Source organism: Gossypium arboreum, chromosome 12 (assembly GCF_025698485.1).
Source record: "Gossypium arboreum isolate Shixiya-1 chromosome 12, ASM2569848v2, whole genome shotgun sequence".
NCBI lineage: Eukaryota > Viridiplantae > Streptophyta > Magnoliopsida > Malvales > Malvaceae > Gossypium > Gossypium arboreum.
Window position 1 is genome coordinate 108,265,268 of NC_069081.1, and position 72,089 is coordinate 108,337,356.

Genomic DNA, 72,089 nt, shown 5'->3' on the forward strand with positions numbered 1-72,089 from the left:
GAACTTAATGTCTAACTCAAAAATGCTAAAAAGAAAATTCAAAAGTCATCAATCCACCATCACATGTATCATTACAAAGTTTCACTTTTAGCATGCAAATGACATCAACATCAATCCACCTTAGCCGAATATCATCTCCATGACATAGCAAAGATTTGAACCATGGGCTAGGTAGAACTCAAGCTAACAACTAAAAGCATGCATGAATCTCATGGAACAACATCAAACATTCCTTAACCTAGATACAAGTATGGCCGAACCTCTTCCTAATCCTCTTCCAAGCCGAACATGAAGCAAGAGAGCTCCTTCCTTCTTCCTTCCTCCTTAGAACTTTCGGCCAAAAAAGAATGTAAAAGGATGGACACTTTTTTTTTTCTTTGTTTTCATCATTTTCCCTTCCATTATTTTATTACCATGCTCCTTATTTTATCATTCCTCCCATGAAACACCAACATAACATGTTTATGACATGTTTTGCCCATCACACTTTGTCCACCCTATTTGTCATGGCGGCCACTACTAATTAGGGGAAATTGACATGCAGTCCACCCTTTTATTACATGCTCTAATAGATCCTTATGTTTTGACCTATCACATTTCAAAAGTGTCACACATAAGTCCTATTGACTAAATTCACATGCAATTTACTAAATCGAAGCTTAAAACTTTCACACATTCATATTCACATATTTTAGACAATAAATATCATATTCAAATAATTTGGTGACTCGGTTTAGGGGTCTCGAAACCGCTTTCCGACTAGGGTCACTTTAGGGGTGTCACACTATATCAGGATAGGATCACCCGTTCGAGCTAGATCCTTTTTACCGTCAATTCCTTTTCAGAGATCCATCGAATTTTCCTTTCATTCAACCGGGATTTATTTCCAATTTATATCGAGTATTATCAATATTTCATCAAATATCATGAATTGAACATTCAAATCATATTTTCATCACATAACCATATATTTCAAGTATTTAAAATATAATTTAAATTACACGAACTTACCTCATTGCTTGTTTGTGTTTATAATTTCATTAATTCGATATCTTTTCTTTTCCACGATCAAGTCTCATATTTGAGTCGTCCGGATCTTTATAAATAAATTTGATCATCATTTTCATTCATTTCATATTCTAATGCATTTAATTAATCCTCTAGGCAAAATTACCATTTTGCCCCTAAATTTTTAATTAATGACGATTTCTTCCTTAGGGTCAGGAAAATAAAATTCTTGCAATTTAATTCTTATTTTCAGCTATTATTCTCATATGTATTGATAAACAGTCCATAAATTCTATAAAATATCAGAATTTCCATAATTTCAACACTTTTCAATTTAATCCCTAAAACATGTTTTCCCCCGATCTTGAACTAAATTAATAATTTCATTCAATTTTGTAGTTTAAATAATAAAATAATCCATTTAATGCAATTTGGTCATTTCTGTCATTTTTACAAAATTACCCATAAAGTTTTACTTTTATTCAATTTAGTCCCTGAGCCTAAAATATACAAATTAGCCATGCTAGATGAATATTCATACATATTTTTTCCTCCACCTCCTCTCCATTCCACATTCTTAATGTAGATAACACACTTGTAAGTAACATTATCCATAATTTTTATTATTTACTTTTATGAATATTCAAGTTGTCTATCTGCGTCATAGTCACTAAATTATTTATATCTGGAGCTATAGAACTCAAAATTAAGATATGCTAATTTTACCTGAAACTAGACTTATATATATTCTTACCATAAAATTTTCAGAATTTTTGGTTTTGCCAATAAGTACAGTTTATTCTTTAAAGTTACCCCTGTTTTGCTGTCTGACAGTTCTGGCCCTTCTTCACTAAAAATTAATTATCTCCTCGTACAGAATTAGAATGATGTTCTTGTTTATTTATATTGAATATAGACTCATTCATAATTCTAAAAATATAAATTTAAGCTCATAATTGTTTTTATCCAATTTTTTATGATTTTTCAAAATCAGACCAGGGGAACTCGACATCATCTTGACCTTGTCTCACAAAATTTATTATATCTCATGATTTAAAATTTCATTGCTTACATAATTTCTTCTATAAGAAACTAGACTCAATAAGCTTTAATATCATATTTTATTCATCCTATAATTCGATTTTTACAATTTTTGGTGATTTTTCAAAGTTAGACTACTACTGCTATCCTGAACTGTTTTAATGCAAGATATTAATTACCATGTTATAACACCCTTATTTTCTTTTTCTACACCATTTCTCATCACTTTCTCTTATTTTCTCTTCTCTAACATATCAAGAACATAGGACCTTATGTAAGAAAACTCTATTATAACATTATTTCCATGCTTTGTTAATAATAATAAACTTAAAAACATATTGAAATCTTGATGTACTTACCTTTTCTTATTGACTTCAATCTTTAACTTGATTTTTCTCTCTCTTCCAGCTTCTATTTCTTGAATCCAACTTGATATTCTTACTCCGCATCATCTCCTTGCTATCTTTCTCTCTTGATGGCTATGGAAATTCTTTCAATTTTTAGGTGAAAATAATAAATTTTTGATGAAAGGACTAAATTGTAAGAAAAGGAAAACTTTCTTTCTTCTTCTTCTTCTCACGTTAGTTGCATGAGAAAGGTGATCGTCCTCCCCTTTCTTTCCTTACATATATATATATTAAATAAAATAATAATAAAATAATAAAATACCATTTAAAAATTAATTTAAAGTTTAATAATTAATATTTATTTATTTAATTTATCTAAAATATCTCCAACATCATCATTGTCTCTAGATTTCTCTCTCTTCCAATTGACCATTTTGCCCTTTGTGATCTTTTAAAATTCCATTCTTGAGTCATCACTTAATTTGGTAAAATTGCAATTTAGTCCCTTATAATTCTTCACCTATTCAATTTGGTCCTAATTAATCAATTTTCCTTGGTTTCTAGATCATTCCACCCTTAAAATATTTGCACTATTAGTCCTTCAACTTTTTATATTTACATTTTAATCCTTCAAATTTTGAGTATTTACTCTTGGGCCACAAAACTTTTCTCACTTTTACAATTTAATCCTTTCTTGAATCAATATGTCATAATATACTTCCCAATATTGACATAACTCAAAATTTCCCTTTTTGTCACTTTATTTCCTTATTTTACTATATCATGGATAATATTTTACTATAAAAATTTTCGAGGTATTACACTGATAGTGATGATCAGTCCCACCGTGATCCCAACGATAATTTCAATGACCCCAATTTGGATGACATCCCTGAAGACATAGATAAAAAAAGGCCGATAGAGGGTGAAAATGCAAACCCCCATTCGGTCAGGAACATGGGCCCTAGTATAGTTATAAGAAATAATCTAGGGGCCTTCCCTCACTGCAAGCCGACGGTGCAGGTGGACAAGACCTGGTTGTATGGCAAATACACGCAAATACTTCTAATTGCTGTTGCACAAGACGACAATCAAAATGTACTTTCAATCGCTTTCGCCATTGTGGAGCATGAGTGCTTCGAGTCTTGGGAATTTTTCCTCAGAAATCTGTGGAGGCACGTTGTCAGAGAAGACAACATTTGCCCTATATCATATAGATCGAAAGGACTCAAAAAAAAAAACATGGTGCCGGCCATTGGGTTCCCAAAGTCAAAAAAATAATATTTTTTAAAGCCTGACACAATTATCATGCAATCATGGGGCCAAAACACTAGATAATGCCGGCCATTGGGTTCTCAAAACCCAAATCTATTGTTTATTTCAAGTCATTTTGGTGAATATTTTTTAGCCAGGGTCATTTTTAAAAATATTATTTTTTTTGGGTTAAATTGGTAAAATAGCCAAGATTTGAAGTATGTTTTATTCAAAATTTTATTATATAATTTGATATATATATGCATATATAAAAAATAAATAAGCAATGCGAAACGTGGTTTTTTTTTTTTTTTTTTTGGGAAGGGGTGCATTTTAATCATACGGTTACATAAATGGCTACATAATTGGGTACATAGGGCTTGGGGCCTTTGCATATGCAGGGCTAGCCTAACCTTTTGAGTTGGGCTTAACATTGAAGCCTTAAATCAGGAAAATAAGCTGTCTGTGTATAGTATGGTAATACAGCACAGGTTTTTCATATCATCCTGTCTCCCCAGTTGAATCAAAGTGGTCTGGTTTCTTTCAACCAAGGTAGACATCAAAAGAAAACCAATTTGGGTGTAGGTTTTATATTTAAATATCATGAAAAACAAACAAACATGGTTTTGTTGAACATCTATAGTATAAACGCCTCTTCTCACTACTCTAGTGTTTCTAATTACACAAATTCCATCATTTGATTCTTCGGACAAACAAAAAAACATCAGCTAAATTCAATACTCAAAACATCACAGCCCCCCTTGCAAAACTAAAATCTACTAAGTAAGAAAACTAGGAAGCTTGCTACACTTTTGCGTATAGTAGAAACTACAAATATCCTTTTGCTGACAAGCAGCCTCGCCATAAATAACAAAAACAAAAACATATTCGAATGTCTCAACATCTGTTGTGAATTGGGTCGGATCCTTTCTTAACACTTCTTTTGTTTGATCGATTTGGATCAAAGATGATTGAAGGTGCCGGCGCCAAACTTGGTGGGGTTTGCAAAGAATCCACTGAACCAACAGCCCCGAGAATGCGTGAGTTTTCAACCAAGGGAGACAACCCTTTATCCCATTTGAGAGCAAGATCAATGCCTCTCATGGCGGAAACAATCTGTGTCTGAAATACCAATAGAGCAATACAAGAAACAAGAATGAACCCTCTGGTATTAACTGAAAAACCCATTGTGTGGTTTTCTTTTAAATGTTGAATGAGAGACAGAAGACAAGAGGTATCTGTTGGTGGAAGACAATGATGTGCAAAAATTAAACTTTGTTGTCTGTCTGAGACAGGCAGCCACCAGGTTATGTTGAAGGGGCTTATATGATCTGCGGGAATGGAGCCTGAAGTTTATCTTTTATGGGATTCGGAAAGACTAAAAAAGCACAAAGCAATGTTAGGGGGGCCCCATGTAGGGAAGTTTCAGATTCACCCCAATCATAAGCCTGCCATGGAAGCAATATAAAAGGTTTCACTTTCATTACAAGACTCTGACAGGTTTGAACAAAAAGTTATAGTTAGAACACTATCCTTGGGAAGATAAGTATCTTTTCCATTTTTACCATAATTTGAATTCCAAGATACATCAATATTTTGTTTTGTTCTAGGATTTTGGATTTATTGTGATAGATTCCATCTTAGTAGATCGTTAAATGGATAGGTTTAGTATTATTTCTTTTATTTACAAAAATATTAATTCTTTTACCAATAGGATTATTCGATTTCCGCAAACATCCTGCCAATGTTCTTTTTTTACCAACAAAGACCAAGTCTCTGCCGACTTGCCACATCATCCGACCATGCTGACATGAACTTGCTCCTTGTCTGGAATTATGCTCGGCATATGTTCGTGGCTGCTTCATTTCTTTTTTTTCTTTCTATAGTTTAAACTAAGTACAACGCAAACTATGTTCTAATATATATATATATCCATGATTGCAACATTAATACAATAAATTCTTGGGTAAGTGCTTAGATATGTGCAGTTTTTGCAAGTTAATCCCTTAAATTCATGAAACTACATAAAATAATATTGAACCATCAAGGATCATATTGGGTATTATGAAAAACAAATTTTGTTTAGTTCTGAAATCTGATAGGAAATTTTATATTATTTGGATTCAAATATGTGGGAATACAAATGTTTAAAAAAAAAGAATATGGAAGGATGCAAATAACATAAAAAGAAATGTAGTTAATAGCTTTAATTGGCATGATAAATAAAGTGATATTGGTACAGTAAGAAGAAAGCCATTAAAAGTAGAGATGTTGAATGGAAGGGTGAAGAACAGTAATATCTCAAAATAAAGAGAATAACAAATAAGTAGCTTTATTTAACAAATAAATCAAACTTTAGAATTCCAACCTCTTCTCTCCATTCAACAAAACTCATACTTTCTCTTTATGCTTTTCTTTCCTTTGGTTTTGCCCAATACAACCACATCCCCTCCAAGAAAGTCCTATCACTCCTCATTTTTAATTTAATTTATTCCACCCTTTGCTTTAGGTAATTTTCATAGTAATTTTTTATTTTACCATTTTAACAAAATACGTGGATAATGATGTGTGATCCTTCATCCCATCTTTTGTTGTCACGTATGTGTTATATTATTTTTATTTTGGTTTGGTCCGGTTGTTTAATTCTTCATTTGTTATACTTTGTACTAATTTGATTCTACATTATAATTGGTCACTTATATTTATAGTTGTATTATTCTTATGATTGTATTGTAATACTCTCAACAATAAAAAATAATTCAATCAAGGAGTTAAATGGCATTGGCATTGTTGCCCTTGTAAGAAGTCGTGGGTTTGAATGCGTTGAGACGCATTATCCTCCTATTTAAGGCTTGAGGAGGAGTTACGAGTAGTTCTAGACATTATATCAAAAAGAGCCAAATATGATAAAAACCTATAATGAGATTAATATTAAAAAAAAAATCTTATTAACTATGAATAAAATTTTGAATGAAATAAAAAAAATATGATTCAATTCTAAATTTTTTACCTATGGAACTGGTTATCATTCTAATTAATAAGCCGAAGCATTAAGACTGAGGTTTGGAAAAAAAAATTGGTGAAAAGATAAAAAACCAAAAAATTTACATTAATATAAAACTAATTTCCTAAAGGGGAAGCCTCAAATACTTGTAATCCTTCTTTCTTTTTCTTGTACTAATTTAGCGATTCCATCAGCTTCTTTGTTATCTTCCTTAGGAATATGTCAAATAATTCAATGTTTTATTCTAGATAAGAGCTGGTGAATTCTCCTAATCAATATTGAATCTGAACCATTAGGAGCCTGGCCTTGAATTGCATTTATTGCCTCTATGCTATCGGACTGAATTAGAACACTATCATAACTCCGTTCCAGAAGAAGTTCTAAACCATTTTTAATGCTCCATAGCTCAGCCTCAATAACAAAACAAAATCCCAAATAGCTATTATAACCAATGATCCACCTTTAACTCCGATCCCGCAATACTCCTCCAGTTACAACAAATCCGTTATCCACTTTGATCACACCATCTGTCCTTAAGCAGGTTTGAATTTTAAGTGGGTATAAATACACATTATAAATAATATATGCCTAATCAATTAAAATTTAAATTAATTTAATACAAAACGGGATGTTTAAAATAAAAAAACATAAATTAAGAAAAGTGATATAAATATAGAAATTATGATATCTATCATTATTCAAAATGGGAATCAGGTAGAAAGTTAATGTTAAGTAAGGAGTGCCGAAAATTGAAATAATTGGTTGAATTAGCTACTCAATTCAATGCTGGTAATAACAGTGAATTCCAACTAAAATCATCAGGTCTTGCGACTATTTTATTCAGGGTAAAGCATATGAGATAATTTGGCATAAACAGATTGGTAGATTACAAGATACTAAAAGGCAAGAGATTGCAAGAGAAAGAGGATATTGCAGATTCCCAAGGTTGGTCCTAAATTGAGATAGGATTTATCAACCTTTTTTTTAGTTGAAAGACCCCACATTAGCTGTTCAACAACAATGGGCAATGGCTGTATTCATCAAACTCAAGCTCCACCATGTATTTCATAATTTAAGATATAATAGACTCATGCTTTTCTCTTCCCATCTTTACTTCTCATGCCATCTCTTTTCTAATCATTATTTTAACTAATCTTGTCATTTCAATTTATTATTTATAATATTTATTTTAAAACTATCCTACAGAAAATTATATTTATTTTAGAAACTATCCCTATATTTAATTTTTTTTTCAAATAAATAGGGCTCCAAAATGATGACATGATAAATAAATTATTATCTTTTAACTAGATCATATATATTATATTACAAGATTTTAAGTTTTCAACTTATATGAACAATCTATTTTTTAACACGTGTCATATTCATTTTATTGACATGTGGTAATTATTTATACAATCAATTTTTAATTCTACATCAAATAGAGAACACTCTTGTAGCTTACAATTACACTATTAAATAAGTATAAAATTCTTCACTATTTTTATAAGCTTTCTAGAGTTTTTTTTTAACTTATGAGAAGAGCTTATAGTTTAAAATTATTTATATATTATTGATATATAATAATATATTTATATGAAAGAGTTCTATTGGCTCAAAATAACCTAGAAAAAAGATACATAATTTTAGATATAATTTAAAAATTAAAATTTTTAAAGTTTATTTTAATTCAATATTGACTATAGAACACGACTTTGTCTCACACTTAACTTATAAATAAATAATAATTTATTCATTAATTTCATTAAAATTTAATTTTAATTCCACATTGACTAGAGAATATTTTCATAGTTCACTTCTTCACTATTTTATTAAAATTAATTTTAATCCCTTAACAAGTTAAGTTTAATCCAACATTGGCTAAAGAACACTCACAATATTGGCTAAAGAACACTCACATAGTCACACTTACACTATAAATAAATGTTAATTTCTTCACTATTTTCATTAAAAATTTAATTTTAATCTTAAATTGACTAGAGAATTGTAACACCCCTCACTCATCCCTATCGCCAGAGTCGAGTTACAGGATGCTATAGTAAATAACAGAACAATTACTTGCAATTTTAAATCAAGAATCCATTTAAAACATTTAATAATTCTCATACATTGATACAAATCATGCTTTCCAAACAAAATCAGGTTTAAATTGAGCTTACGAAAACTCTAAAGTCAATCCCGGAACAAATAAGGACTTAATTGAAAACTTAACAAAAAGTATTTTAATTTTGCAAACAAGGGGCACATGACTAGTTAACAAGTTGAAATCGTGTAGCATTGGAGTCATACGACCATGTATCCAGACCGTCTAACTAACTATGACTGTGTGGATCAAAGTGCAAAAATTCAACAAAAGTCACACAACTGTGTAGCTAGGCAGTGTAACTAACTAAAGCTGTGTGAAAAGTTAAGTTATCAAAACTATAATACTCACACAAGCGTGTGGCTAGCCCGTGTGACAATTAAAAATGGTGTGTACATATTCCCCCTAAATTCCAGTGAGTACACGGTCATATATCAGCCAGTGTAATGCAAAAATATGCCATTTGATGCATAGTACAATTCAACTTCTAAAACTGACCTAAAATGCATCTTTCAACCAATGTAAACCTATCCAAAACTTGTACATTTTCAAGCCAAAATATAAATTACAACAACTCCCAAAGTATACAACCAATATGCCACATTTGGCACCAAACGCTAACCTCAAACAGAAGTCATCACAAATTATACCATAACTATTAATCATTTCATACCATAAGCTAGATCATATGCATATCATCTTCTAAGCTTTGCCATTCACATTTGCATTACTATATACCAAAACTTTGCAAACAACCATTCATGATTTCTTTAAGTTAGCATATATATATATATATATATTCAAAACTCAATAATACCAAAAACACATACATTGCATTACAAGTACTTGACCATCCTATGTACATGACACATATAACCAAGTTTGAAACAATCAAAAGTCTACCGAATCGAGAGACGAAGGGTGTGATGTAACGGCCTAATTTTCAGTGGTGTCGGAAATGGTGATTTGAGATCACTAAATTCGAAAAATAAGATTGAACAAGATAGTAATTTAATATTTATGAGTCAAATAAGAATTTAGAAGAATTTGTGAAATGGTGAAATTAGTGAATTAAAAGAATTTATTAGGTCAAGCAGTCAAAAATGAGGTATCGAGACCTCAAAGTTGAAAATCGAGCTATAAATATTTTTATAAATATTTATGGAGTGTCATTGAGTTAGTATTAAAGTTTAGTTAGAAAATTTTAACGTTTGGATGGCTAATTAATTGAAAAGGATTAAATTGAAAATAGCACAAAATTTGTTAAATTGTGAGTAAATAGCTTAAGTATTTAAAAAGATGGATTTAAAGAGCAATTAGACCCAAAGGTTAATGGCTGGACGGTTTGGGTATGAAATAAGCAAGAAAACAATGTGAACAAGGGGCAAAATTGGAAATAGATAAAAGTTAATAGTTAAATAATGATGTAATTGAAAAATCTAGACATTTTCTTCATAATTTCTCAGCCAAAACGCCATAGAAGGTCTGGAGAAAGCTGGTTTTCATATTTTTACATCATGTGAGTCTAATTCTTGCTTTTTCTTGATACTTTTTATGTTTTTATGACTTTTACAATTAGGTCCACTTGTAGAATTCATTAGTTTTTGATTTTATGGGTGAAATTGGAAGTTACCCTGGATGGATAAGGGAATTTTATGATGAATTATTATGAAATTTAAGTTCTAATTTCATATTAAGGTGGTTTTATTAAGTGATTTTGATAGGAAATGATATTTAGGACCTAATTGTGAAAAAGTTGTGAATTGAAGGTTGCTGTTGAAATTCAGAATATAAAAGGTTTTGAAATAGTTTATAATGATAAAATAAAGTGTTAATTGAGAAAAATTAGTTCAATTGATGGGTGAATTGAGTAGGGACTAAATTGTGAAAACTGTAAATTTTGGGGTAAAAGTGCAATTTCGAAATTTGAACAGCATAAATTGTGAAGTGAAATAGAAATCAAATAAATGCTAATGAGTAGAAATATTTTATATTATAGATCAAGAATCCAAGAAGAACGAGGAAAAGAAAAAGTTGCGAATAGTCCCAAAATTTCAATATCTTCTACAAATTAGCGGGTAAGTTCATATGGTTGAAATTAGATGTTTATTTGTGAATGATTGAAGTATATAATGTGTTATTATATACGAATTTGTTGTGGGATTGTGTAGATTTTGTTAATGAAAGAATAAATGTGGAAATGCAAATTAGGAAAAACGCAGGATTGAGTACGTTAAGTATCGTGACGTGTGATGAATTGATGGATAAGACCATGGTTGTTCCATGGCAAAGTGTGAAATGTAGGTATGGTATCATCCATACTGAGTTGTGAAATGTAGGTATGGTATTATCCATCTTGAAATGTGAAATATAGGTATGGTATTATCAAATCCATCTTGAGTTAAGAAATGTAGGTATGGCATTTCCCATACCGAGTTAAAAAATGTAGGTATGGTATTTCAATGAGGAAAACCATACTGAGTTGTGAATCGTGGCATTGAGCAACGACGTACTCAATTTCGTAAGCCGTTTCCTAATTTGATTATAAGAAATAAAGAGAAGTGATCCAAATGAAAGAGATTGAGTAGTTATTCTTGTTGAGCTCAACTATGTGAATTATTATAACAATGGTTGTGAATCGCAGAAACTTTAGTAAATGTTTTGGTATTGTTTGGAAATATTATGTTTGGTAAGCATTACTTTTAACCTATGAACTTACTAAGCTTCAATAAGCTTACTTGTGTGTGTTTAATATTTTATGTAGATTGACTTGAAGTGAAGTGGGTAGATCGGATCAACACAACAAAGCACACTATCCAGATCAATTCGGTAGCTTTTGTTTTAAGTTTGAAGATTTATATGGCATGTATAGAGTTTGAATGAATTGAAGTAAAGATGTTATAAACTAGTTAACAATATTTGTACTAAAACAGTTTTTGGTAAGTAGCAGTAGTTTGACTTTGAAAAATCACTAAAAATAGTAGAAATGGAATTAAATAATGAATAAATTATGGAATCGAATCTCGATGAGTCTATTTTCATATGGAAGAAGCAAAACAGGTATATGAGCTATATTTTATGAGATGTTTAAATTTTTGTGAAACAGGGCCAGAGCGATTTCTGGATTCCCTGTTCTGACTTTGGAAATTCACCATAAATTTTACAAAGATAATTAGAAGTCATACTTTATATGTACAGATTCCTTATTGAGTCTAGTTTTATTAGAGACAAACGGCATAGTCATTGAAGCTCTGTACAGAGAGATATCTGATTCGTAATACACAAAGGTCAGAGTAGTCAAACCCTGAAACAGGGAGATTTTAAATAATAAACTGTACTAATTGGCTTGACCAAAATTCTAGAAAAAATTGGTAAGTATATATATGAGTATAAATTCATAGAAAATTTACGGATTTGGATTTCGAGTTTTATAACTCGAGATATGAATTATTTAGCAACTATGACACAGTTGGACAGCTTGTCTGGAAAGTGTGATATAAATTGTTTGAATTTGTTTAAGTGCTCAAATAAGTTTAGTAATGCCTCGTGCTCGACTCCGGCGACGGTCTCGGGTAAAGGGGGCGTTACATTTATTGGTATCAGAGCCTAGTTTAGTCGATTCTCGGAATGAATTTGATGTGTAAAGTGTTTAAAAATACATGCCATATAAATCATGATAGTGTGATGTGAATGATCCGATCTAATTACTAATTTTGTTATAGATTGTAAAGATGTCGATAGACCCGATGGTGCTAGTCGGAAGAGGAAGTTAATAGTAGAATACAGACTTACGAAGCGGGGAACAAGTGGTAATGTCCCGATTTCTTTGATGAGAGAGAAGAACTTAAAAATATGATTTACGGATTAATGAATCGGTGGTATCATGAAACAATACAAGGAAGAAGTCGGTACAACAACCTCCTCCTCCCCTCTGTACCACCGATTACAACCCGGTTGCTCCTCCTTTAATAGATGAATCTAGCAAAAGAACACCAATTAAAAACTCGAAAGTTTGGAGTGAAGAATTTCGAGGAGATCGGACGATGATCCGGTTAAAGCGAGTATTGGTTAAAGAGTTTGGAGAGAGTTTTAAGCAGATGATGTGTTCTCCGGAGGACTATTTGGGATGTCGATTTAGCTATTGAAAGAAGAAGCGTATAATTGGTGGGAAACCATTGAGGCGATGGTACTGCAGATAAACTTACAGGAATTCTTCCAAAACGAATTTAAGAAGAAGTATGTGGGAAAGAGATATTTAGATAAGAAGAAGAGAATTTCTTGATCTTCGACAAGGGAATAAAACAGTGGCGAATATGAAAGAGAATTTGTGTATCTCAAGAGATATGCTCGGGATGTTGTAAATGACAGAGGAAGAAATGTGCATTAGATTTGAAGAAGGGCTTAATGATGAAATCGAATGATGATTGGAGGTACAGAGATTCGAATTTGTGATTACATCGATCGAGCTCAAAAGATGGAAGAAGTGTATAACGAAAGATGCAAAGAGAAAGAAGAGGTAAAGAGGTATACAAAAGAAGTTTCTCTAGACCAACTTCGACTTTTTCACCAAAAAGTTCGAAATGATTCGGTCGACTGTTATAATCCGGAACGATCGAATAACGATAAACGACTCAACAAGATGTCGGAGTAACTAAGAAACCAGCAGACTAGTGTTAGTAGTGTGCAAAATATTCGAGACTTAGATGTAAAATTGTGGTAGATTTCATATTGGTGAGTGTTGGGGAAGAGCGGAGCTTGCTATAAATGTGGTGGGCCAGATCATTTTATTCGGACATCCTCAATTATTAAAAGAAGATAGAGAACAAGGGAGAAGCAAGCAAATACTCCTCGAAAGGTAAACGTTCAGGTCAAAGTAGTACTCTGGGATGTTCATTCGAGAACGAGATATCTGCAGCCCGATCGAGACAAGAGTACCTGCGTACATATGCTATCCGGCAAGGGAAGAAGCTTCGCTCCGGATGTGATAGTGGTAATTTCTATCTTTTGATGATTCGTGTATGCTTTAATTGATCCCGGATCTACACATTCATATATTTGCACCGCATTAGTGTCGAAAAAGAAAATGACTGTTGAGTCCATCGACCTTGAATTGCAAGTCACTAATCCACTAGGGCAAAGTGTGTTGGTTAATTTAATATATCGGAATTGTCCACTTGAAAATACAAGGTCGTGAATTCTCTGCTGATTTAATGTTGTTACCTTTCCGAGAATTTGATGTTATTCTTGGAATGGATTGGTTGATTGAACACGATGCCATAGTGAATTGTAGAGAAAACGGATTGATTTAAAATGTCGACGGAAATAGTTTCAGTGAGTTTGGGGATAAAAGAATGATGTCGAGGATTATTTCAGCCTTTACATTCGAAAATTGATTCGAAAGGTAATAAAGCATTTCTAGCTTATATTCTTGATACTCGGGTTCGAATTGAAGATGGAACAATTGTCGATTGTTAATGAGTTTCTTGATGTGTTTCTGAGGAATTACAGGTTTACCCCGGATCGTGAGGTTGAATTCACAATTGATGTAATTCCGCACAGCTCTAATATCAATAACACCGTATAGAATGGCACCAAATGAGTTAAAGAGTTGAAGACACGATTGCAAGAGTTATTGGATAAAGGGTTCATCGGACCGAGTACATCACCTTGGGGCGCTTTGTCTTATTTGTGAAAAAGAAAGATGGTTCGTTGCGATTGTGTATTGATTACGAGCGGTTGAATAAGGTAACAATTAAAATAAATATCCATTACGTCGTATCGATGATTTGTTTGATCAACTGAAAGGTGCTGCAGTGTTCTCAAAAATAGACCTTAGATCCGGGTATTATCAATTTGAAGGTTAAAGAGTGTGATGTGCCAAAGACTACTTTTGAACTCGGTATGGTCACTACGAATTTTTGGTAATGCCTTTTGGTTTAACGAATGCCCTCGCTGCATTTATGGATTTAATGAATCGAATTTTTCAGTCTTATTTGGATAGATTTGTGGTGGTATTTATTGATGACATATTGGTCTATTCAAAGACAGAATCCGAACATGCACAAGACTTGAGAATTGTACTACGACTTTGAGAGAAAAACAGTTATATGCGAAATTTAGTAAATGTGAGTTTTGGCTTCATGAGGTTGGATTTACGGGTCATATTATATCACCAAGGAATTCGTGTGGATCCAAGTAAAGTTTGGCGGTGGTGAATTGGAAAACACCAAGAATGTAACTGAAGTGCGAAGTTTTCGGGATTAGCGAGGATACTATCGCCGTTTTGTAAAGAATTTTTCCATGATTGCTTCACCAATGACTCGTTTATTACGAAGAATGTTGAGTTTATGTGGTCGATGAATGTCGTGAGCTTTGATTAGTTAAAGAAAATGTTAATGAAGCTCCATCTTAACTCAACCGAATCGTATACCGTATGTTGTGTCAATGATGCATCTTTAAGTGGTTTGGGTTGTGTGTTAATGCGATCGGGAAAGGTAGTGGCTTATGCTTCACGGCAATTAAAACCACATGAAAAGAATTACCCTACACATGATCTTGAGTTAGCTGCAATTGTTTTTGCCTTAAAATTTGGAGACACTATTTATATGGTGAGAAGTGTTATATGTATACGGATCACAAAAGTTTGAAATACTTAATGACTCGAAGGAACCGAACTTAAGACAGAGGCGGTGGTTAGAGTTCTGAAAGACTATGATTTGGTTATTGACTATCATCCAGGGAAAGCTAATGTAGTTGCTGATGCACTGAGTCGAAAGTCATCCTTGTTTGCACTTCGGGCAATGAATGCTCATTTGGCTCTTAATGAAGAAGGTGTTGTATTAGTAGAATTGAAGGTAAAACCAATGTTTCTTCAACAAATTCGAAGCTGCAGAATGAAGATCCAAAATTGGTCTTGAAACGACAAATGGTTTGGGATAATTTAGATTGAGTTCAGTATTGATGATGAAGGTATATTGCGCTATCATAATAGGATTTGTGTTCCCAATAATTCTGATTTAAAGAATGATATTCTTTCTGAAGCACATAATAGTATGTATTCTATTCATCCGGGTAGTACAAAAATGTATGGTGATCTGAAAAGACATATTGGTGGCTGGTATGAAAAGAGAAATTTCAATTTATTTCAAAATGTTTGATTTGCCGCAAGTTAAAGCGAGCATCAAGTGCCAACGGGTTTATTACAACCCATTATGATTCTGAATGGAAGTGGGAGCATATTTCAATGGATTTTGTGTCGATTGCTGTGACTCGAGAAAGAAAGATTCGATATGGGTGATTGTTGATAGATTGACAAAGTCAAGACACTTTATTCGATCGAATAGATTTTTCACTTAATAAGTTAGCGAAATTGTATGTGTCGAGATTGTGAGACTACATGGAGTTCCAATATCTATCATTTCGATCGGGATCCGAGGTTTACTTCAAGATTTTGGAATAAATTGCAAGAAGCCTTAGGCACCAGATTGAATTTTAGTACTGACATTTCATCCTCAAACAGATGGACAATCGAGGCGAGTGATTCAAATTTTAGAAGATATGTTAAGATGTTGTATACTCGAGTTTGGTGACGTTGGGAAAGGTATTTACCGTTGGTGAGTTTGCTTACAACAATAGCTATCAGTCTAGTATAAAATGACACCATTTGAGGCTCTTTATGGTAGAAAATGCAAGACTCCATTGTGTTGGTGCGAATTGAGTGAATCAAAAATAGTTGGGGTTGATTTGATTCGAGAAACTGGAGAGAAAGTCCGGATTATTCGAGATAGTCTAAAAGTCGCTTCAGGATCGTCGAAGTCATATGCGGATTTAAAACGAAGAGACATAGAATATGCATGGGTGATCGAGTATTTTAAAAGTTTCACCATGGAAAAGGGTGTTACGATTTGGTAAAAGGGAAAATTAAGTCCGAGATTCATAGGGCCATATGAAATTGTGGAAAAGGTTGGTCCTGTGGCTTATCGTTTGGCTTTACTTCCTAATTTGAGAAGATTCATAATGTGTTTCATGTGTCTATGCTAAGGCGGTATAGGTCGATCCTTCACACGTAATTCCCCATCTGAAATTGAGCTTCAACCAGATATGACTTATTCGAAGAAGAACCGGTGAAGATTTTGGCTCGTGAAGTTAAGGAATTGCGGAACAAAAGAGTACCATTGGTTAAAGTATTATGGCATCGACATGGTATAGAGGAGGCAACCTGGGAAACAGAGGAGTCAATAAGATCACAAGATCCAAATCTATTTTCAGTAACAAATTTCGAGGACGAAATTTTTAAAGGGGGAGAGTTGTAACGGCCTAATTTTCAAGTGGTGTCGGAAATGGTGATTTGAGATCACTAAATTCGACAAATAAGATTGAACAAGATAGTAATTTAATATTTATGAGTCAAGTAAGAATTTAGAAGAATTTGTGAAATGGTGAAATTAGTGAATTAAAAGAATTTATTAGGTCAAGCGGGTCAAAAATGAGGTATCGAGACCTCAAAGTTGAAAATCGAGCTCTAAATATTTTTATAAATATTTATGGAGTGTCATTGAGTTAGTATTAAAGTTTCGTTAGAAAATTTTAACGTTTGGATGGCTAATTAATTGAAAAGGATTAAATTGAAAATAGCACAAAATTTGTTAAATTGTGAGTAAATAGCTTAAGTATATAAAAAGATGGATTTAAAGAGCAATTAGACCCAAAGGTTAATGGCTGGACGGTTTGGGTATGAAATAAGCAAGAAAACAATGTGAACAAGGGCAAAATTGGAAATAGATAAAAGTTAATAGTTAAATAATGATGTAATTGAAAAATCTAGACATTTTCTTCATAATTTCTCAGCCAAAACGCCATAGAAGGTCTGGAGAAAGCTGGTTTTCATATTTTTACAGCATGTGAGTCTAATTCTTGCTTTTTCTTGATACTTTTATGTTTTTATGACTTTTACAATTAGGTCCACTTGTAGAATTCATTAGTTTTTGATTTTATGGGTGAAATTGGAAGTTACCCTGGATGGATAAGGAATTTTATGATGAATTATTATGAAATTTAAGTTCTAATTTCATATTAAGGTGGTTTTATTAAGTGATTTTGATAGGAAATGATATTTAGGACCTAATTGTGAAAAAGTTGTGAATTGAAGGTTGCTGTTGAAATTCAGAATATAAAAGGTTTTGAAATAGTTTATAATGATAAAATAAAGTGTTAATTGAGAAAAATTAGTTCAATTGATGGGTGAATTGAGTAGGGACTAAATTGTGAAAACTATAAATTTTGGGGTAAAAGTGCAATTTCGAAATTTGAACAGCATAAATTGTGAAGTGAAATAGAAATCAAATAAATGCTAATGAGTAGAAATATTTTATATTATAGATCAAGAATCCAAAGAAGAATGAGGAAAAGAAAAAGTTGCGGAATAGTCCCAAAATTTCAATATCTTCTACAAATTAGCCGGGTAAGTTCATATGGTTGAAATTAGATGTTTATTTGTGAATGATTGAAGTATATAATGTGTTATTATATACGAATTTGTTGTGGGATTGTGTAGATTTTGTTAATGAAAGAATAAATGTGGAAATGCAAATTATGAAAAACGCAGGATTGAGTACGTTCGTATCGTGACGTGTGATGAATTGACGGATAAGACCATGGTTGTTCCATGGCAAAGTGTGAAATGTAGGTATGGTATCATCCATACTGAGTTGTGAAATGTAGGTATGGTATTATCCATACTGAGCTGTGAAATGTAGGTATGGTATTATCAAATCCATCTTGAGTTAAGAAATGTAGGTATGGCATTTCCCATACCGAGTTAAAAATGTAGGTATGGTATTTCAATGAGGAAAACCATACTGAGTTGTGAATCGTGGCATTGAGCAACGACGTACTCAATTTAAATAAGCCGTTTCCTAATTTGATTATAAGAAATAAAGAGAAGTGATCCAAATGAAAGAGATTGAGTAGTTATTCTTGTTGAGCTCAACTATGTGAATTATTATAACAATGGTTGTGAATCGCAGGAAACTTTAGTAAATGTTTTGGTATTGTTTGGAAATATTATGTTTGGTAAGCATTACTTTTAACCTATGAACTTACTAAGCTTCAATAAGCTTACTTGTGTGTGTTTAATATTTTATGTAGATTGACTTGAAGTGAAGTGGGTAGATCGGATCAACACAACAAAGCACACTATCCGGATCAATTCTGGTAGCTTTTGTTTTAAGTTTGAAGATTTATATGGCATGTATAGAGTTTGAATGAATTGAAGTAAAGATGTTATAAACTAGTTAACAATATTTGTACTAAAACAGTTTTGGTAAGTAGCAGTAGTTTGACTTTGAAAAATCACTAAAATAGTAGAAATGGAATTAAATAATGAATAAATTATGGAATCGAATCTCGATGAGTCTATTTTCATATGGAAGAAGCAAAACAGGTATATGAGCTATATTTTATGAGATGTTTAAATTTTTGTGAAACAGGGCCAGAGCGATTTCTGGATCCCCTGTTCTGACTTTGGAAATTCACCATAAATTTTACAAAGATAATTAGAAGTCATACTTTATATGTACAGATTCCTTATTGAGTCTAGTTTTATTAGAGACAAACGGCATAGTCATTGAAGCTCTGTACAGAGAGATATCTGATTCGTAATACACAAAGGTCAGAGTAGTCAAACCCTGAAACAGGGAGATTTTAAATAATAAACTTACTAATTGGCTTGACCAAAATTCTAGAAAAAATTGGTAAGTATATATATGAGTATAAATTCAGAGAAAATTTACGGATTTGGATTTCGAGTTTTATAACTCGAGATATGAATTATTTAGAAACTATGACACAGTTGGACAGCTTGTCTGGAAAGTGTGATATAAATTGTTTGAATTTGTTTAAGTGCTCAAATAAGTTTAGTAATGCCTCGTGCTCGACTCCGGTGACGGTCTCGGGTAAAGGGGGCGTTACATGTGAGCTTCTCACTAATCTAATTGACACATTCAGAACATCCAAAATCTACAAAAAAAAAAGTAGTAACATCGAGTAAGTATTAAGAATACTTAGTAAGCTCATACAATATAAACAATTTACTTGTCTTAATCATTTAATACATACAGTACATTATGCAAAACAATTCCCCTATCATGGCACAATAGAACAACATCAAATAGGTGAGATTTTGGTTTATGATCATACTTATAAGCCTCATATGACAATAGGCCAAATTCAAATCAACAACTTCACATATGCATTTCATATTCATCCTTTGTCAACACTGGGATCATAATTCCACAATTCTTATCTTTATTTTACCTGATGAAACCTCGTAAAAGAACTCAATGTGCATATGCAAATAACATTTGATGCTCGTCCGAGCTAATCATATACATCAGTATCAAGTTACCCATCCGGGCTAAACATTAAGGTAAACTACACTAGTAGTCACTCAATTATTATTTTGTCACCTAACTATGAAAATTTACAAAATGGTCACCCAACTATGCATTTTTTTCTTTTTTAGTCACCAGTTAGCTAATGGTGGCAACTTTTAAAATATGCATAATAGTAACTTTAACCCTCAACATTTACACATTGTGTAATTTGGTCTCTTTTTTTTTTTTTTGCAAACTTGATTTTCTTTGTGACATTGAATGTAACAACCCATTTTCAGTAAATCAGAACAGTAATTTCGAGACCACAAATCTGAAGTTAGAAAATTTAGTTTAATATTATTTTACGGTCTACAATATGATAGAAATATAATATAAAAATTTCATTAAGAAATTTTACCATTTACATGCCTAATTTGATAAAAAAAAGGACTAAATTGCATAAAGTGCAAAGGTTGTGTTCTAATAGCCAAAAGGTATTAAATAGCTATAAAATTTTAAATTTGAGGTCCTTCTATAGTAAATAGGCCATTTAAGTGCTTGGTGGTTAAGTATAAATATTCATCATTGGAAATTGAATGAAATATTAAGGTTAATTTTGGAAATTAGTGATTAAAGTTATAATAAATAAAATAAAATAATCCATTCTAATCTCATCCACCAAAAGAAAAAATAGCCATGGAAGCTTGAAAATTTAGGCAAGCTTATTTTGCTCAATTAAGTATGAATCTTTGTCCCGTTTTTTATGATTTCTATGTTTCTGAGATCGTAGTAACTTAATCTAACTAGTTCGGGGATTAATTTACAAAACTGTTAAAGTATTAGGGTTTTTCCATTGATGAATATGCTTGAATTTTGAAGTTTGATGATAGAAAATGAATGGTTGTTGTTAGATAAACAACTTTTTTAAAGATAATTTTGATGAAATTATCAATTAGGGATTAAATTAAAAAAGATGATAAGTTTATGGTAAAATTTGTGAATTTTGTGAAATATATGGGCTGTTATTAATATATATAAAATCAGCTAGGCTTAAGTAAGGATTAAATTGTATGAATTTCATTTTTCGAGCCTAGGGACTAAATTACAATGGAATTAAGAGTGTAAAGCAAAATGGTAATTTTTTCAAAATTCCATGTTGGATTAAATTGAATGAGAATTATATTGAAACAAGTTAAATTCATTCGTATAGATCCTGTCAGACCTCGTACAGAGTTAGATCGAAGTAAAAAGAAAATATATGATTAGTCGCCTTTGTATCTACGTACACTTGTCGAGGTAAGTTCGTTTAATTAAATTGTAAATTTATATGTTTTTAATTGAATTATTTGTTTGTGAATTGTATAATTGCCATGAATAAATACCGGTTGTATATTCGACAATTACCGAGCCCTGTTTGAACCTTAAGAATCCACAGGATATAAATGACATGTCATTAGGGTCACCGATTTCAACTCTTATGAGCTTCCTGATACTCAACTCGCATGAGTTTCCCGTTATTCAGCTCGTATGAGCTTCCCGTTATTCAGCTTGCATGAGCTTCCCATTATTCAGCTCGCATGATCTTCCCGTTATTCGGCTCGAAGGAGCTTACCGTTTACAACTCGTATGAGCATACATGTACATAAATTGACGAATTACAGTTCAGTACACTTCGTGTGTACTACCCATGTATCCAACGATATTCTAAATGGTTCAACGGGAACAGTTCTGCTACGAGATTATATGAGTTCGATATGAGCTATTACTAATATTTACATGAAGTACATGAAATATGATTATTTGATGAATTCAACCATGTGTGTTGGATCTTATATGTGACTTTCATGACTAATATGTTAGTGATCATGTGTTTAGGCTTTTAGCCAAATTGGTTGAGATATGTTTTGTTTACTTACCTATTTTATGGATATATGGTAAGTTAAATCCTGTGTTATACAAGCTTACTAAGCTTAAATGGTTACTCTGTGTTATTTTCTATGTTTTATAGTAATTTAAAAGCTCATACGAGTTGAAAGTTGATCGGAGCTATTTCACACTATCCATCAGTCCTTTTGATACTTTCAGTAAATTAATTCCGGTTATAATGCCATGTATAGGTTAATTTGGTCAATGTTGGCATATAATTGTTTTGTTGAGATTAGCCACTTATATGGCTTGTGTTTGGTATATTTTTGTAACACCCCTAACCCGTAGTCATCGTCGGACTAGGGTTAAAGGTGTTATCGAACATATCGGAACATTCAAAAATCATTTCACAAAAATCATAGCATCGAAGATCAAAGATAAATATAGAGTCTCTTATATAGGTCATCGAGACCTTAAACATGCATTAGAAAGGGGTAGGGACTAAATCGAGCTCATACAAAATTTTTCAAAACTTAAACAATTTTTTAAAGTTTCACAGGTCACACACCTGTGTGAACAGGCCGTGTGACTCACACGACTTTAGATACGCCCGTGTGTCTAGGCCGTGTCAAAACAGGGCATACATACTGACTTGTTGATGTGAACAAATCACGATAAGTTTTATAATTTATGAATGTCCATTCCTAAAAAATAACTATTATCACGACAAAGGCAAGCGCACCTTATCAAACAGTAGTATAGCTTATGGCAAGACCGGGATGTCGAACCCGAATGAACTAAAAGTACTAGTATTAACTCTCTTTTTATTATCTAGCCTAAAAATAAAGGAGTTTGTTTTATCTAAATTAATTAACTAAACTAAGAATGTACAGGAGGAAATTTAAGGAAATACTTTTGGAAAAAACTGATTGATTTGGACAATACCCAAGGGGAAAATCCACCTAGACTTCACTTGTTATTTGACTCTGAATCAGACGATTTATTCACTTGACTTGATCTGTAGAAATCCCTAAGCTATATTATTATCTCTCTTGAGAATAACAACATTTAACCCTAGGTTGATTAATTGAAATCTCATTCTAATTAAAACCCCTAGTGTTGCATTAACTCGACCTATAGATTCATTTATTAGTATTCACCCTAATCCGGAAAAATTACGTCACCCTATGCTAGGCGTGCAATCCACTCCGCTCAATTATGCTAGATCTACTCTTAGACAGGGACTTTTGCTCCTTTGAATAAGCACATCAATACTTGAATCAATATCCTAGAATATTAAAACAAGAATTAAGAACTCATAATTAAGAACAAGTCAAATATTTATCATACAATTTAGAAAATAATAACAAGATCCGTCTTATGTTTCATTCCCCTTAGGTATTTAGGGGATTTAGTTTATAAGTGTAAAAGAAAACATCTCAGAAGAATAATGGTAACAAAACATAAAGAAAACCCAAAAAATCCTGAAGGAAATTGAAGGGAGATCTTCAGTCTTGAAGGAGAATTCGGCTTCTGAGATGGATCAATTGCTTTCTTCGAGTAATTCCTTGCCTCCTACTCCGTGTGTCCGTTCTAGGTACCTCCTGGGGTGTTTATATAGGCTTTAGAATGCTTCAAAACCCTCAAGAGTGGCCTTTTCCGAATAGGACTAGATTTGGGCTCAACAGGGACACGCCCGTGTGGTGTGTCTTAGGCCGTGTTGCAATATGTTAAATAGACACGGGCGTGTGGGTTGGTTCAGGCCATGCTAGAGACTGCCAAATAGACACGGGCGTGTAGTCTACCTGTGTGAGGAAGTCCAGGCCATGTTGATTTCCCACGTCGACCCATTTTCTCCATTTTTGGCCCGTTTCTAACTCTTTTTACTCTCCTATGCTCACCTAAGTATAAAACATGAAATTAAAGGATTAGGAGCATCAAATTCCACAAATCCAATGATAACTCATCCAAAATTTGCTAAGCATGGGATAAAAATATGTATAAATTATGACTTATCACTTGTCCACACAGCTACATGACACGCCCGTGTGCCAGGCCGTGTGAAAATTAGGGAGGCTACTGACTTGGGTCACACGACCAGTCACACGCCCATAGTCTAGCCCGTGGTCTAAACTGATTTAGCCATACAGCCAAGCACACGCCCGTAGGTGCGATTGTGTAGTCTACCTAGGCTCATTTAGAAATGACCCTCGAGCAACACGACTGAGACACATGCTCGTATCCCTACCCGTGTGGGAAAAAATAGGCCTTTTATAAGGCCAAAATGCCACCCGTTAAGGGTCCTCCTTCCAATCATAAAAACCACAACATTTTATGCCAAATTCTCAACCATTTCTCAACCAAAACATATACCATTTATATCAAATCATTATCAACATATTTAATGCTTGAAACACATACAAAATCATATCATTCCATAAGCTAAAAACATACCAAATTATATGATTTATAACCTTGATATTTACATTCAATTTTACACCACATTCTTTACCAATTCCACAATTATAATCTAATTGAATTGTATAAATCATGGCATATCATAATGATAAGTTCATATTTTTCATTTAGCTCAAAGGCTCATAATCATTTGCTCATATATGCATAACTCACTTATACTTAACATATTCCATTTCACATACCTCATTCTTCTTCTATAAGTTCACATATATACATATGCTTTGTACTTACCTTATTCTCAAACATAATGTACATTTCAAACGTACCTGAATTGGATACATATTCACATAGTCATTCATTTCTCGGAATGCCTGTTGAACTGTTCGGAACCATAAGGATACGCGAATAGCTCAGAAAGCTCATACAATGCCAAAGTCCTAGACGTGGTCTTACATGTAATCAAATATCGATGCCACTGTCCCAGACAGGGTCTTACATGAAATCAAATACGATGCCAAGTCCCAGACGTGGTCTTACACGTAAATAGAAAATCGGTGCCAACGTCCCAGACGTGGTCTTACACAATAACACATATCGAAAATCCTATTTCATGACATATGTATCCTAACTATTCCTATGGTTCGTACGAGGCTTTTTGGACACCGGAACCTTGTCGATACTTTCTCAGATATCTCATATTCCAGGAAAATAGCCATTCAACATAATTCAATAGCATATTAGCATAAATAAACCATTTCAAATACATTTATTTGTATATAGTCTTATCTCATACAGACTCGAATAAATAGAATCGGCTACTCAACGACTTTCGACTTTCTCCAATCTAATTATGTTTTCTTTGGTTCTTGATCTATATAAATTTAAATTTAACTCATTCAAATTCACATTCATTCAAATCAATCCAAAAACACATATTTAGGGCATTTTACAAATTAGCCCTCATATTTTCACATTTTGACAATTTACTCCCTATTTCACAAAATCACAAAATACATAAAATTTACATATACCCATGTTAGCCTTAATTCTCATAGCATTCATATAAGCCCATATGTTTCATTTATTTCACATTTTAGTCCCTAATGTGTGTGATAAGTTTTATATTTATAATTGATTGTACTTGAAACTAACTATTATCACGATAAAGGCACGCGCACTTGTTGAACAGTAGTATAGTTTATAGCAAGACCGGAATGTCGTACCTACAGGAACTAAAAGTACTAGTATTAACTCTCTTTTTACTATCTAGCCTAAAAATAAAGGGATTTATTTTATCTAAATTAATTAACTAAACTAAGAATGCACAGGAGGAAAATTTGGGAAATACTTTTGGGAAAAACTGATTGATTTGGACAATACCCAAGGGAAAAATACACCTAGACTTCACTTGTTATTTGAGTCTGAATCAGACGATTTATTCACTTGACTTGATCATTAGAAATCCCTAAGTTATATTATTATCTCTCTCGTGACTAACAACGTTTAACCCTAGGTTGATTAATTGAAATCTCATTCTAATTAAAACCCCTAGTGTTGCATTAACACGATCTATGGATTCCCTTATTAGGTTTCACCCTAATTCGGTAAAATTATGTCGCCCTATGTCTAGGGGTGCAATCAACTCCGCTTAATTATGCTAGATCTACTCTTAGACAGGTACTTTTTCTCCTCTGAATAAGCACATCAATACTTGAATCAATATCCTGGAATATTAAAGTAAGAATTAAGAACTCATAATTAAGAACAAGTCAAATATTTATCATATAATTCAAAAAATAATAACAAGATCCGTCTTAGGTTTCATTCCCCTTAGGTATTTAGGGGATTTAGTTTATAAGTGTAAAAGAAAACATCTCAGAAGAATAATGATAACAAAACATAAAGAATCCCAAGAACCCCTGAAGGAGATTGAAGGGAGATCTTCAGTCTTGAAGGAGAATCTGGCTTCTGGGATGGATCAATCGGCTTTGTTCGAGTAATTCCTTGCCTCCTACTCCGTGTGTCTTTTCTAGGTATCTCCTAGGGTGTTTATATAGGCTTTGGGACGCCTCAAAACCCTCAAGAGTGGCTTTTTCCGAATAGGATTAGACTTGGGCTCGACAAGGACACGCCCGTGTGACAGCCCATGTGAGGTGGCTTTGGCCGTGTTGCAATCTGTTAAATAGACACGGGCATGTGAACTGCCCGTGTGAGGAAATCTAGGCCATGTTGATTTTCCACGTTGACCCATTTTCTCCGTTTTTGGCCTGTTTCTCACTCTTTTTACTCTCCTATGCTCACCTAGGTATAAAACATGAAATTAAAGGATTAGGAGCATCGAATTCCATAAATCTGATGATAATTCATCCAAAAATATACTAAGCATGGAATAAAAATATGTATAAATTACGACTTATCAAATACCCCCACACTTAAGCGTTTGCTTGTCCTCAAGCAAAATCCTCAACTCACAATCAAAATAAATTCTTCTCAACTTATAATTTTCATCAATAGTATCTCAAAATAATCCATAAGTAATCATACATTGAAAATTCAACTTGAAGAACATCAAAGTTTCAAACATTCCAAGTTTAGCATTTTATCACGAAAACGTAGGTGTCTCCCCTCATCTAAGTAATGACATTTGATTCAAAATATCACAGAGTTTCACATCCTCACTAAAGATTCACTCAAATCACTCGAGTTGTTTAAGGACAAGAAATTTAGCAATCAACAGTCAATATGAAAAGTTATTACCATAGGCTTGCGTGAAAATCAAATCTCCACCACTATATATTGAAATGATACATCAATCAAAAGCTCTTTAAAGGGTTGTAACGTGGCTTTGGTTAGGGGGTGTGGTCACAAGCTGAAAGAAAAAGGTTAGAATCGAGATTGAATTGAAAAATTACTTAACTATAAAAATACTAAAACTACAAATTACATTCCTAATTAGAAGATCCTAGAATTGAGCTTTTCTTCATGGAATATGGAATTAAATACTTAAGCTCAAAAACAAAGAATTACTACTAATATGTATGTATGTAATTTTTTTTAAAGATAAAATCAAATAACATAGAACTTTGCTAACTATTACAAAGAAAAATAAAACATAGCTAAGCAATAATTCAATTCAAATCTCGACAAAAATAGGGATCAAATTAGGGGATTTCAACAATAATGGGTTATGGGTTAATATTGAGGGTAATCAATGAATGACTTGTTAGGCTCAAAGGGGTTCACTAAGGGTTAATTATGAAGGTAGGCTTTTATGGAGTGAGTTGGTTAAACCTAAGTGCCTTTATCATCTCGACATATCAAATCAAATGGTGTGGTCTTAAAATACATAATTGACGTAAGTTCTAAAATAACAATTCAATATTGACGCACTCAAAGCAACAATAAAAGTGAGCATGAAAGAAATAATATATGCTCTAAAGGCTCAAGATCTCACAAACATTATGGCTTTTTTATCTTAAACCTGTGAATTTCAACTCAAGATAATACCTAAACTTGGGGAAACAACCTAAAAATTTTTAATTCTCAAAAATCAACTTTATCATGCTTGATTCTTTAATTCCTTAAAGTTTAAACAATCAATGCATAAATGTTTATGTTTTAATTTAATACATATCAATAAAAATCATAAATTAATCAAAATTCATTCTAATAATGATATGAGTGATTCACGTGAGAACAAGACAAAATTCAGGGATTTTTCTGAAAATGATATAAATAACCCCCCACACTTAAGATGTACATTGTCCTCAATGTACAAAGATAGATTTACTGAAAAATATAGATATAAGATCATAAAATAAGGAGAGAAGTGAAACTTCCTGAATGTTAAATGGAATCCTTGAATTGGATTCATAGAGAATAGTCGGCTAAGGCAAGTGTGAGACTGGAGGAGGATACTCAGGTGGTGGTAGAGGTTCGTTAGTACACAAGTCTTGCGCCAAAAGAATATTATATTTGGTGGTAGCTATGTGATAAACCGTAAATTATACATATTTTTACCCAATGTTTAATGCATTTTATGGATGATTTCTCATTAGAATTAATGAATTCGATGCTCCTAATGCTTTAATTTTATATTTTATTCTTAGGAGAGCATAGAAGAGCGAAAGGAACGAGAAACGGGCCAAAAATGGAGCAAATTGGCCAAAGTACGAAATCAACATGGCCTGGACCTCCTCACACGGGCAGACCACATGACCGTGTCAATTTGGTAGGCTCGAACACGGCCTGAAGTAATCTAACATGGGTGTGTCCCTACCGAGCCCAAGTTAAGTCCAATTCAGAAAAGGCCACTTTTGAGGGTTTCTAGGCATTCCAAAGCCTATAAGTACACACTAGAGGAGGAGGAAAAGGGATACAGAGAAGAGGGGTAAGGAATTACCCAAAAGAAGCCGATTGATCCATTTCAGAAGCCAGATTCATCATCAAAACTGAAAATCTCTCCTCAATTTCTCTTCAGGAGTTTTGGGTTTTCTTTATGTTTTGTATTCTTTATTCTTCTAAGATGTTTTCTTATTTAGTTATGAACTAAATCCCCTAAATACCTAAGGGTAATGAAACCCAATGCGAATCTTGTTATTATTTTCTGAATTGTATGATAAATATTTAACTTGTTCTTAATTATGTGTTCTTAATTCTTGCTTTAATATCCCAGTACACTGATTCAAGACACGCTCTTATTTAGAGGAGGAATAGACCTTGTCTAAGAGTACATTTGCCATAATTAAGCGGAGTTGATTGTGCGCCTAGAAATAGGGTGACAAGATTTTGCCAGATTAGGGTAAAACCTAATAAGGGGATCCATAGATCGAGTTAATGCAACCCTAGAGTGTTAATTAGAGAAAAGTTCAGTTATTCAATCTAGGGATTAGAAGTTATTAGTCTTGAATAGGGATAATAACATAACTTAGGGATCTCTATGAAACAAGTTGAATGAATAAATCGTCTGATTCGGAGCTAGAATAACAAGTAAAGTCTAGGTGGATTTTTCCTTAGATATTGTCTCAAATCAATCGATTTTCCCAAAAGCAATTCCCCAATTCTTTTCTCTATGCGTTCTTAGTTTAAAAAATTAGTTAATTAAAACAAACCCTTTTATTCTTAGGTTAGATAATAAAAAGATAGTTATTACTAGTACTTTTGGTTCCCTTGGGTACGATATCCTGGTCTTGCCATTACTATACTATTGTTCGATAGCTGCGCTTGCCTTTTCATCGTGATAATAGTTAGTCTAGGTCTGATCTTCATTATAAATATTTATTACTTGTTATGAATCACGCGATCAATATGGTCGTGGTCGAGTAGGACATGGCAATCGTGGAGAACCTTTTCCAGTGGAGTTGTAAATTCCTAAGATAGTGAGCTTTGGAGCTCTACATAACTGTGATAGAATTATTAACTCTTTAGGAAATATAAAGTAGCATGATTACTCGTAAAAAAATGGCTGAAAATATAAATTACTTAATATAAATTATAAAACCTAAAGATGAAGTAAAATGGTCTTAAAAATAAAATAAAAAGTAATTTAAAAAGGTAAATAAAGATAAAAGTAAACAACTAAAAATAAAGTAAAGTCTTTAAAAATCCTTATCTCCGGATGGTTTGCGAGGTGGGGGTGGCAATGAGATGTAAAGGTGCCGACAAATCTGATGTAATGTTGCATCAATATGATCGAAGCGTTGAAAATATTACTGCTCGAATCGAGTTAGGCACTCAGAGTTGTCAGAGAGTGAAGCAGCCGCATGAACTGGGTGATGAATAGGTGGTGGCTGAGAGGCTAGATCCTCGTGTGGTGGAGGGACATCATCAGTAATGTCCTCTGGGTCCTCCTTCTCAGCTAACTGGACTAGGCGGTACTGAGGAGGATCAAATCCACGTTGTTGCTCGATCATCCTCATATAGAACATACTTGAGATGCCCTGTAGAGACATCTGACAGATGAGGCTGAGGGAGGATACTTGAGTCTCCAAGTTGAGGAGACTAAGGTACCGCGCCAGGCGAGTCACATAAGGGCCGATGGAAATGACTCCCTTCCTATGCCGCTCCGTCTGATGGCGAATGGCGAGGCCAATGAAATAGGCAAGGTCAAATACATGCCCATGCATCATGTTCCATAAAAAATAGGAGTTGTTAGTGTTGCCGATGTCGGTCCTCTCTCACCGTCCTGTCAAGGTATGGGCTAGGATGGCATGTAGGTATCTTAGGGATGGGGCGAGAGCCGATGCTTTGGAGTGACTGGGATCATAAGTGGCCAAAGCAAGGACTAGGGCCTTCCAGCAGTTTGAAGGAGAGTAGTGGATGTGGCGATGGAGGCTGTCGAAGTCATCGTCATCCATGAACTCCTCTGTATATAGTCTTAGTGCGACTTCGAACTTAGGCACACTCAGCTGGCGAACTAAACCGCCGAGACAGAACTGGACCGTTCCAGGATCATCCAACTCTGTCATAACAACTTGAAGATGGAAGGTTAAGTAGAGTTCAAGTGTGAGCTCGAGGTACGTCGGCTCGATGATCTCGAAGAAGAGCCCCCACGGGTCAGTAATCAGGAGGGCCAGGACAGTGTCAGCGAGTTAGATCTGCTCGAGTGTAGCCCAATTAATGCAATGGTCCACACCTAGGGGTCGGGCCCGTAGTATCTAAAAGAGTTTCTCCTGAGGTCCCAGGGGAAACTGTAGGAATGGGTGCCAAATTTCGGTGGTAGGACCCGAGGAGGATGTTGCTCCTTTGCAATTCTTCTAGGCGGGAACGGTAGTCTTCTTGCCTCGTGGATTTGACATTATATACCTGTAAGAAGAACTACTTTTATATCCTAATGAATAGAAAAGGTAGCATATACTAACAAATTTGACAAGAAATTAACCAAGAATTAAACTAAAAAATTGAACCAAAAACTACTAACACTAGCAAGACTCAACCAAAAGCAATCAAACTTGATGGCAGAAATGTTATGGCAAATGGCATAGTGACAGCATGACTAGATTCATCACGAAAAAGATTAAAGTAGCTAACAATGGTAAGAAAATGGTATAAAATACATGAAATAAATCCTAAGAATGAGGATGATATGATAAAAAATTAGTAGCAAAATGTAACTAATAGGGTAAAAATTGATATTATCATGATAGTAAGCATCAAAAAGAAGTAAAAGAGATGAGAAAACCATTAGTGGAGGACCGATGGCCGGAGGAGTGGCAGCGTGATTGTGGGGTGTGGTTGGGGTCGGCCACGAGCGTGGGAATTGAGGCCGTGTGATTCTTGCAAGGGTGAGAAGAGGGGAAAGGGGAAGGAGAATGAAAGAAGGATGAAAATTTTAAGGGTGGTCGGTCGGTGGGAGGGGAGAGATTTCGGCAGCTAGGGTTAGGGTTTTGAGGAAGGGAATGATGAATAGTAGGGGGTTTATATAGATATTGGGGCATACGGCCGTGGGACACGCCCGTGTGCCCTTATTTCAGCCCGTATGTTTCGTGATTTTCAAATTTAGGCGCATTTACAATTCGGCCCATGCCTGTGTTCTTTGGGCGTGTTGGTGCTGATAAACCGTAATTTATACATATTTTTATCCCATGCTCAGCACATTTATGGATGGTTTCTCCTTAGATTTGGTGAATTCATTGCTCCTAATCCTTTAATTTCATGTTTTATACTTAGGTGAGCATAGGAGAGTAAAAAGAGCGAGAAACGGGCCGAAAATGGAGAAAATAGACCTACATGGGAAATTAACATGGCCTGGACTTCCTCACACGGGCATGTCACACGGCCGTGTCCCTTTGCCAGGATCGAATCACGACTTACACGGGTAGACTACACGCCCGTGCCTATTCAACAGCCTTGACCACGGGCTGGAATAATCGCACACGGGCGTGTCACACGAGCATGTCCCTACCGAGACCAAGTATAACTCTATTCGAAAAAAGGCCAATTTTGAGGGCTCTTAGGCATTCTAAAGCCTATTTAAACACCTGAGGAGGCACTTAGAAAGGAGACACAGAGTAGGAGGCAAGGAATTACTCAAGGAAAGCCGATTGGTCCATCTCAGGAGCCGGATTCATCATCAAGACTGAAGATCTCCCTTCAATTTCCTTTCAGGGGTTTTGGGTTTTCTTTATGTTTTGTATTCATTATTCTTCTAAGATTTTTTCTTCTATAATTATGAACTAAACCCCCTAAATACCTAAGGGGAATGAAACCTAAGACGGATCTTGTTATTATTATTTGAATTGTATGATAAATATTTGACTTGTTCTTAATTATGTGTTCTTAATTCTTGTTTTGATATTCCAGGATATTAATTCGAGTTAATGCTCTTATTCAAAGGAGGAATAGACCCTGTCTAAGAGAAAATTTGTCATAATTAAGTGGAGTTGATTGCACGCCTAGAGATAGGGTGATAAGATTTTGCTGGATTAGGGTGAAACCTAATAAGGGGATCCATAGATCGTGTTAATACAACAATAGGTGTTAATTAAAAAGAGATTTCAATTAATCAACCTAGGGTTAGACGTTATTAGTCTTGAGAGAGATAATAACATAACTTAGGGATTTCTATGGATCAAGTCAAATGAATAAATCGCCTGATTCAGAGTCAAATAACAAGTGAAGTCTAGGTGGATTTTTCCTTGGGTATTGTCTTAATCAATCGAATTTTCCCAAAAGCTTTTCCCCAATTTCTCTCTGTGCACTCTTAGTTTAGTTAATTAATTTAGATAAACAAATCCCTTAATTTTTAGGCTAGATAATAAAAAGAAAGTAATTACTAGTACTCTTGGTTCATTTGAGTTCGACAATCCGATCTTGCTAAAGCTATACTACTGTTCGATAGGTACCCTTGCCTTCATCGTGATAATAATTAGTTTCAAGAACACTTAATTATAAATTTTTAAAACCTGTCGCGAATATCATGTACCAGGTGCACACGGCCGTGTCGCCTTCATTCTTCATAGATGGGTCCTTTGTTGTTACTTGAACATGGATCATGTATGCTCTTCAGACGTATTTCCTGCAAAGATGGTTACACCACATGATTAGTATTAGTAGCATGATTTATACAACCACCCTCAATAGTCAATTTGTTACTCGAATTACGAGCTTGAAGAGTGATTGTTTCATCACCCACACGAAGTGTGAGTTCACCTGTACCAATATCGATAATAGTTCTAGCAGTTGCTAAAAAGGACCTTCCTAAAATTAAAGGCACGTCACTATCCTCTTCTATGTCTAGAACAACAAAATCAATATGGAAGATAAGTTTATCAATTTTAACAAGTACATCTTCAATAATACCCCTAGGAAGTCTGATTGTCTTATCTGCCAATTGAATGCTCATCTTAGTTTGTTTGGGTTTCCTAAGACCTAGTTGTTTAAACATTTTTCAGGGTATGACATTAATGCTAGCCCTTAAATCAGCTAAAGCATTGTTAACGTTTAAACTACCAATTAAACAAGGAATCTAAAACTCCCTGGATCTTTCAATTTGTTGGGTAGTTTATTCTGTAGAATGGTTGAGCAAACTGAGTTCAACTTTACATGCGACGTCTCATCTAACTTCTGCTTATTTGCTAAAAGCTCCTTTAAGAATTTAACTGCATTTGGCATCTGCGAAAGATCTTCAATAAATGGTAAGTTAATGTGTAATTTCTTTAATAATCTAAGGAAATTTACCGAATTGTTCGTCTGTGTGGTCTTTCCTTGTCGCACTAGGATATGGTACGCGAGGTTTGTACTCTTTACTTACTGGTTTTTGCTCACTGTGGTCTTCCTCACCTTTACCTTTACTTACCACAATTCCTTGCCTCGATTCTGGTTCAGGTTTAACTAACCCTTCTTTTTCTTGAATGGTAATCGCATTGAGCTGTTCCCTTGGGTTAGATTCAGTGTTACTCGGCAAGCTACCTTGTGGTCATTTAGAAATCAATTTGGCGAGTTGGCCTATCTGAGTTTTGAGCCCCTGAATCGACGCTTGTTGATTCTTGAGTGCTGTTTCGATATTTTGAAAGTGAGTCACTTACACTAAGATAAATTTCGTTAGCATCTCCTCAAGGGTCGACTTCTTTTCCTGCTGGTAAGGTGGTTATTGAAAACCTGGGGGATGTTGTGGCCTTTGATTTCCTTGACCACCCCATGAGAAATTGGGATGGTTCTTCCAACCTGCATTATAATGGTTACTATATAGGTTATTTTGAGGTCTAGAATTATTGTTACCCATATATTGAACTTGTTCCTCCTCGATGCTAGGGTTGAAGGATTGATATTCTATGTGTACTCCTCCTCCATTTGAATCGCACCTCATCACTAGATGTACCTGAGTAGAACCATACAAATCATCAATCTTTTTATTTAATAGTTCTACCTGGTTAGATAGCATAGTAACTGCGTCGAGGTTGAAAACACCGGCTGTTTTTGTCGGCTTTGTTCTCATGACTTGCCACTGATAGTTATTCAGTGACATTTCTTCCATAAATTCGTAAGCCTCTTCAGGTGTTTTGTTATTCAAAGTTCCACCGGTGGATACGTCAATGAATTGTCTTGTTAAGGGGTTCACACCGTTGTAAAACGTCTGAACCTGTAGCCATAGAGGTAACCCATAGTGAGGGCACCTTCTCAATAGATCCTTTTATCTCTCCCATGCATCATAGAGTGTTTCTAGGTCCATCTGCATAAAATAAGAGATATCATTCCTCAACTTAACCGTTTTAGCCGGTGAAAAATATTTAAGTAAAAACTTTTCGGCCATTTGTTCCCATATAGTGATTGACCATTGTGGTAATGAGTTCAACCACTGTTTAGCCTTATTCCTCAACAAAAAAGGAAATAACTGAAGGCGAATGGCATCATCAGAAACGTCATTGATCTTAAATGTGTCGTAAAACTCCAGAAAGTTTGCCAAATGAGTATTTGGATCCTCGTCCTGCAAACCATTGATAAACCATAAATTATACATATTTTTACCCCATGTTTAATGCATTTTATAGATGATTTCTCATTAAAATTGGTGAATTCGATACTCCTAATAGTTTAATTTCATGTTTTGCACTCAGGAGAGCACCAAGAGTCAAAAGGAGCCAAAAACGAGCCAAAAAAGGACAAAATAGACCAAATCGAGAAGATGACACGGCCTAAGCCTTACCACACCGGCATCTCACACGCGCGTGTCTTTCGAGGGTGTCAACCAAGGCTTTCACAATTCACACGGCCTGGCCATTGACCCATACGGCCGTGTGCAATTTAACGGATCGAAAACGGTCTGGCAATCACGTCACACGGGCGTGTCCCTGCCGAGCCCAAGTTAAGTCCAATTCGGAAAAGACTACTTTTGAGGGTCTCTAGGCATTTCAAAGCCTATAAATACGCACTAGAGGAGGAAAAGGGAGACGGAGAAGGGGGGTAAAGAATTACCCCAGGGAAGTCGATTGATCCATCTCAGAAGCCGGATTCATCATCAAGACTGAAGATCTCTCCTCAATTTCCCTTCAGGAGTTTTGGGTTTTCTTTATGTTTTGTATTCTTTATTCTTCTGAGGTGTTTTCCTATTTAGTTATGAACTAAACCCCTAAATACCTAAAGGGAATGAAACCTAAGACAAATCTTGTTATTATTTTCTAAATTGTATGATAAATATTTAACTTGTTCTTAATTATGTGTTCTTAATTCTTGTTTTGATATCCCAGGACACTGATTCAAGATATGCTCTTATTTAGAGGAAGAATAGACCCTGTCTAAGAGTACTTTCGTCATAATTAAGCAGAGTTGATTGCGCGCCTAGAAATAGGGTGACAAGATTTTACCAGATTAGGGTGAAACCTAATAGGGGGATCCATAGATCGAGTTAATGCAACCCTAGAGTGTTAATTAGAGAAAAGTCTCGGTTATTCAATCTAGGGATTAGACATTATTATTCTTGAATAGGGATAATAACATAACTTAGGGATCTCTACGGAACAAGTTGAATGAATACATAGTCCGGTTCGAAGCCAGAATAACAAGTAAAGTCTAGGTGGATTTTTCCTTAGGTATTGTCTCAAGTCAATTCAACTTTCCCAAAAGCAATTCCCCAATTCTTTTCTCTGTGCGCTCTTAGTTTAGTTAATAAACAACCCCTCTTTATTTCTAGGTTAGATAATAAAAAGATAGTTATTACTAGTACTTTTGGTTCCCTTGGGTACGATATCCCGGTCTTGCCATTACTATACTATTGTTCGATAGGTGCGCTTGCCTTTTCGTCGTGATAATAGTTAGTCTAAGTTTGATCTTCATTATAAATATTTATTACTTGTTACGAATCACGCGATCAAGTTTTTGGCACCGTTGCAGGGGAACTGAAATATTAGGAACTCTAATTTTTTTTTACTTTAGCCATTTATTTTTCTTGCAATTTTATTTTATTTTATTATTTATTAATTTACTTTTTCTCTCTCTTGGCAGGTTTTTATAGTTTATGACTAGAAGAAACCCGTCAGGACCATTACTTTTTGATGAAGAAATCGATCGTACAATTCACAAAAATCAAACAAAAATAAGGAATAGCTTAAGATACACAGAGATCGAGCAAGGAGACAATATTCAACCTCCAACCGATGTGATGGCTGAAAACCAAGGCAATCAGCTACCTCCTGTAATTGCGGCTAATCAAAATCCTGCTCCCCGTACTATGTATGATTATACTAAACCTTCTTTAATAGGAACTGAATCTATCATAGTTAGACCTGTTGTGGCTGCAAATATTTTTGAACTAAAACCTAACACTATTCAGATGATACAGCAATTCGTTCAGTTTGATGGTTTGCAGGATGAAGATCCCAACGCTCATTTAGTGAACTTTTTAGAATTTTGCGATACATTTAAAATCAATGGCGTTTCTGATGATGCCATACGTCTTCAGTTGTTTCCCTTTTCACTGAGAAACAAAGCTAAACAGTGGTTGAACTCGTTACCACGAGGGTCTATCACTACTTGGGAACAAATGACCGAGAAATTTTTACTAAAATATTTTCTGCCGGCTAAAACGGCTAAATTACGTAATGATATCTATTCTTTTGTATAGATGGATTTAGAAACACTTTACGATGCATGGGAGAGATACAAGGACTTACTGATAAGGTGCCCTCACCATGGGTTACCACTTTGGCTGCAAGTACAAACATTCCACAATGGTCTGAATCCCTCGACTCGGTAAATGGTTGACGCAGTTGCTGGCAGAACCATCAGCAATAAAACACCGGAAGATGCCTATGAATTTATAGAGGAGATGTCACTGAATAACTATCAGTGGCAAGTTATGAGGACAAAGCCAATGAAAACAACCGGCATTTATAACATCGATTCAGTCACCATGCTATCTAATTAGGTAGAACTTCTCAATAAAAAGATTGAAGGTTTACTTAGTTCTACTCAGGTACATCCAGTAATGAGGTGTGACTCAAGTGGCGGAGGTGTATATACAGAATATCGATCCTTCAATCCTACAGCTGAAGAAGAACAACTCAACTATATGGGTGACAATAACTTCCAATCTCAAAACAACCCATACAATAATACTTATAATGCAGGTTGGAGGAACCACCCAAATTTTTCATGGGGCAGTCTAGGAAATCAAAGACCACAACATCTTCCGGGTTTACAATAACCACACTATCAACAAGAGAAGAAACCAAACCTTGAGGAGATGCTCTCAAAATTCATATCAGTGTCAGAAACTCGTTTCCAAAATACCGAGATAGCACTTAAGAATCAACAAGCATCGATCCAAGGGCTCGAAACTCAGATAGGCCAACTATCCAAACTAATCTCCGAACGACCACAAGGTAGCTTACCAAGTAATACTGAATCTAACCCGAGGGAACACCTCAATGCAATTAGTACTCAAAATAAGGAAGGATTCATTGCACCGGAGCCAGAATTACAGAACGACAACGCGATGAACAAAGGTTGAGAAGAGGTAAACGATAATGATCCTAAACAGGTAAGTACGAATTATGAAGCTCGTGTGCCATATCCTAAAACGATGGCGAAAGACAGAACAGAAGAACAATTTGGTAAGTTTGTCAAACTCTTAAAGAAATTACATATTAACTTACCCTTTATTGAAGTTCTTTCGTAGATGCCCCAACTCAGCAAAATTCTTAAAGGAACTTCTAACCAATAAAAGAAAATTAGACGCTACATCGCATGTAGAACTCAACACAGTTTGCTCAGCTATTCTAAAGAATAAGCTACCTAACAAATTAAAAGATCCAGGGAGTTTTACAATTCCTTGCTTAATTGGTAGTTTATTTATGAATAATGTTTTAGCTGATCTAGGGGCAAGTATAAATGTTATGCCGTATAAATGTTTAAACAACTAGGTCTCGATAAACCCAAACAGACTAGGATGAGCATACAATTGGATGACAAAATAGTTAGATTTCCTAAGGGTATTATTGAAGATGTTCTCGTTAAAATTGATAAATTTATTTACCCAGTAGACTTTGTCGTTTTAGATATGGATGAGGATAATGAGGTACCTTTAATTTTAGGACGACCCTTTTTAGCAACTGCCAGGACCATTATTAATGTAGGTACAGGAGAGCTAACACTTCGTGCAGGTGACAACGCAGTAACACTCCAAGCACGTGACTCAGTCAAAACCTCTAAGACTCAAGATAATGCTATAAAACCTGTTGATGATAAAACTAATATTCAATCATCCTTGCAGGAACCTCCTCAAATCAAGACAATAGAGATAGTGCACTACTATCATGTAGAAAACAAAGATGTCCATGAGAAACGACGGCTGCAAATAGAGGAGCTAGATGAATGGTGAACACATAAACCGAAAACACGCGATAAACCAAAATTACGCCAGAACGAGCTTGCTACCTCTCCAAATCAACTTCAAATTGGAGATAAAGTGTTGTTGATGCCACAGATCCCCACATTGTCACTACCACACCGAATAGAGAAATCTTTTTTACGGTACTCAGCATTTTTCCATTCGGTACAATGGAGGTGAGTCATCCCAAGTTCGGCACTTTTAAGGTAAACAACACCCGTTTAAAACCTTATTTTCAGATTGATAGCCGAAACGAGGAGTATAAACTCCTTGAACCACCATTATCATTCACTAGAGAAGTAAGTCGAGCTTAGACTATAAATAAGCGCTTCTCGAGAGGCAACCCGAGCACCAACATATTTTGATTTCTTTATTTTTAATTTCTAACACTTTGAATTATTAACTTTATCTTTGAATTGCAAATTTTTTCAGCACACACGGCCAGGCACACGGGCGTGCCTAAAGCCGTGGCCAAACAGGGGAAGAGACACGACCGTGCGATACGGCCGTGTGAAAGCAGGACATGATTTCCCTAAAACACGGGATGTGATAAATCCCCACGGCCGTGCGACATGGCCGGGGGTGAACTTCATAGGTGACCACGGGCGTGCGAATGAACAACCACGGGCATCCCAGGGGCAAGGCTCAATTCTGTTTCTTCGACACGGGCATGAGACACGCCCGTGCCATTAAGCCGTGGACAACAAAACACGGGCGTGGGAGAAGCGAACAAGGCTAGGCACGGCCGTTCGACATGGCTGTGTGCCACACACGCCCAAGACACACGGGCGTGGGATAGTAACCAAGCACGACCTCAATTGCACAAATTCGAAAAACACAAGCTCACCTTCAGAGTACACGGGCGTGGCCCTAGTGTGACAGCCCTATTCTGACCCTAGTCGGGAAGTGGTTTCGGGACCGCTAAACCGAGTTGCAGAAATAATTGAATATAATATTTTATGTCTAAAATATGTGATCATGCATGTGTGAAATTTGAATGCTTTGATTTTTGTCAATTTGAATGTGTTTCTAAATAAAAAGGACTTATGTGAGAAGCTTTGAATATATGTGTGGCTTATTTTAAGTGATTAATTATTGAATGATGCAAATAAGTGGGTTTGCATGTCAATTTGCCACTTTTAATGCTAGTGGCCGACCAAGGTCATAAGTATGGGCATTATATGCATGGTTTAATATTATTATATTTATTAGTGGTGAGAAATATGTAATAAAAAAATGTATTAAATGAATTAAAGATGAATAAAAGAGTATGGGTAATAAAAATAATGTGTTAGTGGGAGGAGAAACCAAAGTTGGTTCATCTTTATTCCTCCATTGCCGTAGCTAGGAAAGGGGGGAGAAGAAATTCTTAGTAGTTGTTTTGATGTCATTAGCATGGAAATTTTTGTAATTTTGGAAGATTGAAATTCGGCCAAGGAGCTTGAAATTCTTAGTAGTTGTTTTGATGTCATTAGCATGGAAATTTATGTTGGATGTGTTGAGTTTGCTAGTTGTTTTGGCTTGGAAGTTAAGGTTTAGTGTTTGATTATGTGATTGTCGAATATGTGGATAGTTGAAGAAAAATTAGTTAAAATGCTTAGTAAATGGATATTTGGCTAATGTTGTGTATATAAATTACTTAAAATATAAACTTTAAATGAGTACTAAAGGTTGTATATGAATTCGACCTTGGGAGAAATGTTAGTATAAAAATGCTTGAAAGTTAAATAGGTGATTGCTTTAATGACCAAATGTGCCAAAGAATAATACATGATCTAGTTGACCAATATGTGTTAAGGGAACATGAATAAATATATTTTGATGAGCTATACATTCGGTTATAGTATGAAATGCAATGTTAATACTTAGTTGCTAGTATGTATATGTGTGCTAGCCGAATTTGAACTTGAATAATGATTTGAGTACGATGTATTGTATTAAGATTATGCTTAAGTGAAATTGTGATGAAATTGATTGGTGATATGCATGTTTAAATAATATGAATGCAAAGAGTTGTGAAAGAGTAAATTGGTAATAAATGTGCTTGGGGCAGTAGCATAAATTGTGGGAGTTGAGTTAGAAACTGAATAAATTATGTAATTAAAGATTAATGAGTCTAGTTTCAAATGAAATCAACGAGAACATATTTTGACTTCTGTACAATTAGAAAATTGATTCGTAGTAAAGGGTGGTCAGATTAGTCAAACAGTGAAATAGGGGAAATTTTAAGAAAAATCTGGTATTGATTGGCCAAACTAAAAATTCTGAAAATTTTATGGATAAAAGATATATGAGTCTATTTTCAGGAAAATTTTACGGCAATTGATTTGGAGTTTCGTAGCTCCAGTTATGAATAATTTGGTGACTGTTTCTCAGGAAGACAGCTTATTGTGAATTTGTGATATTGTGGTAAACATTGATAAAAATTTGTTAATGAGTTGCTTAATGTTTTCTTATAAACTTACTATGATATATATGTGTGAAATTCGAATATATATTATATTCCTGAAGTAATGCTTGAATAGTCGAATAATGACTAGTTTAAAATTTTTGAATTAAGCTCAAGAGCAAAGAGGATCGAAGTTGAATAGGGGAAAAGAGAAAGTAATTGAGTAGCCTTTCCGCAACCGTTCAAGTATATCCGCGGTAAGTTTTGAGTAGTCACCTTTAGTGTATAATTGATGATGCCTTGATATGCATATATTAGATGAATTGTGACCTTTTGGTTCTACTTGATTTAAGTTGTGTGATAAATAATTTATGTATATGACTTATAGTCGAATGGTCACTATGGGATAAGTTTGAATGGTGAAATGGATATGTGATATTTATGTATGACTTTTGAACCGAAATGTAAATGATGGTGTTCATATGGAGCTTATATCCAAATGTAGCAAATGACTACTAATGTGATACGTTGAATGAGATGTGTTAATATATGATTAAATATGCATGATATTTGATGTGTATCCGAGCTTAAAATCCGTAGGCTTTGTGCTGGTATTATATCCGGGTTAAATCCCACAGGCTTCGTGCTGGTAATATATCCGGGTTAAATTCCGCAAGCTTCGTGCTGGTATTATATCCGGGTTAAATCCCGCAGGCTTCGTGCTGGTATTATATCCGGGTTAAATCCCACAGGCTAGTGCTGGTATTATATCTGAGTTTAAAGTCCCGTAGGCTTCGTGCTGGTGTTATGTTCGGGTTTTATACATTGCAGGCCAAGTGTTAGTGAATTTGATAAAGTATATGACTACGAGATCCTATGCTAAGATGATAAATTGAACTCATATTACACATCAAGTGATTTAGGTATGTGATATATATATTATATGTGAGATTGATCTGACGGGAATTAAGAATGTGTAATGAGAAGCATATGAAAAGATGTTGTAAATTCATATGTATATTTGTATATGTGTGCATTCAGTTATTATGCAAAGTTACAAGATAGTTTTCGATATGCCATTTAACTATGAATGTTGAAAGTAAGTGTGGGTAAGAGATGATACACTAGTGAAATTTGAAAAAATTAAAGTTAATCCGGAAGCTTGTAAATACTATGTTTATGTGAGTTTGAGTATAAACGGAGTAAAATGATATGTTTTTGTGCATAATCGGCCAAATAGTATTGTACTCAGAAAGTGTTATGTGATTTCGAACATTTGATTTGTTTTTAAGTTCAACTGTTTAAATTGCTTAAGACTTACTAAGCTTATGAAAGCTTACTTTGAATGTTATGTTTCTCTGTTTATTTTTGTAGATCGTTGACTCTTACTATTAGCTCGGGGATCGTCAGCACTTCCTCACACTATCTACTATTGTAGTAACCATGTGATTTGGACTTAGCTTATGGCATGTATAGGATAGACTATAAGTAGAATGATATTTTGACTATTGTATATAAGCCATGCGAATATGGCATCTTATGGAAGTTTACTTTTATAAGTTTTAAATTCGATCTTTGTTTGTGTCTATTAGTTATATAAATAAATGATCTTTTATTTAAGAAAAGGTTCAAAATTTTACTGTTCTAATCCGATTCCAAATTTCTGGGGTGTTACACCTAGGCCGTGTGCACCTCCCCTATATAAGCAAATCACTGTTCATTTTCATTTTCCTTTCAAAACCCTAGCCGTCGAAATCTACCCTTCTCCACTCCCTAATCCCTATCCCGGTCACCACTTCACAGCTTCTCATTTCCCTAACCCCCAAACCATTCTAAAATCCACTTTCCCTGCATTATTCCTCATTTTCCCATCTCTTTTCCCTCTCTTACAGTTTCTACGAAGGTTCCAAGAAGAGCTCTTCCAAATACTTCGGGCCCGACCTTTAGCAGCAGGCCACTGTATCAACTGGACAGATGCCTCCACAAGGCATCTTGAGTATGGTTAGCATGAGGATGATCGAGAGGCGCCGAGGAACCTCCCCACAGCATGAGGACCCACCGACTCAGCCACCACCACCCTCTCGTCCAGTTCATGCGGCGGCTTCATATGCTGACATCTCTAAGCGCCTCACCCGATTCAAGCAGCAGTGCTTTCAATGATTTGACAACATTGATGCTACTCTACAACAGATTTGTCAGCATATCCACATCTCATCGCTAGTCCCACCTCACGAACCATCCAGCGATGAATATGTTTAGAAATATTTATTTATTATTTTATCTTTTTAATTTTTATCGAAACTAATTTTTATTTTTGTTAAATTTTAGAATTTTTTTTTATTATTAATCTCGGTTATTTCTTTTCGAGTCCTTATTCTTCCTAATATCTCCTAAAAACTTCCTGATTTTATAACAGTTATATAGAGCTCTTAAGCTCATCATCACATAGGAACTACAACTCCACCGGGGAAGGTTCTCCACGACTGCCACGTCCTGCTCGACCACGACCATAGCTACCACTAGATATAATATTCTTTTGGCGCAGGACTTATGGCCTAATGAACATCTACGACCGCCGGAGTATCCTCCTCCACTCTCAAACCTATCACTCTCTAAAACTCTAAGTTCGATAAATTCATCATACAGGAAGTTTCACTTCTCTCTCTATCTTATTTTTATTCTCTAACATTTATCTTTGTACATTGAAGGCAATGTACATCTTAAGTGTGGCGGGTATTTATTTCACTATCAGAAAAAAAATCCCTGAATAGTCACCTTATTCTCATGAAAAACTCTCATATCATATTTAGGATAAATTTTAATTGATTTATGATTTTGATTGATATATCTTGAATTAAAACATAGGAATTTATGCATTGATTATTTAAACTTTAAGACATTAGAGAATCAAGCATGATAAGTTGATTTTTAAGAAATTAAAATTATAGGTTGTTTCCTCAAGTCTAAGTATTACCTTGAATTAGAATTCACGAGTCTAAACATCAAAAAGCCATAATTTTTTTGTGAGATTTTTGAGCCTTTGAGCATCTATTCATCCTTTCATGCTCACTTTTATTATTGCTTTGAGTGCGTCAGTATTGAACTGTTATTCTAGAACTTGCTTGATTATGCATGTCGAGACCACACCATTTGATTTGATATATCAAAATGATTAAGGCACTTAGGATTAACCCACTCATGCCATGAAAAGCCTGCCTCCACGATTAACCCTTAGTAAACCCCTTTGAGCCCAGCAAACCAATTCTTGTATTACCCTTAATATTAACCTTTAACCCATTATTGTTGAAATCCCCTAAATTAATCCTTATTTTTGCCGAGATTTGAGTTGAATGGATTGCCTAGCTATGTTTTGTCTTGATATTTAGTCTATATTATTTAACTTGTTCTTAAAAAAAAAACTATGTATACATATCTGTAATTTTATATTCTAAGAAAAGCTCTGTTGTACGCAAGTGAAGATTAACTCTTTTTTCTAGTTAAGGCAACTGTTCAAGTCAATCTCGATTCTAACCTTTTCTTTCAGCTTGTGACTACACCCCCTAACCAAGCTTCATTACAACCCTCTAAAAGACCTTTTGATTGATGTATCATCTTAAATTACAGTGGTGGAGATTTGATTTTCATGCAAGCCTATGGTAATGACTTTTCATTATTGACTATTGAGTGCTACATTTATTATCCTTAAACACCTCGAGTGATTTGAGTGAATCTTTAGTGAGGATGTAAACCTCTGTGATATTCTGAATCAAAGGTAATTGCTTAGATGAGGAGAGACACCTATGTTTGCATGATTAAATACTTAACTTGGAATGTTTGAAACTTTTATGTCCTTTTAGTTGGATTCTCAATGTATGATTACCTATGAATTATTTTGAGATATTATCGATAAGAATTATAAGTTAAGGATAATTTATTTTGATTATGAGTTGAGGATTTTGCTTGAGGAAGCAAATGCTTAAGTGTGGGGGTATTTGATATACTGTAAATTATACATATTTTTACCCCATGTTTAATGCATTTTATAGATGATTTCTCATTAGAATTGGTGAATTCGATACTCCTAATGCTTTAATTTCATGTTTTGTACTCAGAAGAGCACCAAGAGTCAAAAGGAGCAAAAAACGAGCCAAAAAGGGACAAAACGGACCAAATCGAGAAGATGACACGGCCTAAGCCTTGCCACACGGGCATATCACACGCCCGTGTCTTTCGAGGGTATCGACGAAGGCTTTCACGATTCACACGGCCTGGCCATTGACCCACACGACCGTGTGTAATTTAACGGATAGAACGCTGTCTAGCAATCACGTCACACGACCGTGTCACACGAGCGTGTCCCTACCGAGCCCAAGTTAAGTCCAATTCGAAAAAGGCCACTTTTGAGGGTTTCTAGGCATTCCAAAGCCTATAAATATGCACTAGAGGAGGAGGAAAAGGGAGATGGAGAAGGGGGGTAAGGAATTACCCCAAGGAAGTCTATTGATCCATCTCAGAAGCCGGATTCATCATCAAAACTGAAGATCTCTCTTCAATTTCCCTTCAGGAGTTTTGGGTTTTCTTTATGTTTTGTATTCTTTATTCTTCTAAGATGTTTTCCTATTTAGTTATGAACTAAACCCCTAAATACCTAAGGGGAATGAAACCTAAGACGAATTTTGCTATTATTTTCTGATACGTATGATAAATATTTAACTTGTTCTTAATTATGTGTTCTTAATTCTTGTTTTGATATCCCAGAATACTGATTCAAGATATGCTCTTATTCAGATGAGGAAGAGACCCTGTCTAAGAGTACTTTTGTCATAATTAAGCGAAGTTGATTGCGCGCCTAGAAATAGGGTGACAAGATTTTACCGGATTAGGGTGAAACCTAATAGGGGGATCCATAGATCGAGTTAATGCAACCCTAGAGTGTTAATTAGAGAAAAGTCTCGGTTATTCAATCTAGGGATTAGAAGTTATTAGTCTTGAATAGGGATAATAACATAACTTAGGCATCTCTACGGAACAAGTCATCATCCGGTTTGGAGCCAGAATAACAAGTAAAGTCTAGGTGGATTTTTCCTTAGGTATTGTCTCAAGTCAATCGATTTTCCCAAAAGCAATTCCCCAATTCTTTTCTCTGCGCGTTCTTAGTTTAGTTAATAAACAATCCCTCTTTATTTCTAGGTTAGATAATAAAAAGATAGTTATTACTAGTACTTTTAGTTCCCTTGGGTACGATATCTCGGTCTTGCCATTACTATACTATTGTTTGATAGGTGCGCTTGCCTTTTCGTCGTGATAATAGTTAGTCTAGGTTTGATCTTGTAATACCCCCTACACATATTAATTGCCGGAATAGGGTACGAGGTATTACCGGAGTTTACGAATTTTTTTTTTAGGAAAACTCAATATAATCCCTTTACAGATATCTAACCTTCCCTCCAATATTATATCGAGACCAATCCAAATCAACCAATCCAATTCAGCATATTTTCAAGATAGATTCATGCATTTTTATAAGATAACCTCATCACATAACAAAACCAAGATTTGTTAGCCATGCCATTGGCTGACCTTACATTCATTTCATAGAATCATTTACTTTATTAGCTTATACATGCCATTGAATTCCAAAATAAAATTTCTTTATATACAGAAGTCTTGAGGTTGATAGTGTGATGTGTCTCCGACCAAATTGGACCTCCGAGCTCTTAACACTACAAAACAGGGGAAAATGAAACAGGGTAAGCACTTTGTATTTAGTAAGCTCATGTAACAAGAATTATACTTACCTAATATTTTCAATACAATACAATAAACATTCCTATATCCATTCAATGCATTATTACCCTAACATGCACAAACTCAACATTCAAGTTAGTATAATAATTTCCATGTACCAATAATATATATACGATGATTGATGAGCTCATCAATACTATGATTTCCATTTCCTTGTTATTTTTCCATATTTATCCCGTTGAATTTCTTGGAATTTTTGATGGATTTTCAGAGGTACACTTTTAGTGTACATTTCTTGGTCCGTCAATTCATATTCATGTCGCACATTTCCATTTCGAGAGCGCACTCAATGAACCTCAACCTTGCGGCGAGATTACCACCGAGGCTAAATCCCACAGCGAAAATTACTCTAATGAGCTTGGATCTGAATTACCAAGACAAAGCTAAATCCTCAGAACGACAATTACTCTAATGAGCTTGGATCCGAATTACTACCCCGAGGCTAAATTCCTGCAATGACAATTACTCTAATGAGCTTGGATCCGAATTACCAGTCAAAGCTAAATTCAGACACTAATTGGATTTCCGTCAGGCTAAATCCATTTTACACATATTCTTCGGAGGGCTATATCGGGATAGGATCACTCATCCTGCTAGATCCTTTTACCGTCAATTCCTTTTCGAGATCCATCGAATTTTCCTTTCATTCAACCGAGATTTCTTCCCTTTTTATCAAATATATCAATGTTTCATAAATTTTCATATAATGAACATTCAAATCATATTCATATCAAAAACATACATTTCAAGCATTTAAGAATATAATTCAAGTTACACGAACTTACCTTGATACTTGTTTGTAAACAAAAAATCTACTAATCCCGAACTTTTTCCTTTCCTCGATCTAGCTTCGTATTTGAATCTTCTGGATCTAAATTAATAAATTTAATTATCAATTTAATACATTTCATGTTCATATGCAACATTCTCTATAATTCAACTATTATTTATAGTTCATTCAAAGTTGTCTACTTGAGTCACAGTTACTAAATTATTTTTATTTTGAGCTAAAGAACTCCAAATTAGGATCTAATAATTTTCTCTGAAACTAGACTCACATATCTTCTTACCATAAAATTTTCAGAATTTTTTGTTTAGCCAATAAGTACAGTTTATTCTTTAAAGTCACCCCTGTTCTGCTGTCCAACAGTTCTGACCCTTCTTCACTAAAAATTAATTATCTCTTCATACAGAATTTGGATGATGTTCCCATTTATTTCTCTTAAAAATAGACTCATTCAAGATTCTAGACATATAAATTTAAGCCCATAATTATTTTTTATTCAATTTTTTATGATTTTTCAAAGTCAGAATAGGGGAACCTGAATTCATTCTGACCTTGTCTCAAAAAATTTATTATATCTCAAAATTTACAAATCAATTGCTTACACTGTTTATTCTATGAGAAACTAAACTTAATAAGATTTAATTCCATATTTTTTTCATCTTCTAATTCGATTCCTACAATTTATGGTGATTTTTCAAAATTAGTCTACTGCTGCTGTCCAATATTGTTTTAGTGCAAGCTGTTTATAACCATTTTCCCCCTAAGCTTTTAGTAAATAACAATTTCGTCCCTGATCAATTAGCCTCTCAATTGAGATGATTTTTCTCAACTAACACTTTATTCTATCACCTTAAACTAGTTTACAACCTTTAGGAATCAGAATTTCAGCAATAGACTTTAATTCCAAACATTTTCACAATTAGGTCCTAAAAATCAATTTCTATTGAAATTACCTAATAAAATCATCTCATAAACAAATTAAAGCTTTAATTTCATTCTATTTCATCATAAACTTACAGAAATAAATCATGGTGACTTTTAATTTCATCCATGAAATAAAAAACTAATGAATTTAATAGTAGGACCTAGTTGCAAAAGTCTTAGAAACACAAAAATTACAAGAAAAAGGCAAGGATTAATCACTTGGTGCAAAAATTATGAAATATCAGCTTATAGTGTAACGCCCTAATTTTCGGGAATTCTGTGAATGATTGGTAAAATTTAAAATTTTGTGTTCTGTCTGCTTGATGAAGGTTTAATTATGATAGGGGGCCTCTAGAAGGCCCAAGCTTAGGTTAAAATCCAGTAATTTTAGGTGATTTTAATCCATAAGGAAAAAGGGGTTCTGGTTAACAAGGGTCTTAAATATTATTTGGGTAAAATAAGACATAAGGAAGCAGGTGGGAAAGTGGCATGTGACGCCACTGACAAGGCTATAAAAGTGGCGTGTGGATGATAGGGAGAGCTGAGGTTCAAGTCACAATGGCAACATATTAAGGGAGTTATTATTTTTATGTTCGAAAAGGTAGCGGTGGGCCCAAGTGAAAGTCTGTCAGGAGAGGATTTAGGAGTTGATAAGGGATAGGATTTAGGAGTTGATAAGGGATAGGATTTAGGAGTAGATAAGGGAGGAAATCTAGGAGCTGATTAAGGAACAAGAGGTGGCCGGCCAAGGGATTTTAGCATGGGAAATTCGGCTAGGGTAGTGTTTGTATAAATTCGGCACAAGGGGGTAAGTGAGCCGTTTTCTGATCACTCTTCCTCTCCTTTTATTTTTCTTTTTCTCTCCATTTGCTATTCTTTTCTTCTTCTGTTCCCCATAGCTGAATCCTTCAGCCACCCTACTCTATACCACCTTCCTTCCATTATTTTTAAGACTATAACCGATTGCCTCAAAACTCGAAATCCCGAAAACTTAACTCCTTTTGTACCGATTTTTCCCTAAGCCAAATCTCTTATTTTTCTCATCATCTTTGGCCGATTCTCTCAACCTCTAAACCCCAGGTTTCTGTCGACAATACCACAAGTAAAAAACCCTCATATTTTATCTTTCTCTACACCTTTGTAAAAAGCCGAAACTCCCACACTATCCTAGAGACATAGCCGAATACTGGGATCACTGAAGGCTCGACTTTTGTTATCGTTTGAGGGCTTAGAACTGCATCAAAATCAAGTAGGAACTAAGGGGGAATGTTGACTGAAAGAATCGGTGGTAAATCTTTCCAACTTAGTCTATCTTGCATATTTTAAGAAAAGCCGGAATCCCTAAAAGGTTAGGGAGGTTTTCGTTTTTGGACTTGTAGCCCTAAGGGGTTGTGATAATAGTATTATTTTGGTAATAGTGTGATTAAGAGGCTGTTGATCAAGGGCTTGGACAAGTGGAGCGAACGGATCTGGATCGAGACGCTATTTTCGGCAAAGGTAGGAACGCTAAGGCCTAAGGTGTTGTTGGCCGAATATGGTAAGAAGTTAATATGTAGTTCGTTTCGGTAGTAAGATTAACGTGGTAGTGTTATAATTGTAGGCAGTTCATGCGTGGATCTCGTCAGCGAATCGTCATAAAACAGGTGTGTAACTGACACCCTCTCATAGACTAGATCGGCAAAAGCCGAAATGCCGGAAAGTTGGTATTCTGGGAATTTGCGAGTGTGCGAATGCTCGTAAGGTAGTTGGGTTTGTATGTTTGGTATTCTGAAGTTAATAAACTGTAGTACGTGCGATTTCGTGCATTTTGATAACTTGGGCTTAATGGGCCAAAAATCGGGTTCATGGGCCAACGGGCTCAATTTGGTAAGTATCTTGTGTAAGTATTCTGATAGTATGTAAATGGATAGGATATGCATGAAAACCCTAAAAGTAGCTAAATTACTACAATACCCTTATGTATGGAAAATTACCATGATACCCCTAGGTGTAAATGACCAATATGCCCCTAGGGTTAATTTTGTCTGAAAAGCATGTTGATTTAAATCTGTATGATGTATGCCATGAATGAATATTTGTTGCATGGGGATATGGGCTATATTATGGTGGCTATGCCACATTTATCTGATCTGGTGGCTCTGCCACATATATCTGTTCTAGTGGCTCTGCCACAATTATCTGTTCTGGTGACTCTGTCACATTATCTGTTTTGGCAGCCATGCTGCGTAATTCTGTGGCGTGTAGCGGGTAGGTGGGTCGAGTAGTCTCCCCACATGGTGAAAGGATGGTAAGGGGGTGTATGTGGTTGGTTATGTGTTGGGTTTTGTATATACATAAAATATCTTATCTGCTCTGTTATGGGTCTATAGGCTTAATTCTGTATACTGTTCTGGGCTAAGGCCAATTTATTCTGTTTCTGTGGTTTTAGCTGATATGGGCTATGGTTGGGTCAATTTTACACACTGAGTTTCCCCAAACTCATCCCCTATCTTCATCCATGCAGGTAATTCCCAACCATAGTGGGCTTGGAGCTGCGAGGGATTCGAAGTGGCCACTCCTTCTGCAATATGGATTTCTTATGGTGATTTGGACTTCAATTTTCTTTACTTTGATGATTTGGGTTTTGTTATGTAATAAGGCCGCTTATGATTTTTCTTTTTTTTTGGGTTTTGATTTATAACTTATCATGATGATCTTAAATTATATTAACTATCAAAATGGGCTAGATCTAGGGTTCATTTTCAAAAAACATAAATTGATTTCAAAGTAACACGATCTCGAACAAGGCTTCTACTGTGATAACGTTCCCAAAATTAAATATGTTTTATTTTAAAATGAACATAATTACAAAGGTAACTTAAGGAAATACACGATGTTGGAGTGTGGCAATGGCGGTGTGCATGTCTAGGATTGGATCCGAAAGAGCTTGGTACTTAAGCAGTCTGATGGACTCACCTCCTCTTTTCCGGTTTCCTACCTGGTGCACAACTTCCATTCACTTTAACCCTTAATGAATTAATCCTTTGAACATCAAGTACGATTTTCTGAACTTAGAATGGAAAAATGTTTTTAACGTTTTTGATGTGGCACGTCGGATCCGGTCATAACGTCTAGGCCGGGTTTGGGGTGTTATATATAGAACCCTCCTATGGAGTTTTTAGCTGCTGGAATTGAAGAGAAATGAAGAGAAATCTAGATATTTCCTATTTAGTCCTAGCTTTATTTAGTTAATTTTACAATATTCCAATTTTGCCCTTAATTTATCAATTTTCCTGCTAATTTCATGCCCTTGCCGTCCAACCCAAATAAATTTTGGGTCTAATTGCCTTTTAAATCCTCTCTCATTAGACACTTAAGTTATTTAATCATCCCATCCACTTTTACATATTTTACAATTTAGTCCTTTTCATTTAATTAACTACCCAAACATTAAAATTTCCTAACTTAATTTTAATACCACATTAATAACATTTCATAAATATTTATAAAATTATTTTTGACTCGGTTTTACGAGATAGAGGTCTCGATACCTTATTTTTACCTAATTTCTTCAATAATTTCTTTTTCTAACTAACCACTAAATCGGTAAAATTTTTCTATCAATATTTTCATAAGATTTTTCTATCATATCAATTTTTATGAAAAAATATTGAAATAAATTTCTCTTTAAATTGGATTTGTGGTTCCGAAACCACTGTTCCGATAACTTTAAATTTAGGTCATTACAACTCTCCCCCTTTTAAGGATTTTCGTCCTCGAAAATCTTACCATTAAAGAGATTTAGGTATTGTTTCCTCATTGCCTCCTCTAGTTCCCATGTCGCTTCCTCAATCCCGTACTTTTGCCACAATACTTTCACCAAATTTCTCTTTAAATTGGATTTGTGGTTACGAAACCACTGTTCCGATAACTTTAAATTTAGGTCATTACAACTCTCCCCCTTTTAAGGATTTTCGTCCTCGAAAATCTTACCATTAAAGAGATTTAGGTATTGTTTCCTCATTGCCTCCTCTAGTTCCCATGTCGCTTCCTCAATCCCGTACTTTTGCCACAATACTTTCACCAAATTTATCTTTTTATTTCTAAGCTCTTTTGTCTCCTGTGCCAATATCTTGACCGGTTCTTCACTGTAAGTCATATCCGTCTGAATCTCCACTTCTGTCGAAGAAATAACATGTGAAGGATCTGATCGATATCGTCGTAACACAGATACATGAAAAACATTATGGATTCTATCAAGTTCCGGTGGTAATGCCAATCGATAAGCGACCGGTCCAATTCTTTCAATGATTTTATATGGCCCGATAAATCTTGGACTCATTTTACCCTTTCGACCGAATCGGAGAACTTTCTTCCAAGAGACACTTTCAGGAATACCTTGTCACTGACTTGAAATTCAATCTTTTTTTGTTTAAGGTCGGCATATGATTTTTGATGATCAGAAGCTGCTTTTAGACTATCTCGAATAACCTTTACTTTTTCTTCTATTTCCCGAATCAAATCAACCCCATGCATCTTCCTTTCACTGAGCTCTGTCCAATATAACGGTGTTCTACATTTTCTACCATATAAAGCTTCATACGGAGCCATTTTAATACTAGACTGATAACTGTTATTGTAAGCAAACTCAATCAAAGGTAGATACCTCTCCCAATTACCTTCAAACTCTAGTATACAACATCGGAACATATTTTCCAATACTTGAATTACACGCTCAGATTGACCATCATGCGAGAATGAAATCTGATCTTGAAATACAACTGAGTACCCAAGGCTTCTTGCAATTTGTCCCAGAAACGAGACGTAAATCGGGGATCTCTATCTGATATAATGGAGACAGGCACTCCATGCACCCTGACAATCTCAGATATGTACAGTTCAGCTAGTTTATCTAAAGAATAATCCATACGTACCAGAATAAAGTGAGCTGACTTTGTCAATCGGTCAACAATCACCCAAATAGCATCTTTTTTCCTCAGAGACAAAGGTAACCCCAATACAAAATCCATAGTGATTCTTTCCCATTTCCATTCTGGTATAGTAATTGGCTGAAGTAACCACCTGATGTTTAGCTTTAACTTGCTAACATATTAAACACCTTGTTACAAACTTAGAGATATCACGTTTCATTCCCGACCACCAGTACATCTTTTTCAGATCATTATACATTTTATTACTCCCCGGATGTACAGACATAGTACTACTGTGAGCCTCGTGTAGAATCTTCTGTATGAGCTCTAAATTCTGAGGTACACATACCCTACTGCTGAATAATAAACAACCATCAGAATCAATTTGAAATTCACAATCATTACCTGACTCACACTGTGCCCGTTTAACCTGTAACTTCTCATCATTCTTCTAAACTTCAAATATTTACTGTAGAAATGTTGGTTTAACTCTCAATTCAGCTAGGATTGAACCATCATCAGTCAATGATAACTGGGTATTCATAGCTCATAAAGCAAACAAAGATTTCTGGTTTAAAGCATCAACTACAACATTTGCTTTACCCAGATGGTAATCAATAATCAAATCATAATCCTTTATCATTCAAGCCACCTGCGCTGTCTCAAATTCAAATCTTTCTGTGTCATCAAATATTTCAAGCTTTTATGATCAGTATAAATATGACATTTCTCACCGTACAAGTAATGCCGCCATATCTTCAGCGCAAATACAATAGCAGCTAATTCAAGATCATGTACTGGGTAATTTCTTTCATGTAGTTTAAGTTGTCTTGAAGCATAGGCTATTACTTTACCTTCTTGCATTAAGACACAACCTAAACCATTTAATGAAGCATCACTATAAATAACAAATTCCTTACCGGTTCAGGCTGCACTAATACAGGTGCTTTCGTTAGTAGATCTTTCAATCGGTTGAAACTTTACTGACATTCATCAGTCCACTCGAACTTTACATCTTTCTGCAATAATTGAGTCATTGGAGAAGCTATCATAGAGAATCCCTGTACAAATCTCCGATAATAACCAGCTAAACCCAAGAAACTTCTAACTTCAGATACATTCTTTGGTGGATTCCAATTGACAATAGCTGAGATTTTACTTGGATCTACCCTGATGCCTTCGGCAGATACAATGTGTCCAAGAAAACCCATTTCTCGGAGCCAAAATTCACATTTACTGAATTAGAATATAACTGCTTCTCTCGCAAAATTTACAAGACAATTCTCAAATGTTCTGCATGTTCTTCTTCATCTTGAGAATAAACCAAAATATCATCAATGAATACTACCACAAATCTGTCTAAATACGGTCTGAATATTTGGTTCATCAAATCCATGAATACTGCAGGTGCATTAGTTAGCCCAAATGGCATAACCAGAAACTCATAATGCCCGTACCTGGTTTTGAAGGCTGTTTTTGGCACATCTGACTCCTTTACCCGTAGCTGATAATAAACTGATCGAAGATCAATCTTTGAAAACACTGTAGCACCTTTCAGCTGATCAAATAAATCATCAATCCGGGGTAACGGGTACTTATTCTTTATGGTTACTTTATTAAGCTGCCGGTAGTCGATACACTGTCTCAAAGACCCATCTTTCTTTTTCATAAACAAAACCGGAGCACCCCAAGGTGAATGACTCGGTCAGACAAAACCCCTGTCAACAAGATCTTGCAACTGTGTCTTTAACTCCTTTAATTTTGTAGGAGCCATCCGGTACGGAGCTATGGAGATCGGAGTAGTTCCCGGAATCAAATCTATAGAAAATTCCACTTCTCTTTCTAGTGGCAATCCTGGTAATTCTTCTGGAAACACATCGAAAAATTCACATACCACTGGAACTGCATGTATCTTTGACTCAGATACCTTGGTGTCAAGTACATAAGCCAAGTAAGCATCATACCCTTTTTTGACATACCTCTATGCTACCATTACTGAAATCACATCAGATAACCCCTCTGTTTGATCAGATTTAACCTAGAGCAACTCACCATTCTGACATTTTAGCACAATATATTTCTGTCTACAATTTACTACTGCATCATGCTAGGTCAACCAATCCATGCCCAATATCAAGTCAAATTCATCAAATGGCAGTAACATCAAATCAGCTGGGAAACAATAACCTCTTACCATCAGTGGACAATTTTTACAAAATTTATCCACCAAAATAGATTGACCCAGGGGGTTCAAGACTTTAACCACAAATTCAGTAGGTTCAACAGATAAATTTTTAATAATTGCATGTTTAACACATATATATGAATGCGTAGAACCAGGATCAATTAATGCAGTAATATCAATATCAAGTAAAAAAAATGTACCAGTAATAACATCAAGTGCTGAGGCATCTTCTCTGGCACGGATGGCGTATGTCCTAGCAAGTGCTCGTGCCTCAGGCCTAACTGCAGTATCTTTTGTAGCTCCTCGACTACCACTGACATTTCTCGATGATCGAGGTAGTCTGCCCCTCGAAACTAGATTACTCGGCTTCGATATCTGTTCAGCTTCTTTTTCACCCCTTTCTGGACAATCTCTAAGGAAATGGTCAAAAGAACCACATCGGTAACAAGCCCCACTCTTTAATCGACATTCACCAAAATGAGCTTTATTACAGTACTCGCATCTTGGCTTAGGAGTGCCAACACTGCCAACACTGGTCACTGATGGAGTAGAAGGTCTTGGATTAGTGCGTTGAGAACCTCGCTCTCTGCTCGAATACCTAGTGGCTGAGGTAAAATGATCCTGATACTTCTTCAATTTCTTTTAAGCAGAAAACTGGGATTTTCCCATCACTCTTTTACTAAAATCCGAGCTTCCCTCTCAGCCTGTTTCTTTTCTTTGCTCAATTCTTCTGCTTTATAAGCTCTCTCTGCCAATGTAGCAAACTCTCGAATTTTAAGAATTCTGATCAGTAGCTTAATGTCTTCATTCAACCCTTATTCGAATCGTTTGCACATTTCAGCTTCTGACTGTACCCATTCTCGAGCATATTTACTCAATCGAACAAATTCTCTTTCATACCCAGATACAGATCTATTACCCTATTTCAGCTCAAGAAATTCTTTTCTCTTCTGATCGAGAAACCTCTGGATAATATATATTTCTTTCTGAACTCGGTCTGAAAGAATTCCCATGTAATTTCTTCTTTCGGAACAACTGAAGCTTTAGTATTCCACCAATGGTAAGCTGTGACTTTTAGCAGCGAGACAGCACATTTTAGACATTCTTCTCGTGTACAAGATAATTCCTCCAAAACCCGAGTAGTGTTTTCTAACCAGAATTCAGCCCGTTCGAAATCATCATCAACTGCTGCTCGAAATTCTTCGGCCCTATATTTTCGAACTTTATCTACTGGAGCTTTTCCTTTTCTGACAGATTTAGTACCTGTACCTTGTGGGATCTCGGGAACCGGTGAGAAGTAGGAGGGGGAGCTTGAACTTGCTGCACTACAGGGTTAGTTCTTAAGTATTGATTAAACCATTCATTCATCATTTGAAAGAAGGCTGTTTTTGCCTTCTCCCTTGACCCTCTGTCTCAGGCCTTCTACTGCTAGTTTCTTCTCTTTGTACTGAAGCTGGAGCATGACTCCCAGCTTCCTCAGATTGAGCTCGGTCGGATGACATTACTATAAGAAAAACACATTTTAAATGGTCAAGAGATATCACACTATCAATAATAATTTAAATGGCATGTATAGCTAATCCCGTATTTGCTACAACGGTCCTACAACTGGCTAAATCATAGCTCTAATACCAAGAAATGTAATACCCCCTACTCGTATTAATTGTCGAAATACGGTACGAGGAATTACCGGAGTTTACAAAATTTTTTTTTTTAGGAAAACTCAATATAATCCCTTTACAGATATCTAACCTTCCCTGCAATATTATATCGAGACCAATCCAAATCAACCAATCCAATTCAACATATTTTCAAGATAGATTCATGCATTTTTATAAGATAACCTCATCACATAACAAAACCAAGATTTGTTAGCCATGCCATTGGCTGACCTTACATTCATTTCATAGAATCATTTACTTTATTAGCTTATACATGCCATTGATTTCTAAAATAAAGTTTCTTTATATATCGAAGTCTTGAGGTTGATAGTGTGATGTGTCTCCGACCAAATCCGACCTCCGAGCTCTTAACACTACAAAACAGGGGAAAATGAAACAGGGTAAGCACTTTGTACTTAGTAAGCTCATGTAACAAGAATTATACTTACCTAATATTTTCAATACAATACAATAAACATTCCTATATCCATTCAATGCATTTTTACCCTAACATGCACAAACTCAACATTCAAGTTAGTACAATAATTTCCATGTACCAATAATATATATACCATGATTGATGAGCTCATCAATACCATAATTTCTATTTCCTTGTTATTTTTCCATATTTATCCCGTTGAATTTCTTGGAATTTTTGATGGATTTTCAGAGGTACACTTTTAGTGTACATTTCCGGGTCCGTCAATTCATATTCATGTGCGCACATTTCCATTTCGAGAGCGCACTCAAATAACCTCAACCTTGCAAATGAGATTACGGTCAAAGCTAAATCCTCAACGAAAATTACTCTAATGAGCTTGGATCTGAATTACCACCAAAGCTAAATTCCTCGCAACGACAATTACTCTAATGAGCTTGGATCTAATTACTAGTCTAGGCTAAATTTAGACCCTAATTCGATTACCAATCCGGGCTAAATCTATTTTACACATATTCTTGGAGGGCTATATCAGATAGGATCACCCGTTCGGCTAGATCCTTTTACCGTCAATTCCTTTTCGAGATCCATCGAATTTTCCTTTCATTCAACCGGATTTCTTCCCTTTATCAAATATATCAATGTTTCATAAATTTTCATATAATGAACATTCAAATCATATTCATATCAAAACATACATTTCAAGCATTTAAGAATATAATTCAAGTTACACGAACTTACCTTGATACTTGTTTGTAAACAAAAAATCTACTAATCCCGAAATTTTTCCTTTTCTCGATCTAGCTTCATATTTGAATCTTCTGGATCTAAATAAATAAATTTAATTATCAATTTAATACATTTCATGTTCATATGCAACATTCTCCATAATTCAACTATTATTTATAGTTCATTCAAAGCTATCTACTTGAGTCATAGTTACTAAATTATTTTTATCTTGAGATAAAGAACTCCAAATTAGGATCCGATAATTTTCTATAAAACTAGACTTACATATCTTCTTACCATAAAATTTTAAAAATTTTTTGTTTAGCCAATAAGTACATTTTATTCTTTAAAGTCACCCCTATTCTGCTGTCCAACAGTTCTGACCCTTCTTCACTAAAAATTAATTATCTCTTCATACAGAATTTTTATGATGTTCCCATTTATTTCTCTTGAAAATAGACTCATTCAGGATTCTAGACATATAAATTTAAGCCCCCAATTATTTTTATTAAATTTTTTATGATTTTTCAAATTCAAAACAGGGGGAACCCAAATTCATTCTGACCTTGTCTAACAAAATTTATTATATCTCAAAATTTACAAATCAATTGCTTACACTGTTTATTCTATGAGAAACTAAACTCAATAAGATTTAATTCCATATTTTTTTCATCTTCTAATTAGATTCCTACAATTTATAGTGATTTTTCAAATTTAGTCTACTGCTGCTGTCCAATATTGTTTTAGTGCAAGCTGTTTATTACCATTTTTCTCCTAAGCTTTTAGTAAATAACAATTTCATCCCTAATCAATTAGCCTCTCAATTGAGATGATTTTTCTCAATTAACACTTTATTCTATCACCTTAAACTAGTTTACAACCTTTAGGAATCAGAATTTTAGCAATAGACTTTAATTCCAAACATTTTCACAATTAGGTCCTAAAAATCAATTTCTATTGAAATTACCTAATAAAATCATCTCATAAACAAATTAAAGCTTTAATTTCATTATATTTCATCATAAAATTATATAAATCAATATTGGTTACTTTCAATTTCATCCATGAAATAAAAAACTAATGAATTTAATAGTAGGACCTAGTTGCAAAAGTCTTAGAAACACAAAAATTACAAGAAAAAGGCAAGGATTAACTCACTTGGTGCAAAAATTATGAAATACCAGCTTATAGAACCCTCCTATGGCGTTTTTAGCTGCTGGAATTGAAGAGAAATGAAGAGAAATCTAGATATTTCCTATTTAGTCCTAGCTTTATTTAGTTAATTTTTCAATATTCCAATTTTGTCCTTAATTTATCAATTTTCCTACTGATTTAATTTCCTTGCCGTCCAGCCAAAATAAATTTTGGGTCTAATTGCCTTTTAAATCCTCTCTCATTAGACACTTAAGCTATTTAATCATCCCATCAACTTTTACACATTTTACAATTTAGTCCTTTTCATTTAATTAACTACCTAAACATTAAATTTCCTAACGAAATTTTAATACCACATTAATAACATTTCATAAATATTTATAAAATTATTTTCGACTCGGTTTTATGAGATAGAGGTCTCGATACCTTATTTTTACCCAATTTCTTTAATAATTTCTTTTTCTAACTAACCACTAAATCGGTAAAATTTTTCTATCAATATTTTCATACGATTTTTCTATCATATCAATTTTCATGCAAAAATATTGAAATAAATTTCTCTTTAAATCGAATTTGTGGTTACGAAACCACTGTTCCGATAACTTTAAATTTAGTCATTACAGATCTTCATTATAAATATTTATTACTTGTTACGAATCACACGATCAACCATCAAACTGAACAAACTGTTGTATCATTTGAATCATGTTAGGTTTTAGTTCAAAATTATTTGCAGCAACAGCAGGTCTAACTATACTCGATTCAGTTCCCGTTAAAGTAGGTTTAGCATAATCATACATAGTGCGCGGAGCAGGATTCTGATTTACTGGATCAGCAGCAATTGCAGGAGGTAGCGGGTTTTCTTGATTTTCAGCCATCTCCTCGGTTGTCGTGGAAATATCGTCCTCTTGCTCTTCCTCTGTGTATCTTAAGCTTCACTTTATTTCTCTTCAATTTCTGCGAGCTGTGCGATCGATCTCACTATTAAAAAGTAATGGTTCCGACGGGTTTCATCTAGTCATAAACTAAAAAAACCTGCCAGAAGGAAAAAGAAAATTTAGTAAAATTAACAAAACTAAAATAAAATTTAAATTGCAATAAAATAAATGGCTAAAGCAATAAAAATTAAGCGCTCCTAATATTTTAGTTCCCCGGCAACAGCGCAAAAAACTTGATGTGTGTGATAAGTTTTATATTTATGATTAATTGTACTTGAAACAAACTATTATCACGATAAAGGCAAGCGCACCTATCGAATAGTAGTATAGTTTATAGCAAGACTGGAATGTCGAACCTGCAGGAACCAAAAATACTAGTATGAACTCTCTTTTTATTATCTAGCCTAAAAATAAAGGGGTTTATTTTATCTAAATTAATTAACTAAAATAAGAATGCACAGAAGGAAAATTGGGGAAATACTTTTGGGAAAAACTGATTGATTTGGACAATACCTAAGGAAAAATCCACCTAGACTTCACTTGTTATTTGACTCTGAATCAGACGATTTATTCACTTGACTTGATCATTAGAAATCCCTAAGTTATATTATTATCTCTCTCGAGACTAACAACGTCTAACCCTAGGTTGATTAATTAAAATCTCTTTCTAATTAAAACCCCTAATGTTGCATTAACTCGATCTATGGATTCCCTTATTAGGTTTCACCCTAATCCAGCAAAATTATGTCGCCCTATGTCCAGGGCTGCAATCAACTCCGCTTAATTATGCTAGATCTACTCTTAGACAGGGGCTTTTGCTCCTCTGAATAAGCACATCAATACTTGAATCAATATTCTGGAATATTAAAGCAAGAATTAAGAACTCATAATTAAGAACAAGTCAAATATTTATCATATAATTTAGAAAATAATAACAAGATCCGTCTTAAGTTCCATTCCCCTTGCGTATTTAGGGGATTTAGTTCATAAATGTAAAAGAAAACATCTCAGAAGAATAATGATAACAAAACATAAAGAATCCCAAGAACCCCTCTGAAGGAAATTGAAGGGAGATCTTCAGTCTTGAAGGAGAATCCAGCTTCTAGGATGGATCAATCGACTTTCTTCGAGTAATTCCATAACTCCTACTCCGTGTGCCTTTTCTAGGTATCTCCTAGGGTGCTTATATAGGCTTTGGGATGTTTCAAAACCCTCAAGAGTGGCCCTTTTCGAATAGGATTAGACTTGGGCTCGACAGGCACACGCCCGTGTGACACGCCCGCGTGAGGTGGCTTAGGTCGTGTTGCAATCTATTAAATAGACATGGGCGTGTGAACTACCCGTGTGAAGATGTCCAGGCCGAGTTGATTTCCCACGTTGACCCATTTTCTCCGTTTTTGACCCATTTCTCGCTATTTTTACTCTCCTATGCTCACCTAGGTATAAAACATGAAATTAAAGGATTAGGATCATCGAATTCCAAAAATATGATGATAATTAATCCAAAAAATGCTAAGAATGGGATAAAAATATGTATAAATTACGACTTATCAGTCACTCAAAAACTCATTTTCACAATTTAGTCCATTTTACTCAAATTCATCAAAAATTCAAAGACAAAATATACTAACCCAAAAAGTAACTTTCATTTTCCATCAACTAACTTCACAAAGCTTACAAAATCAACAGTGGCATAACTCAAAATCATTATCAAAATCATAAATTAAGATGTGGGCTTGATAATATACTAAGCAACGTTCACAAAAACATAGAAATTATCAAAAACCGAACAAAAATGAACCTTTAATCAAGCTTTATCATGGCTGAACATTCAAAGCTCAAGAACCCTATTATTTCCTTCTATTTTTGGCTGAACAAGGATGAATATAACACCACTTACATGTTTTCTTTTATTTAATACTTAATAATACATCAATTACCATTTTACCCTTGCATTATAAACATTTAAAACATTAATATCAAGGCCATTAATGTCCACTCATATGTTCAATGGTCTAATTGCATCATAAGGACCTCCCTTTTATGAAGACAAATCAAATAGGCTATCAAGGCCATTAATGTCCACTCATATGTTCAATGGTCTAATTGCATCATAAGGACCTCCCTTTTATGAAGACAAATCAAATAGGCACTTTTAACAAATAGCATACAACTTTTATATTTTACGCGATTAGGTCCTTTTATCAAATTAAGCACACAAACAATTAAATTTTCATACGAAACTTTCACACATGTCATTTCACATATTATAAGAATTTAAAATAATATTAAAATAATATTAAAATATTATAACCACAATTTTGATGCATATATATAAGTGACCTTATCATGTTTGATGTGTGATTGATATGGTAGAATGAAAGAAAGAAAAATGTGGTTTAAATATGCATAAATAAATTTGGTCATTTAGATAAGTTGAGATACTTGGTTGACATGTCTTTAAGTTGTCATTTGAAGTGGCTAAGGGCATATTGGTTGTATGTGGTGATATTTCATGTTTAAAACTTGATTTTGGCTTGTTTTGAATGCCTTGTTATGGCATGTTGATGTGCAAAAATGTTGAGTTAGATTGGTGTCAATTTCTGTGAGAAATATGGCTTGGAAATTCGTCTATACGTGTAGAGACACGGGCGTGTGTCTCAGCCATGTATGACACATGGCCAGGTGATACGGGCGTGTGTCCCTTATATATTTTAAATTACGTAAGTCAGTATGCTCACACGGCCTAGCACACGGGTGTGTGGCTTGGCTATGTGGCCCAAGTTAGAGAGTTACACAGGCATGAACAAGGGCTGGGACATAGCCGCATGTCTCTATTTTAAATGTCTACACAATCTAAGACATGGGCGTGTCTCTTGGTCATGTGACCCTTGCAGCTTTGAAAAATTTTAATAATTTTTAAAAAATTATTTGAGTACCCTATTTAGTCTTGACTTGTTTTTAATGCATATTTTGGGCCTCGAGGGCTTGCATAAGGGACAATATGTTTGATTTCTATTGGTTTCTGACATGAATGTTATATGATATGAAATGTCTATTTTTTTGATCTGTAAACTCCGGCAATGCTTCGTAACCTTGTTTCGATGATGGATACAAGTTAGAGGTGTTACATTTATTGGTATCAAAGCTACGATTTAGTCGATTCTCAGACTGAGCGTACATGTCATTATATAACCTGTGATAGTGTGATATCTCCTAACCATTTTAAAACATGTTTTTATATAGCAATGACATCAAACCGAGCAGATTTCGATGAAGTAGAGAGTGAGCCTCAAGCCTCCTTTCAAGGAGTAGCTTTTTAACGCTTCAAAATTCATATTACTGTTTCTGGATAAATTGGACATAAGTGTGTATCTGATTCAGTGGTTAAGTGTTCTGGGTATGGTGTGTGAGGTTCCAAGTTCAAGTCTGGTATTTCTCTGACTTAAGCCTTATACTTGTTCAGCGAGCTTATATTAGATTATTGGTAAAACCATATCAGAATGAGCATGCTAGTCTAGTGGTTAAGATGTGTGTTGGTGTGTTGAAGGTCTGGTGTTCAAATCCTTGCGTGAACATGGAAGTTTATTTTTGCTTATTTGACTGAGGGAGTTTTGGTCAAATAAGAATTCTGAGGAAGTTATCAATAGTGGGGTAAGTGGAGTGAATTAGGGGATTTGGGGATAATTCGGTTTTATTCCTTTTTCAAATTGTTTCAGAAAAAAATGTCATTCTTCTATTCTCCTCACTGCCGAAATTCTGTCTCCCCTTTCTCCACTTATTTTCTTTCAATTTCTTTTCTGAATCCGTATCGTTCTTTTTGGGCAACGTTGGGTTGTGTTCGTTCGGTAAGTTTTGTTTTTGTTTAAGTGTTAATATTATTCGATTTAGTGATTGATGAAGGGTTTATTTTGTTACTCTCGATTTAAGTGAAGGACGACTTTTGGCTGGGGTTCCTGCAACGATTTAAGCGTTTAGGGTTCTGTTTGGTAGTGGTTTTAGATGTCTCGAGATTGCGTTGGCTACGAAAATGAACCAAGTGTGTACCCAAAAATACATAAAACTAGGTTCCTACGAAAGCCGAAAACCCTACTGTCAATGCCACACAGGTGTGTGGTCGCCCGTATAGTAGGTCGTGTGCCATAACACGGGCATGTAATCAATGAGGCTAGGCCGTACACACAAGACACTACTGTGTGACGACCAAGTAGGCCTTGTGCAACACACGAGCTAAACTGATTTGGGTCGTGTGGGCCATACGGACTTGTGGGTCCACACAAAAAGTCACATAGGCATGTGGGATTTTGGGCCAGGTAATATGATCCACACGGCCAAGGCCAAATTGGGCCGTATGGGCCACACGGGCATGTGGCCGCACATGGGCTGGCCATATGGATGTGAGAGCCCATTTAACTGAAATGTGTTCTAAGGTTACACGGGTCGCCCAAGTCAACTTTGAACCTACTGTAGGGTCGGTAAGCACTACTTAAAGCCTTAAATGCGTGATTTGTATGTATGATGTATGTACTGAGCATGATGATTATATGAATGAATACTGAACGGTATAAATAACTGATATTCATTTATTAGCATGTCATATACTGTATGTTGTATTGCATTGAGTTGGGATGTTGATATTTGGAGGAAGTGTACTGAAGGGCACTTAAGCTTATTTTATGGTAACTCAGCTGCAATTTACTAATTATGTGCAGCACTCGGTGCTACTTGGAGTGTAGGGATGGGTTTGTGTTTTAAACCCCACATTGAGTGTAGGGATGGACGGAGATGGTGTGTAGAGGTTGGTTAGATAGGACTCTGTTTACTTATTAATGTAAATCTGATATTGTTACTGTGATGGGCTTAGGCCCAAATGCATATCTGATACAGAAACTAAAATGGGCTAAGGCCCAAACAGCTACTGAAATAGAAATGGGCTTAGGCCCAGACTGCATTTGACTGATGACTGTTGTTTGACTATATGCATGTCTTCTGTGGGAATTACACACTGAGTTTATGTAAGCTCACCCCTTTTTTCTTTATCTATACAAGTAATCCCCAGACTTAGACGGATCGATGTGGCGGAGGACTTAACGGTGACCATAAGTCTATTATGCTTTTAATTTCTATTTGTTTCTGGGTATTTTTTTATGTAATTTGCAACTTTTGGACTGTTTACCATTGTTTTGGATTTTAGTTGTTTTCATGAACTTTTGAACTGCAATGAAAACTTAGTTTTATTAAACACAATGTTTTTCCTAAATGCAAATAATTTTCTTAAAATTTTATGGTTTTTAAAGCTTCCGCTACAGAATATGTATTTAAACAATTCAAACTAACAAGATAAATAGTTTTGAAATGGATTAAAGAAAAGTAAAGGCTAACAAACAAGAACGGTTTTAACTTGATAGGTTCAATTTTAAATTCCATTTCATGTGACATCGCCAGATTCAGCCATAACGTCTAGGTCGGATTTAGGGTGTTACAAGCTTTGAGTGGTTAAGGAAGCCTTCTTCTAGATGATGAATGAATGGTTCACGGAGTTCGTACGGATGAACCCGGCTGCTCAACAACCTCCACTCCCTCCTGTTCCTCAACCGGTTCCCATTATTCCTCAAAGTACAGAACCTATTAGAGTTGGTAAGCATCCTGTGGATAAGATCTATAATTACGATGCTTAAAAATTCTGAACTACAGCTGAAGATGATCTCGAAAGAGTTGAGTTTTGATTAGAAAATATTGTCAGAGTTCTTGATGAATTATCTTGTTCACAAGCTAAATGTCTTAAGTGTGCAGTATCTCTATTAAAAGATTCAGCTTATCAGTGGTGGAATACGTTGATTTTTTTTGTGCCGAGAGATTGGGTCACTTGGGAATTCTTTCAAACTGAGTTTAGAAAGAAATACATCAGTCAGAGGTTTCTCAACCAGAAACGTAAAGAATTTTTAGAGTTTAAACAATATTGTATGACAGCGTCCGAATATGAATGGGAATTTGTTCGATTGAGCAAATATGCTTGAAAATATATTCTGACTGAAACTGCAATGTGTAAACAGTTTGAAGATGGTTTAAGCAAAGATATAAAATTATTAGTCAGGATCTTTGAGTTGAAAGAATTTGTTGTACTAATTGATCGAGCGTATAAAGCTGAAGAGATGAGCAAAGAGAAAAGACATGTTAAAATTAAAGCCAAAGACTCGAGAAAGAGATTGACAGGAAAGTCATACCAACCAGCATCAAATAAATCTAAAGAATAACACTATCGCTCTACTACTTCTGCGGGATACTCCAGTAGAGACAGAGGTACCCGACGCTCCAGTCCTTAATCTCAAGCTACATCTGTAGCAAGTGTAGATAGTGCTAGAAACACTAAACCTAAGTGCAAGCACTATAATAAGCTATATTTCGGTGAGTTTCGAATAAAGAGTGAAGCTCGTTTTAAATGTGGTTTCTTTGATCACTATTTTAGAGATTACCTGGAGAAATCTGAAAAAGATAATATTCAAACTTCGAGGTCGAGCAACACAGTTGCGACAAGTAGACTACCTCGTAATCCTAAAAATATGAATGGTAGCTGTGGTGTGATGAAAGACTCTACTGCAAGATCCTAGGCAAGAACACCAGCTGGGGCTTATACTATTCGTGCGCGCGAAGATACTTCTGCGCCAGATGTTATTACTGGTACTTTCTCTCTTATTGATACTGATGTAACTGCTTTAATTGATCTCGGATCAACTCATATATATGTTTGTACGAATTTAAGGTCTAGTAAAAATTTACCTGTTGAGTCCACTGAATTTGTGGTTAAAGCATTGAACCCTCTAGGTCAGTATATGTTAGTTGATAAGGTTTGCAAGAACAGTCCGTTAATGATTCAGGGTTACTATTTTTTGGCTGATTTACTATTACCGTTCAATGAATTTGATATGATATTGGGAATAGATTGACTAACTCTACATGATGCTGTGGTAAATTGTAGACGAAAGCATATCATATTGAAATTTCAGAATGGTGAGATACTTTATATTGAATCAGATAAATTGAATAGGTTGCCTATTGTAATATCAGCTATGTCAGCACAGAAATATGTGAGAAAATGTTGTAATGCTTGCCTTGCTTATGTATTAGATATTAAAGTGTCTGAGTCAAAGCTTAAATCAATGGCAGTGGTTTGCGAGTATCCTAATGTGTTTCCAGAGGAGTTACCTGAATTGCCACTGGTCAAAGAAGTCAAATTTGATATAGAACTTGTACCGGGAACAACACTGATATCGATAGCACCACACAGAATGGTTCCTACAGAGTTAAAAGAGTTGAAAGCATAGTTGCAAGAGTTGACTGATAGGGGCTTTGCTCAACCTAGTTTTTCACCTTGGGGTGCACTAGTTCTAAAAAAGATGGGTAGATGAGATTATACATTGACTACTGTCAGCTCAACAAAGTTAAAATCAAGAATAAATATCCACTGCCTTGTATTGACGATTTATTTGACTAGTTGAAAGGTGCCACGGTGTTCTCGAAGATTGATCTTCGTTCTGGCTATTATCAATTACGTGTGAAAAATTCGGATGTGCTGAAAACAACATTCAAAACCAGGTACGGACACTATGAATTTCTTATGATGCCTTTTGGTTTAACTAATGCACTTGCAGTGTTTATGGATTTGATGAATAGAATTTTCAGACCATATTTAGATGGATTTTTTGTGGTATTTATTGATTATATTCTGATATATTCCTGAAATAATACTGAACATGTCGAGCATCTAAGAATTGTTCTGTAAACCTTGCTAGATAAACAACTGTTTGCTAAATTTAGCAAATGCAAATTTTGACTTTAGAAAGTTGGTTTTCTAAGACACAAAGTATCGGCTGAAGGCATCAAAGTTGATCCGAATAAAATTTTAGCGATTGTTAACTAGAAACCACCGAGAAACGTATCTAAAGTTAGAAATTTTTTGGGATTAACTGGTTATTGCAAGAGATTTGAAAAAAAAGGGTTTTCAATAATAGCTACACTGATGACACGGTTATTACAGAAAGATATGAAATTTGAATGGTCTGATAAATGTCAGCAAAGTTTTAACCAGTTGAAAGCCTTGTTGACCAAAGCACTAGTTATGGTTTAGCCTGAATTGGGTAAGGAATTTGTGATTTTTAGTGACACGTCATTGAATGGATTAGGCTGTGTTTTGATGCATAAAGGTAAAGTAATAGCTCATGCTTCCAGACAGTTAAATCCACATTAAAAGAACTATCCGACACATGACTTAGAGTTGGCAGCTATTATCTTTGCATTGAAAATTTGGCGACACCATTTGCTCAGTGAAAAATGTCATATATTTACTGATCACAAAAGTTTAAAGTATCTGATATCGCAGAAAGATTTGAATTTGAGACAGCGTAGATGGCTTGAACTATTGAAAGATTATGACTTAGTTATTGATTATCATCCAGGAAAAGTAGACGTAGTTGCTGATGCTTTGAGTAGAAAATCTTTGTTTTCTTTACGAGTAATAAATACCTGAATGTCACTATCTGATGATGGTTCGATTTTAGCCGAGTTAAAAGCTAAACCAACGTTTTACAACAAATCTACGAAGCTCAGTATGTAACAATGAGATGTTAGCTAAAAGGGTAAAATGTGAGTCAGCTTCTGATTTAGAATTTCAAATAGGATCCGATGGTTGTTTGTTATTTAGAGGTAGAGTTTGTGTACTCAAGAATCCGGAGCTTATACAGAAAATTTTGCATGAAGCTCATAATGGTAGCTTATCTATTCATCCGGGGAGTAATAAAATGTATAATGATTTGAAACAAATGTACTAGTGGCCGGAATTCAACATGATATTTCAAATTTTGTATCTAGATGTTTAGTATGTTAGCAAGTTAAAGCTGAACATTAGGTACCTTCAGGACTATTACAGCCAGTTATGATACCAGAGTGGAAATGGGATAGAGTTACTATAGATTTTGTATCGGGGTTACCTTATCTCCGAAAAAAGAAAGATGTCATTTGGGTTATCATTGATCATTTGACGAAATCTACATATTTTAGTCCAGTACATACCGATTTTTCACTTGACAGATTAGCGAAGTTATATGTTTTGGATATTTTCAGACTACACAAAGTGCCAGTCTCCATTATTTCAAATAAAGATCCACGGTTCACATCGCGATTCTGGAAAAAGTTGCAGGAAGCTCTGGGTACATGACTACATTTTAGCACTGCATTTCACCCTTAGACTGATGGTCAGTCCGAACTTGTAATTCAGATTCTTGAAGATATGCTTCGGTGTTGTGTTTTAGAGTTTGAAGGCAATTGGGAGAAATATTTGTCGTTAGTCGAATTAGCATATAATAATAGTTTTCAATTAAGCATAAAGATGGCACCGTATGACGCTCTGTATAGTTGCAAATGCTAAACTCCGTTATATTGGACTGAGCTCAGTGAGAAAAAGATACACGGGATTGATTTGATTCGTAAGACTGAGGAAAAAGTGAAAGTAGTCCGAGATAGCTTAAAGGTAGCTTCAGATCACCAGAAATCTTATGCAGATCTTAAACATAAAGATATAGAGTTTCAAGTCGGCGACAGAGTATTTTCTAAAGTTTTGCCTTGGAAGAAAGTTCTTCGGTTCGGTCGTAAAGGAAAGCTGATGTAATGACCCAAAATTCACGGGCATCAGAAAAGTGCAATATCGGGCCTCCGTCTTAGTAACCCAAATTATTAAATAATTATTAGGACTAATTATAAGTCCAATAGTGAGCTTAATTAAGTTTTAATTAGGCAAATTTTATTAAGTTTTAATTAGGCAAATTTTTCTTAATTAATAGTAATTAGGAAAAATGACTAAATCGAATAAAGGGTAAAAGTTGAGTTATAGATTAAAAGAAAATAAAAAAGATTAAATAGGCAATTAAACCTATTTCAATGAAAGAGGTGGCAATGTGCATAAAAATCTTAAATTTTATGTTAGTTAAATATTAAATTATATTATTATATCATATTTTAAATTATATTAATTATATTAATTATATTATTATAAATAAATTAAATAATTGACATATGTATGGCGTTAATAAATTACATGTGTAATAAATATATGTGGAAAATTGTAAAATACTAATGTATTTTCTTGTAATTTAAGTAAATAGATATTTATTATTTATTAGTATTATTTTATTAAATTATAATTTATATTAAATATTATTGATATATTATGAAATAAATTGGAAATAGACAAGTGTACGGTGATTAAATGATACATATGTAATGCATATATTTATACAATTGTAATATATTTATTTAATTACTTTTTATTTAAGTAAATAGATTTTTATACTAAAATATTAAATTTTAAAAAAATTAAGATTTTGACAAATGTAGGGTGATGATTTATAGGGTGATGATTTAGTACAAGTGTATTAATAAAAATACATGCATTAATAAAAATACATACATCGGTATGTTATCTGATCCGTGTAAGACCATGGCAGGGCTATGGCTTCGGTGTGTGATGTGTGACAATGTGAGAGTCCATAGTTTACTATGGCGAAGTGATAATGAAGCACTCAATTCCTTTATTGTTCCCTAATTTGACAATGGAAGTAAATGAGAAAAGGGCCCAAGGGAGTTAAATTTGTGAATAGCAACCTGGAAATTATCCAAATGAGTTTATTTATGAAATTGTGACTTGCAGGATGAATTAGATAAGCTAATAGATATATGATTGTGTACAATATTTGGTAAGATTTGTGTATTTATGCCTATGAGCTTACTAAGCTTCTATAAGCTTACTTGTGTATGTTATTTGTTTTGTAGATTGACTTATATACATACGGAGGATCAAATCTACAACAAAGATCACACTATCCAGGTTTACTCCGGTAGATTTTGTTAAACAACATTTTGATTTATATGGCATGT

General features: G+C 34.7%; 2 non-coding genes across 2 annotated transcripts; one reads left to right on the forward strand and one right to left on the reverse strand.

Moving 5' to 3' along the window:
• Positions 1–35,009: 35,009 nt before the first annotated feature.
• Positions 35,010–35,116, forward strand: LOC128286008 (small nucleolar RNA R71). Its single transcript, XR_008276555.1, has one exon. It is a non-coding gene; the product is annotated as a small nucleolar RNA R71 (small nucleolar RNA).
• Positions 35,117–37,438: 2,322 nt separating this feature from the next.
• Positions 37,439–37,545, reverse strand: LOC128286327 (small nucleolar RNA R71). The gene has a single exon (XR_008276870.1). It is a non-coding gene; the product is annotated as a small nucleolar RNA R71 (small nucleolar RNA).
• Positions 37,546–72,089: the final 34,544 nt, after the last annotated feature.